The sequence below is a fragment of the Leptodactylus fuscus genome, chromosome 5 (genome assembly GCF_031893055.1).
Source record: "Leptodactylus fuscus isolate aLepFus1 chromosome 5, aLepFus1.hap2, whole genome shotgun sequence".
Classification (NCBI taxonomy): domain Eukaryota; kingdom Metazoa; phylum Chordata; class Amphibia; order Anura; family Leptodactylidae; genus Leptodactylus; species Leptodactylus fuscus.
The window spans coordinates 152509121-152581209 of NC_134269.1; the positions used below are offsets into that span (position 1 = coordinate 152509121).

Here is a 72089-nt window from a genome sequence, read left to right on the forward strand (position 1 = left end):
TTACATTGTGCTCGAACAGTGCGATCAGTAAACTCTGCTCCTCTTATGAGAGTGAGAGATAGTTACATAGATTGATTGACAGATAGATAGATAGATAGATAGATAGATAGATAGATAGATAGATAGATAGATAAGCTTCCATTGTCCCTGCTCTTCTGCAGGTAACACCAGCACTGAATACAATTCCTTGCACTTAAATATTTTAGATGAGAACACATAAAAAGCAAGATCTGATCACATTTGGCTTTGCAGGCTAATGACTCCTGCACTCTGAAGTTGGGCAGCTCTCCAAAGGTGTAACAGGAACACTAGTTCAAAGACGGCTAAAGTTGCTCAACTTCCTTCTTTTCTGCTTAGTTAACTCTGTAGCAAGGGCAGCAACCAGCTACTGTACTCTTCACTCAGCAAGTCATTACACTCAACTCCACTTCTGCAGCCATCATTATGGATCATGTCAAGAAAAAACTGTTGAAGACAAGACATAAAACTAGGTAACCTTAAATTTTAATGACTGCAAAGCTCTAATAGTTTTTTTGTGTTTTTGTAAGAGTACAGAACCAAGCAGTAACTAATTTTCTACCTTAGAGAATAAGAACCTCTATTATACTGAACTGTAGCAAGAAGTGACTTTTGTCACGTTATGGTATTTTACAAGATCCTGTAGGTTGGAATTGCTTCTCTACATGTAGCTTTTTACAGTATATGCCTATACATAGTGCACCTTGATTTCCAGATAGAGTGTCTGTAGCATATATGTCATTTCTAGCTCGATACCTATTAATTATTCCACGATAACTTTTCGAAATAAGGAAAAGATTGCATTAAAAAGGTAAATGGCCCATAAACCTGCATTAAGTGTTAAATCAGTTAATTGTTCCTTAGTACATTTGCTTCTGTATACGGTACTTAAAATATCTGGTTTGCAACTACTAAAATAGCCGGCCAATTTGTGCATGTGTTTTTGCTAAATAAATTAAATATTTGGCAGCAATGAGATCATGTATCTGATTTTCTAAATAAAATAAGAAAAAAATAACATTCCACATGGTGAAGAAGTGAAGAGTTTATCTTAAAGTGAAAAGGTCTCTGAAACTTCAGTGGCAAAATGCTGTCATATTAAAATTATTGTGCCTAGATGCAAAATCTGTACCAGCCAACCAGCACGTTATTGCATATGTACATATGTATTGAGATGTTGTATATGTATAGTTTTTATTTGTATAATTTGATAAGTGTTTCTGCTAATACATAAGAGATGGACTAAGAGATATAACATAAAACTTTAACTGAGAAGAGCAGAATATTAGAGATGAGCGAACAGTGTTCTATCGAACACATGTTCGATCGGATATCAGGGTGTTCGCCATGTTCGAATCGAATCGAACACCACGTGGTAAAGTGCGCCAAAATTCGATTCCCCTCCCACCTTCCCTGGCGCCTTTTTTGCACCAATAACAGCGCAGGGGAGGTGGGACAGGAACTACGACACTGGGGGCATTGAAAAAAATTGGAAAAAGTCATTGGCTGCCGAAATCAGGTGACCTCCATTTTAGACGAATAGTGGATTTCAAATCCGGGTCATATGAGAATGTGAACTTTGTGACTATGAGACAGGGATAGCTGTACAGGCAGGGATAGCTAGGGATAACCTTTATTTAGGGGGGAATGTTATTAAAAATAACTTTTTGGGGCTCTATCGGGTGTGTAATTGTGATTTTTGTGAGATAAACTTTTTCCCATAGGGATGCATTGGCCAGCGCTGATTGGCCGAATTCCGTACTCTGGCCAATCAGTGCTGGCCAATGCATTCTATTAGCTTGATGAAGCAGAGTGTGCACAAGGGTTCAAGCGCACCCTCGGCTCTGATGTAGCAGAGCCGAGGCTGCACAAGGGTTCAAGCGCACCCTCGGCTCTGATGTAGGAGAGCCGAGGGTGCACTTGAACCCTTGTGCACCCTCAGCTCTGCTACATCAGAGCCGAGGGTGCGCTTGAACCCTTGTGCACACTCTGCTTCATCAAGCTAATAGAATGCATTGGCCAGCGCTGATTGGCCAATGTATTCTATTAGCCTGATGAAGTAGAGCTGAATGTGTGTGCTAAGCACACACATTCAGCTCTACTTCATCGGGCTAATAGAATGCATTGGCCAGCGCTGATTGGCCAGAGTACGGAACTCGACCAATCAGCGCTGGCTCTGCTGGAGGAGGCGGAGTCTAAGATCGCTCCACTCCTCCGGCAGAGCCAGCGCTGATTGGCCGAAGGCTGGCCAATGCATTCCTATGCGAATGCAGAGACTTAGCAGTGCTGAGTCAGTTTTGCTCAACTACACATCTGATGCACACTCGGCACTGCTACATCAGATGTAGCAATCTGATGTAGCAGAGCCGAGGGTGCACTAGAACCCCTGTGCAAACTCAGTTCACGCTAATAGAATGCATTGGCCAGCGCTGATTGGCCAATGCATTCTATTAGCCCGATGAAGTAGAGCTGAATGTGTGTGCTAAGCACACACATTCAGCACTGCTTCATCACGCCAATACAATGCATTAGCCAGTGCTGATTGGCCAGAGTACGGAATTCGGCCAATCAGCGCTGGCTCTGCTGGAGGAGGCGGAGTCTAAGGTCGGACCTGAATGGAGACTGGTGTGGAGCGATCTTAGACTCCGCCTCCTCCAGCAGAGCCAGCGCTGATTGGTCGAGTTCCGTACTCTGGCCAATCAGCGCTGGCCAATGCATTCTATTAGCCCGATGAAGTAGAGCTGAATGTGTGTGCTTAGCACACACATTCAGCTCTACTTCATCAGGCTAATAGAATACATTGGCCAATCAGCGCTGGCCAATGCATTCTATTAGCTTGATGAAGCAGAGTGTGCACAAGGGTTCAAGCGCACCCTCGGCTCTGATGTAGCAGAGCTGAGGGTGCACAAGGGTTCAAGTGCACCCTCGGCTCTCCTACATCAGAGCCGAGGGTGCGCTTGAACCCTTGTGCAGCCTCGGCTCTGCTACATCAGAGCCGAGGGTGCGCTTGAACCCTTGTGCACACTCTGCTTCATCAAGCTAATAGAATGCATTGGCCAGCACTGATTGGCCAGAGTACGGAATTCGGCCAATCAGCGCTGGCCAATGCATTCTATTAGCCCGATGAAGTAGAGCTGAATGTGTGTGCTAAGCACACACATTCAGCACTGCTTCATCACGCCAATACAATGCATTAGCCAGTGCTGATTGGCCAGAGTACGGAATTCGGCCAATCAGCGCTGGCTCTGCTGGAGGAGGCGGAGTCTAAGATCGCTCCACACCAGTCTCCATTCAGGTCCGACCTTAGACTCCGCCTCCTCCAGCAGAGCCAGCGCTGATTGGCCGAATTCCGTACTCTGGCCAATCAGCACTGGCTAATGCATTGTATTGGCTTGATGAAGCAGTGCTGAATGTGTGTGCTTAGCACACACATTCAGCTCTACTTCATCGGGCTAATAGAATGCATTGGCCAGCGCTGATTGGCCGAATTCCGTACTCTGGCCAATCAGCACTGGCTAATGCATTGTATTGGCTTGATGAAGCAGTGCTGAATGTGTGTGCTTAGCACACACATTCAGCTCTACTTCATCGGGCTAATAGAATGCATTGGCCAATCAGCGCTGGCCAATGCATTCTATTAGCGTGAACTGAGTTTGCACAGGGGTTCTAGTGCACCCTCGGCTCTGCTACATCAGATTGCTACATCTGATGTAGCAGTGCAGAGTGTGCATCAGATGTGTAGTTGAGCAAAACTGACTCAGCACTGCTAAGTCTGCATTCGCATAGGAATGCATTGGCCAGCCTTCGGCCAATCAGCGCTGGCTCTGCCGGAGGAGGCGGAGTCTAAGGTCGGACCTGAATGGAGACTGGTGTGGAGCGATCTTAGACTCCGCCTCCTCCAGCAGAGCCAGCGCTGATTGGCCGAATTCCGTACTCTGGCCAATCAGCACTGGCTAATGCATTGTATTGGCGTGATGAAGCAGTGCTGAATGTGTGTGCTTAGCACACACATTCAGCTCTACTTCATCGGGCTAATAGAATGCATTGGCCAGCGCTGATTGGCCAGAGTACGGAATTCGGCCAATCAGCGCTGGCTCTGCTGGAGGAGGCGGAGTCTAAGATCGCTCCACACCAGTCTCCATTCAGGTCCGACCTTAGACTCCGCCTCCTCCAGCAGAGCCAGCGCTGATTGGCCGAATTCCGTACTCTGGCCAATCAGCACTGGCTAATGCATTGTATTGGCTTGATGAAGCAGTGCTGAATGTGTGTGCTTAGCACACACATTCAGCTCTACTTCATCGGGCTAATAGAATGCATTGGCCAGCGCTGATTGGCCGAATTCCGTACTCTGGCCAATCAGCACTGGCTAATGCATTGTATTGGCTTGATGAAGCAGTGCTGAATGTGTGTGCTTAGCACACACATTCAGCTCTACTTCATCGGGCTAATAGAATGCATTGGCCAATCAGCGCTGGCCAATGCATTCTATTAGCGTGAACTGAGTTTGCACAGGGGTTCTAGTGCACCCTCGGCTCTGCTACATCAGATTGCTACATCTGATGTAGCAGTGCCGAGTGTGCATCAGATGTGTAGTTGAGCAAAACTGACTCAGCACTGCTGCATTCGCATAGGAATGCATTGGCCAGCCTTCGGCCAATCAGCGCTGGCTCTGCCGGAGGAGGCGGAGTCTAAGGTCGGACCTGAATGGAGACTGGTGTGGAGCGATCTTAGACTCCGCCTCCTCCAGCAGAGCCAGCGCTGATTGGTCGAGTTCCGTACTCTGGCCAATCAGCACTGGCCAATGCATTTCTATGGGGAAAAGTTAGCTTGCGAAAATCGCAAACTGACAGGGATTTCCATGAAATAAAGTGACTTTTATGCCCCCAGACATGCTTCCCCTGCTGTCCCAGTGTCATTCCAGGGTGTTGGTATCATTTCCTGGGGTGTCATAGTGGACTTGGTGACCCTCCAGACACGAATTTGGGTTTCCCCCTTAACGAGTTTATGTTCCCCATAGACTATAATGGGGTTCGAAACCCATTCGAACACTCGAACAGTGAGCGGCTGTTCGAATCGAATTTCGAACCTCGAACATTTTAGTGTTCGCTCATCTCTACAGAATATTATTCCCACACCTATAGCCAAATACTCCATATGTAAGTGCAGAATACAAATACATAGATATAATTGTATAACATTAAAGAGGACCTTTCACCATTTTTCACACAGGCAGTTCTATATACTGCCGGAAAGCTGACAGTGCGCTGAGTTCAGCACACTGTCGGCTTTCCCGATCTGTGCCCGGTGTGAAGAGCTTACGGCCCGGTACCGTAGCTCTTCTATGGTCAGAAGGGCGTTTCTGACAGTTAGCCAGGGACGCCCTTCTGCCTCGCGGCGCCAATCGCGCTGTGCTGTGAGAGCCGGGAGGAATGCCCCCTCCCTCTGCTCGTAGTACTCGTCCATAGACGAGCATTATCAGGGAGGGAGGGGGGCGTTCCTCCCCGCTCCACAGCACAGCGCGATTGGCGCCGCGAGGCAGAAAGACGTCTCTGGCTAACAGTCAGAAACGCCCTTCTGACCATAGAAGAGCTACGGTACCAGACCGTAAGCTCTTCACACCGGGCCCAGATCGGGAAAGCCGACAGTGTGCTGAACTCAGCGCACTGTCAGCTTTCCGGCAGTATATAGAACTGCCTGTGTGAAAAATGGTGAAAGGTCCTCTTTAAATTCCTATCAATTGTCCAAACATGTCCCCTCTCAGGCTAGAATTTTAAAAGGGTTTGCTACACTATTAATTCATATACACTACAATACGCTCATCCTTTATAACTTACATGTGTACATACAGTGCCATAGATGTGCATCATGTAAAGGAAGAAGCATTGTGCGGCATGCAGATCAGAATAAAGCTTAAACTATATATATATATATATATATATATATATATATATATATATATATATATAATTCTACAGAAATATAGCATCAGATCCAAGCAGTATGGTCATAGAGGGGTTAACCACCGTCAATTAAGCTTGTTCCTTGTGAAAGTGCATGTCTTAAGCTGCATTCACAGTACAGTGATTAATGGCTGTGAGATGTCCGGTTTTTTTTAACAAACGCCACATGACAGCTTGAAATTCAATGTCAGCATTCACATGACCGTTATTTTGATGATCCATTGTCACACACCATCAAAATATAGGTCATGTTCTATTTTTGGCCGTTTTCACAGATTCCTCCATACACTCAAATGTATGGGGGATCCATGAGAACAGGTGCTCCTGGGGTGCAACATGGCCATGAAAATTGGCCATTTTTCACAGACGTTTTGCACCTCGGTTGTCTGAATGTAGTCTTAGTATCAAAAGATTAAGCTGGGTGAAGTTTTAGCGAAGTTACTACAGAATAGCAGGAATGTTACTATTGATCATCACAATGTAGACCATACAAGTGAGAGGAAGAACAAAAATAGATGTTCAGTGACTCACTGGTCACATCTTATCGAATTGGAATATCTTTGCAGACTTTTCTTTTCTATATGGTCCAGACACTTATAACAACTTCTACCAGCAACAACTCATCTCTCCAGAGTTTGCTTGCCAAAATCTTTTTAATACCATTGGAGACTAAAATATTCTCAAGTGGTGGTTTTATACCGCCTTCACCACTTTGGACATGGACAGGGCTGTCGACAGCACCACATTCACTATCATTTGTGCTAGTTTTCTGGTGAAAAATATGGCAGAAATCTATGCTAGCAATGAATTAAGCACATCTTCTGCCACTATAGTGAATATGAAGACCATTACATGATACATTGGTCTTGATGAGTACTCCACCATCCACTTTATTTATACCAGGTTTGCTCATGCATTTGGTAGTATGCATCAATACACTGCCCATACATATAAAAAATATAGCATTTTAAGATTTCCTTTTCCACACAAAACAAGCATGCATGCTATTGTATTTGTAGTTAAGGTAATACGTAAGGAATACAAGAAGACCTTAATGGTTTAAAAGAGGACATTGCTCCTAGTGTCCCTATTGGAAGGTATTTCCCTATAGATTAATACTGGGTTTTCAAAAAAACCCTAAGAGCATGATCTGGGAATAGCCAAGCCAGCATGATTCCTTCAGGGTATTTATAGTTTGAAGCTTGGGAGAACATAGGCTTTTGGGTTTGTTTTTATTACCAAGACTACTTATAAAGTAGCTACATCTCTAATTTTAGAGCTAAAAATTATTAGAGGTATATATTGTATCAAAACTGTACAGTGTGAATATGGTTGGTTTTACAGTCAGTCATGCTAATAATAATCTAAGAAGGTGTGACAAGGTGTATTACATTCACACCTTTTGTTACCAATTTGAAATATTTTACTAAGATTTTGCAACGCCACTTTTTTTAAATTCATTTAGGCCAGGACCCCATATATGTCCTGTGTATGTGGGTTTGACAGGATTCTCCTTCACCTGCATTACCGCAATATATACCCTGCACACCAATTAAAACTATAACGTATCCCCTCTAATTAATAACTTTTGTGCACAATTTAAGTTTTTAAATAAAAGTTTAGTTTTAATCTTTCCTCTCAGTGTTTATATGGTCCCTATTAGTAACAAACCTCCCATATATTTTGTGTGTTATACTGTTATTTGTAAACCAGTAAAATTTACCAATCTTATCAAAATATCTTTGTTTGTAAATTTCCAATTCAGATCAGCTATTTAGATATTAATTTCAGATAAATATCTTTGCCAGAGCCCAGTCTTTAACATCTGTGAAATACAGTATAGAAATGCATGTGAGTTATTTGCCCTGTAACTAATACAACTCATTGTGACTGAACTGATCCAACCGGTTAGTTATGCAGTTCATTCTGCAAATAAACACATTTTAGCAATAAATCAACCACACGTGTATTTTTTTAAGTACTCCCATATTAAAGATTTATTAAACTTATTGATCAATAACCTCTTCAAGACCAAGCCTAAAAGTACCTAGATGACCAGGCCTGTATCTAATCCTTCGGCACGTGGAACCGTGTGCTGACGCACATATCTAATCCTTCAGTGTGTGGAGCTGTATGCAGAAGTGCGTATGTAATCCTCTGGTGTGTGGGACTGTGTACAGACGCGTGTATCTAATCCTGTGGCGTGTGATACTGTGTGCTGATCTGTGTATCTAATCCTCTGATGCATGTATCTCAGTTTGGATATCAGTGTTGTATTGTGCATGTGGATTGACCGTGTGTATTGCAGTTGGAATATGAGTGAAAGACTTGCAGGTTTATATTGGCTAAGGGAGGGGGGCATTGTGTTTGGAATGCTGTATCTCAGCAATGGTACGTCCAAGCAAGTTGGAGTCTCATCTTAAACCTTCCCGGATACCTGAAGTATATCTATACCAAATTTGGTGAAGATCGGTCCAGTCGTTTGGTTTGCATTAGAGAACAGACAGACAGACAGACAAGAATTCATTTTTATAATATGGAGAGATAATAATAAATTTTATATACATATAGCGCAAACATATTCCGCAGCACTGTACAATTTATAAGAAAATTTCCCATACTAATTTTTTAGGAACCCCTTCATTTCTGACAGAGATTATAAAGGCCTATATATTAGAAACCCCCATAAATCACCCCATTTTCAAAACTGCACATCTCAAATAATGCAAAACTGCATTTGTGAAGTTTGTTAACCCTTTAAGCATAATCACAGAAATTAATACAATGTGGAGGTGAAATTTAAGCATTTAATTTTTTTCAATCAAACATTCATTTAGCCCTAAAATAAACACACTCACAAAGGGTTAAAGGCAAAAATGCATCTGATAGTTTGTTGTGCAATTTCTCCCAAGCACAGAAATACCCCACATGTGATTGTAAACTCAGTTTTGGGCACACGGCAGTGCACGGAAGGGAAGGAGCAACACTGAGGGTTTGAAAAGCAGGGGCATTATGATTTTGAGCCTAATAATGCTTGCCAAAAAATAATGTTCAATGTGAAAATTTAAATTTTTAAAGAAATATGCCATTTCAGACGCATCGGCTGGCTTCCTCTATACCCGGCAGGATCAACCAGGTGCTGGGGGCTCTTATCAGCCTGGGGTCACTGGCCAGACCCCAAGCTGCAGAAGATACTTACGGGCAACCCCAATCTCGCCGCGGGGGTGCCCAGGGGCACTTACATTGATAAACACCTTGGATGTGGCGGTGATGTTTCACCGCTGGCATCTGAGGGGTTAAAACCTCCACTTTGAACTGGTCTATTGAGTATATTGAGCACAGTCTTAGCTATCACATATAGCTAACACCTGCTCCTGATGCTGCCCGCAGGATCATTAACCTGCAGGCGGCATCTCATGTGAGGGAAAGTTTGTTACTCCAACAAACTTTACCTGACATGGCCGCTACATGATTGAGACCTGAATCTATCAGGCCCTGATCATGTCTCCGTGGACCCCAGCAGCTATTAGCGCTGGGTCCACGGAGTTTCTGACCCTTGGAGAGACCCAATCCCCATTTTAGAAGGGTCAGATAATTAACGTCGGCACGGCACAAAGCCCAATCCGCGCCGACGTTAATCTACAGGGGCTATTCGGGAACCGGTTAAAAGAGATAGGCAAGCCTCTCAAGATTGGGTTTGATGACTTGGTTCTCCAGTTCGTGTCGGGACAAACAGTATGAACCACACTTTAAATTGGCTTAAAACATGATGTTCAATACTCTTATGGCTCCTAGAAACCTATCTATCCAATTCTTATAGCGCAGCCATTTTTGTTTGTCTGAAGAAAATCACGATTTGTTCTTTAAAAACAAAACAGATTGGAATATTTGGGACTAACCTGGCTCATTATGAACCGATCCTCGTGTCACTAAGTATAAAATGGTAAATGGAATACATTATTTCCTTGCTATTATGCCCCTGTATAATTTAGACTTTTTGTTTTTTTAAAAGAATGTCTCCACCTTTTCAAAAGATGTGGCCCATCCAGGTTATATATAATTTAAGTCTTATTCTCCAGGTAGGTGGTAACCTTATGGTTTTCTCAGAGAATACTAAGGATCAGTCTCTCACTCTTCTGTTTAGTCCCTCCATGAGACAGCCACTTACACACTTTATATCTTCAGATGACACCATTATTCCTCCTGACTCTCTGGTAGTCTTCACTTTCCCCTATCCACTCAGTTCAGGCCTGCAACCATCCTCAAATTGCTCTATAAAAAGTGGGCCCTACATCCCAGATGAGGTTTCCCCCAACTGTACCAAGCTGTAGAACATGTAACCTCTGCCATGTATCATATCTTCTGTAACTTGTTAGTCTTAAGGATCCTGCTAAGTAAAGTTATTGAAACATAACTACATCAGTCATACTTCTGATGGTCATGCCCAGATGAGAATGAAGGCATAGTGGAGTAGTATCAGAAGGAAAAACCACCTGAACCGAAATGTTACTAAACTTGAATGACAACCTATGAAGTAAGATAAAAGGACACAGAGTCTCGACAAGGTGATATGTGTCATTCCTGGTGATGCTCTCTTTTGCACTCACAGATTAGGCCTCTGGCTCCTCTTGCCACAGTAGCTGCTTCATGGGACAATGAGGTCCAAATCAACTGATCATAAACCAGACACATCTGGGCAGATTGCCCTGGAAAGGCATAAAGGCCACTATTAAGCTGGAGCTGGTTGCACATGACCCCATGTGCTAACCAGCGAACGTGAATGAATGGCATGGGTGGCACATGGATATCACCCATGTGTCACCGATACAGCGGCCATGCTTCTGAGGCCCCTTTCTTTCAATAAATAGGAGCCGTGGAAGTGGAAATGAAAAATAAGACAGGTATAGGACCTGTTGCATGTCTTGCAGCTCGGACTATAGGCCCACACACAGGACCATGTAATTCACGGTCATGTGTATATGTCCATAGAAATGAATGGGTCAGTGTGTTATCCAGGAAAAACCGAGCTGGCACACTGACGAGTTATACAATCGTGTGCGATCGACTTTATACAACTCATCCCAGAGAAATCTAAAGGTCACACCACAAGTAGCACAGGGTCATACCATGGGATGTGCCAAACTAACTCTTCCTAACAGCTAAGCACAGATATTATTCCATCTTATACACTACTCCTGCAAGAAAGCACAACAATGAACACATCAATATAAAACATCATCATCTTAAAGCATCTTAAAGAAGATGTGTCAGGACAAGCAATTAGAGACAGAGGCGCAGACCAAGAAGGCGGTGCTGGATAGTTTTCTCGCAGCACTGGGGACACTCCCATGCTTTTTGAGCGCTGGAGACAGCCCCCAGTGCTGTGAGAAAACTTTTTGGCATTTGGACGAAAGCCAGAATATCTAAGGAACGGTGGCGCAGTGAAGACATCTAAAGATAGGGGAAGGCTACTCTTACATGGGTTTAGTAAAAAACAGGATTCTAGTGATAGAATCCCTTTAAAGTAATATGCACAGGATCTTTTGTTTCCTCCTAAAATTATTGGGTTTCAAAAAACTCTTACAATAAATCAGAGTTCTAAAAAAGTAAAAAAAATAAAATAGTAATAATTTTTTATATTTTATGGATTGAATAAATATAATTTTTTTTTACTTTTTTATATTGATATAATATTTAATGCAAGATAAAGCAACTTTCTTCCTCTCTTATGTGTACTGTAAAACGACATCAACCTTTGATAATCGATTGTTTTGCTAATGTAACAGTAGGCCTCTGAACTTTTTTTAGACAGAGAAATCCTCTAAGAAAATGCTTTGTGTGAAAACTGAGATTTACTGATTTTCCAGATCATAGTGTCAGAGGGAAAAGAACATCAACAGATTGTGATGCATATTAAGAAATGTAACACTGCTCAAGTGATAAGTGGCGTGAAAAAAGATAGGCCTTTCATGCGACGCTCAGCAGGACTAGTGATCATGGCAACAAAGAGATAGGCTTGAGAAAAGTATGAGGAAGTGCAGACATAAATGAAGAAAGTAAACAAATGTGAATTCCATTGCAGACTTTTCTACCAACTTAAAATACATAAAATAAAAATGATTTATTCATACTTTCCATTATTTCAGAAATAGCAATGCAGTTTGAAGAATTTACTTAAGCCTTAAGCAAATTTATTCAGTTCTCTCCTTTCACAGACTGAATGCTATATTTTCCTGGCAAGTGAATTGATTTAATGAAAAGGCTAAGCGTTGAATGGTATACAAATGTGCTCAATGGGTGAATATCATTTTATAATTCTGAAGTTGTTATAGCTAATGAACAGAAAAGGTATAAGTAACCTAAGTGCAAGTTTAGAGGGAATTATGCAATGTTGGAGGGTCATCTCAGTTTATCATGTCAGTACCTATTTTACTGGATATTATAGGGCTTTGCTTATGTCAGCACATATAAAAAAAAATGTATGCAGTAAAATATGAGGAGCACACTGTATAACCTATAGGGAAAAATAGCCATATACTGACCAACCAAAACTTTATTTACTACTGTATTTAGATATAGCAGAAAATTTTGTAAAAGTGATAAGAGTTACAGCCATATTTGCTGTCACCTTTACTTTTCATTAAATTACTTTAGTATTGGTGGTATATGCTGACTTGGCCATGTTTACTTAATATTTGTATCACTTGCTTAACATATCCAATTACCGTATACACTCGAGAATGAGCCAAATTTTTCAGCCTAGTTTTTGGGCTGAAAAAGGCCCCCTCGGCTTATACTCGAGTCAGAAAAAAAAAAAAAAAATTTTTTTGGAGGATGAGGGGGGTCTATGACCAGCCACAATATCAATGTATAGAATCTACCATAAAATAGTGCAAAAAAAAAATATCCCTCCTTTCCCTAGAATACATGCAAACGTAGAAAATGACTGTGAAACACATACACATTAGGTATCACTGTGTCTGAAAGTGCCCAGTCTACTGAATATAGGGTATCTGCAGTGCTCCTATTCCGTCGGGAAGGGGTTAATAGGAGCACTGTAGATACCCTATATTCAGCCAGACTGAGTTCCAAGTGGGGGAAGAAAAAACAGTCCTCAAGCTCAGGGAAGGGGCAGACAGACAACCAAATCACCCCCTCCCCTTTCCCAGCACCCAGCAACTACTGCACCCAAAAATTCTGGTCATTTTAATTTTTGAAATTTTCCAGTAGCTGCTGCATCCCCCCCCGGCTTATACTCGAGTCAATAAGTTTTCCCATTTTTTTGTGGTAAAATGAGGGGCCTCGGCTTATATTCGGGTCGGCTTATACTCGGGTCGGCTTATACTCGAGTATATACGGTAAATGGTTTGCTAAAAAGATTTGCAAATAAATATGGGAATATTAAAGGATTATCTTATCTTATCATATCTTAGAAAAAAATTGTACTCAGCACTGCCCACATATAAAAAAAACAAAACAAACAAAAGTTTGGTAGACACTATTATCCTATTCTGTCCAGTAAAACATAATGGACCCAAAAAGAACAAATACATAACAAATGTATTATAACAATTTTATGAATTTAAAATACATATAGTAAAGATAAATATTTCATACAAATATAATTACAATGAGAGTTTACAAACAAATACACTGGAAAGTACAGCAACTATGATACTAAACCCCCCTCCCTCTAAAGAGTAGCAAGATGGGGCCCAGAATAGATCACCTACCAGATAGGATGTAATAAAATGTGAGATCAACAGTTGAATATGCCATGTCACAGCCTGATCCGATAAATATGTTGTATAAAAAAAAGGATCAGCAAAGTGTCCTATAGATAAATACACAATAATAAACATCAAAGATCCAACAAAAGATGATAAAGTACAAATGTAAAGCACCATGGAATTAATGGTGCTATATAAATAAATAAATAATAATAATAATAATAATAATAATAATAATAATAATAATAATAATATACAGTCCCAGTTAGTAAGAATAAAACATATCGCACTGATGGATAAAGAACCTATAATTTATGCTGGGTCGCTACATACAGACAACTACTTGAGAGACCTAAAATAGATATAATATAACTATTTTGTAAATAGGACTACTCCATATGAATCAAGTGACTGAAGCAAGATAATTAATAGTAGCATACGCACTAATATACTGTATAAACATGTAAATGATCTAGAGCAGGGGTGCCCAATACGTCGATCGCGATTGACCGGTCGATCGCAAAGGACCTATGGGTCGATCGCGGGATGCAGCCAGGGATCCCCGGTGTCTTCTTGTTCACAGTGCAGGCTGAGAGTCGACTCTCAGCCTGCGCTGTGAACAAGCACTCCAGACACTTGCAGGCCGGGCAGCAGCAGCTCCAGGGGATGACGCGCTCCCCGCTCTAAGGGATGGAGGGAGCCGGGGTGCTGCTTGCTCACAGCGCAGGCTGAGAGTCATCTCCGGACACTGGCAGGCGGGGCTGCTGCAGCCCCAGCCTGCCAGTGTCCAGAGATAACTCTCAGCCTACACTGTGAACAAGAAGACACCGGGGATCCCTGGGCGCCCACAGAACGCCGCTGTCTCCTGCGCTCATGCTCCACCCAACCCCGCCCACATGCCCGACCCCACCCACAGACATGCCTCACCCCACCCACAGGCCCGCCCCAGGCCTGCCCACAAGAAGTGGGTAATAGATCTTCTTTTGCCTTGCTCAGTTTATAAAGTAGCTCACATGCTGAAAAAGTCTGAGCACCCGTGATCTAGAGTCTAACATATAGCTGGATATAGCACAAAGCTGAATAGAATCAAAAATACTTACATACCCAGTGCTATAATAAAGTTATATAGGGCCCCGCAATTACACTATACCTCAAGGAGGGAATGGCCCTCACACCCAATGCATGTTTCGGTACAGAATGGCTTAGTCAGGAGGCAGCATCATAGTAGTGTTAGAGGATACAACTACTAACATCTAAAGTGAACACGTTTGTTAAAATCCAGAACTTACAAAAACAATTGTGTGTATCGCTATTCTGATGAGGGAAGTCCGGACCATAATGAGTGATGAAGTAATGACGCGCATGTGACATGTCCACGTGATCACACAGTCTGGGGATGACAAAAGTAGGTGCTGCTCGCGCATGCATACATAAAGCAGTACCTTCATCCCTTTAGTTAGAAAACAGTGGTCCTTAAAGGGATGCTATCACTAGAATCCCTTTTTAAACTTAATACACATAGGACTAGCCTTAAGAAAGGCTATTCTTCTCTTACCGTTATTATTCGCTGCCGTTCCTTAGAAATAACTTCTTTCTTCCTTATGTAACTGAGTTTTCTCACAGCATAGGGGTCGTCGCCAGTGCTGCTTGAAAACTCTCCAGCGACGGCGTCTGTCTTTTTTGCTTCCGCTTTCTTCTCACACAATCCTCTTCTCTTTGTTTCAAAGCACCAATTGTGCATGTCCGTCGACCATTTTCCTGTGGCCGAATGGGAGAGGCAGAGATGGAGAAGAAGACAGAGGCTTTCGCTAGAGTGTTTTCAAGCAGCATAGGGGTTGCCCCCAAGCTGCTAGAAAACTCATTTACATAAGGAAATAAGAAGATATTTCTAAGGAATGGCTGTGTGGATCAGAATAATAAAGGTAAGTGAAAAATAGTCTATTTTAAGGCTATTCCTATGTGCATTTAGTTTAAAAGGGGTTTCTAGTGATGTCCAAGCCACTTAAGAAACATAGAGCTCCAGTGAACTTTTCTAAAGCCAGCAATAACACTTGTAGCCCTACCAACTGCACCAACAAATCAAACTAGCACTAAGGAGAAAACAGCCAAAAATGAAATAACCATATGGGACATCATGTTTTTTGAGCATTGAAGTTAGTGTAAAACGGTTGCATATGCCATCCCTTCCCTTAGCATCCATTTCTAAATATTTTAGCACATTCATTAAACGGATCCATATGTTTTTGAAATGGCTATTAAAGGTTCATTTATAAGTAAAATACAGTATGCAGTGAGAAAAAAAAAAAAAAATAGAAAATCCCAATACGATGGCTCTCTAAGGCTAAGGCCTCACATAGCCAGCCACAGCCAAAAATCACTGCGGAACAGCTGCAGAATAAACACATCCCTTTTTTCCACAGCACTTTGCACAGAAAGTCTACAGCGTTTTTATTTTGAGTGGAAAACCCCTTTAGGGTTTGAGGGATTATAAGATTGTAATTGTAAATATAAATGTCTTTTGTAAGCCGTGCTTGTAATTTCTAGTGCATTGCCTTATTTGACATGTTAATAGTTAATAGTATAATTGTAATATTTTGTAATACATAAAACCAAATAAAGTCTTATAATTTGTAGGTTATTCAGCTTGTGCACTATTAAAGTGGAGCCAGCACGATCACACCCTCAACATGCCTGGACTTGTCTGCTTATCCTGTATACTTTGCATTCTCTTTTTATAAAAAGTTTTTCTGGGTCATGCATAAAAGATCCACATGTTTCTGAAAGAGACGAAGAGTTTGCAGATGAATGAGACACCTAGGTTAACTTTATATATTTAACACTATACACCATCGACTGTATTTATAACATTGATTGTATTGAATGCATGGGTATTGTCAAGTCTTCATAGGATAAAAAATACCCTTCAGCATACAATGTCTGTAACATCAAATGACACCAGATAAAAAAACTTTTCATCATAAAGACTACTGGAAGTAAAGGTGTTTTGCACACCGATTATAGAACATTTAGTGACGTCTGCTAAAATGGTGACTCAAAGACAAGACAGAAAGTCCGCAAAAGGAAAACTGTGTACTTTCTGTGAAAAGTGCTATGAGAAAAACCACAATGTGTTTCTGCCATAGTTTGTTACATGGGGCCTTAGCATTACTCAGAAGATTCCAGACAAACTTATTGACTGTGATGGGCCAAACTGGTGTCTACTGAGGAGAGCTGAGTGCTGATTTCTCAATTGCTGGTCAGACTCAAACAAGTCTCTTTATGGACGGCCTGTACCACGGCCAAAAAGTGCTGTGGGAAAAAACGTGTCGGCAACGCATCTCGGTTCTTCGTACAGCGCTTTAAACAGAAAGTTCACTGAGTTTTTCTCTGCTGACTTTTTGTTACAATTATATCTGTGGGGAAACCGCAAAATGGGTAAGAATCCAATCCACTTTGCAGTTACTATAAAACGCTGAGATTTTTCCTGCGCCAATTCTGCTTTGTGGTGTCCCGGCCTATCAGCGGGTTCAAATTAGTATTAGTTTTTATGGTATAAGTAATAGAAGGTAAAACATGCAAACACAAGTCTAAGGCCTTATACATACAACAGTTACATTTTTGACAGATCTAATGGCCATTAAAAATAAATGTACAAACAATGTAAGGTACCATACCAAACTACGCCACGCACACCCAATGCACGTTTCGTCTATGTATAGGCTTTGTGCGGGGACAGTCTCTACCCCTTCATTATACATATGTATTTTCAATTATATACCAATACATATGTATTATTTTTAAACGTATTTGGGATGTGTGTATATGTGCAAACATTGAAGTCGTGGACACGTGACAGATATTTCAAAACCGGCTATCACACTTCCATTTTTCATTATTGTGAGACTACGCCTTAAAAGCTTGTGTATCGAGTCACTTCTCTGTTCATTAAAACCAACCTTAGGCATTTTTAATTAGAATTGGGAAGATGGTCATTAGCTAACCAATCAGTATTTTGTCTGTGCTCTTCTTAATATATATTTCTTTTCCTGACTAATATATTGGTATATAAAATATCTCTACATTACCTTAAATTGTATACTTAAAAATATATTTTAAGCATACCATGTACCAGCATATAGAGATATTTCCCTATAAGGAAAGAAATATACTATTGAGACTACTATTGTGAAAGAGAAAACAGAGAGATAAGAGAAAAAAATTTCCAGTTGGAATTAATGGAACCAGTGACTCAGTCAGTAAGGGGAAAGCCTGCCTCACACCTAATGTAATAATAATAAAGTTATAATAATTTTAAGATGATAAATGGAACCTTCGGCAACCTCGTGAAATATAATCAATGCACCGAGGTGATATCATTGTGCAGTGAATAGGGTTGAGCTGGTCTTGACTTTTCAGGATCGATTTTAAAATCAGATTTCCGATCATTTTTAATTCGAACCCGATCTCGATCTCAATTCCGATCCCAATGCAAGTCAATGGGATTTTTTTTATTAATCGGAGATCGGATTTTAAAAGCAATCCTATTCACTATACAGCATGGAATCTAACAATTGAACGCTTTAATTGTTAGAATCCACGCTGTGTAGTGAATCACTAAGTAGCCAGAGGATTCTTTTTTAATCCTCTGGCTACTTAGTCCCCCCTGGTGTCCATTTACCTGCAGAGCTGGCTGCTCCGGTGCCCGGTGTCCTTCTTCGCCTTGCTGCCACTACACGCTGCTCTTCTTGCCTCGCTGCCTCCACCTCCAGATTAGGATAGTGTGGGCGGGTACTGGGAGGGGAGACGTCACGTCTCCCCGCCCTGTACCCGCCCACACTATCCTAAGTCACAAGCCCCGCCTTCCTAGCTCTTTAAACACTAACCTGGGAGGGGGTGGTAGCAAGGAAAAGAAGAAGGAGAACACTGGGCACTGGAGCAGCCATCTCTGCAGTTAAGTAGCTGCTGGAGATGTTAGTTTAGTTTCCCATTAGAATGAATGGAGGCAGCCGGCGTGCAGGGGATTAAGGCTGTGTGCCGACTGCTTCCATTCATTCCAATGGAACCGCAGCAGAGCCTTCACACTGAGTATACACTCCACTCAGAATGAGCGGAGCATATACTCAGTGTGAAAGCTAAGCAAAGCATTGTGGGAAATAGTACCGCATTGATCCCACCTAAAAAGATCGTATTCGGAATGCCGATCGGGAAATTTTGTCGATCGCCGAACGGAATCCGATCTTTTCCGAACACCATGAATATTAATGAGCCAACAGCATGGTGAAAGTGACTATTCACCATGTGTGTGGGGACCTAAAAACTGAGAGAAACCCAGTTGAGTTGACATGTTTGTAGATCTGAGTAGGTGTGCACCTTCTGTGCAGCCAAAGAATCCTATTGTATAGCGCTCTGTTCTGTTGCCCAGTAACCTGTACAAGAAAATTCTGTTTGGATGCTGGGCGCATAACAGCATGCAATGTACAGAAGAATACAACATGAGTTTTAGGATAATTATGGTGTCTCCAAAACAGAAAATTACTACTTACATTTATTAGCTTTGGAACGGATGTTCTAGTAAAAGTCACTATAATATAAATAATCTATGCATTTATCTATTCCTAGCAAAATGATTTCTCATTAATTTTAGCAAGATTTAATTTATGTATGCTAGATATGTTTAACACCCTTAATCCAATTAAAAGCAGTAGTGTTACATGATTGTAGAGAGAATACATAACTCTATCAGTATTTATGCAAAGTGAAACAATAGATGGTATTAATTTTAAGATAGCACCTCATATTCTAAGCATGAAAAATAAGCTGTTAATTGATGGAATGCCCTGGGATGGCCTGATAGGTAACTAAGAAAAGAAGATTTATCTGTAAATATAAGCTTAGCTTAATTGTCCATGGCAAAACCATTTTTGTAATATATCTTGTGTATATAACATAATTCAGTTTTTTAAAAATATATATTGCTGTAGTTTGTTCTGTATGTACTACCATAGTATCACTGGCTTCCACAGACCTTCCTCCATATCATATCACATGGTCCATATTAGCCAATAAATGCTTGCAGATGCTTTATGCCATATACCATGGTTAGAGGATTATTGCAAACACTCACAGTTACTCTCTGTTTTCAGTCATTGTCAGCGAATTTTATAGATAGATAGATAGATAGATAGATAGATAGATAGATAGATGATAGATAGATAAATAAATAAATAAATAAATAGGCATCACTCACCCATTGTTTTTCTCTCCATTAACCATTATCATAAGATTGTACACAGTGGCATAACTAGAAATGGCAGGGCCCCATGGCAAACTTTTGACATGGGGCCCCCCCAACACCGAAGATCTCGACCGAGTCCCTTCTACGCATTCCTGCGCACTCTATTATGTCCCATAGTGGCCCCTGCACACAGTATTATGCCCCATAGTGGCCCCTGCACACAGTATTATGTCCCATAGTGGCCCCTGCACACAGTATTATGTCCCTTAGAGGCCCCTGCACACCGTATTATACCCAATAGTGGCCCCTGCACACAGTATTATGTCCCATAGTGGCCCCTACAGGACTAAATACTGTCACGTCACCCGCTGACCGCTATACCAGGACAATTGTGGATAAAAAATCTGGTCATGTGCATTACAATTTAGTAAGTCCATGTGCCTCATATTAATAGCAGTTAACCCCATCATGTCCCTCACATTAACCCTTGTGTACCTCACATATGAGTTACTGATATGTGAGAGACATGGAGGTAATAATAAAGTATCTTCATTACTATTACCCCCATATGTCTCACATATCAGTAACTCTTATGGTGAGGCACACAGGGGTTAATGTGAGGGACATGATAGGGTTAACTGCTATTAATATGAGGCACATGGAGTTACTAAAACAAAAGTAATCCCCCCAAATGCCTGATAGTAATAAGTAACCCCAGTACGTACCTGTGTATCTTTAGTTTCATTTTCCTTCTTCCTTTCTTCCTCTTCTCCTCTTGTGTGCAGGATGGCAGAAGCTCGGCAGGGATAAGCCCCGCCTCCTGGGCTCTCCTCAGCCCTCTCATTGGTGGGCAGAGGACAGGCAGAGAAAGGGAGGGGGGAAAGAGGGGGAGCGTCCTGAAGCGCTGAGAGGAGCCAGACCTGCAGCTCCTGTGTGTCAGCCGTTGCTGCAGCTTCGGGGCCCCCTGTTGGTGGAAAGTATTCCACCAACAGGGGGACCCGATAATTATACTCGGGGGTCCGAAAAGACCTCCGAGAATAATGATAGCAGCGGTAGCAGCTGTCACCAGGCCCCTGATGTCCCGGGCCCTGTGGCAGCTGCCTCTGCTGCTATGGCGGTAGTTACGCCACTGATTGTACATATATACAGCACTGGCTCACTGTTGTTCTGTTATCAGACATTATTAGATGATTGTACCAGAGGATATATATATAGTATTTGGCTTCCTGTTTGACCTGTTTGACCCTTGCGTTAAAGGGTGATGTTCTCTATATAACTGTTCAGGCTCAATGACCAGGTTCAGCAGTGATCTTGGGTTACATTACGTCACTCAGGAAGCTAGAAGAGGACCCAGAGGGAGTTATGGATGTGCAAGGATGCCCAGGAGAGGGAAGATATAACTTTCTATTATGTTTCCACCCTTTCCCTGGGGCTCCACTTATTATACTTTGGAGTCTGAAGAGACCCTGATGTATAATAGTTTCACTTCTGGCTCTAGATGAACGTTGGTATTGGAATCTTCATAAGTTTGTCCATCTCAAGTTCACATGGGAATGAAAACGTTTTCAGGGGTTCTTTCATGGTTATAACGTTGCCATAAATTTATGATAGATCTTTCACGTTTTCATTTTAGTCACATGTAGGGTTGAGCGATCGGGATCGGATTCCAATTGGCCGATCGGGATCGGCTGAAAAATGATCGGAAATCGTATTTTAAAATCGATCCTGAAATCTCAAGATCAGCTCTACCCTAGTCACATGTTATTTATGAGTATTTCACCAAAATACTAAACATTTACTATGGTTAGATTAGTTGCTTTATTGTGACAGTAATAAGTAATAATTCTATACAGTCTTATTTATAGCAAATTAGAATGAACCTGTTACATTGAAAATGCAGTGCAGTCTGTCATCACCAAGTTATAGAACAGAAAGAGCTGACCAGATTAATATGTCTGTAATAACCTGTCATTTATTCATTTCATTCTCTGCTTATTCTGAGCTTAGCAGTCATGTAGGTGCTTCTATTTAGTGACTTACAATCTTTCCTGTATCAATATGCATATAGAAATAGTTGCCAATCACTTAATAAGACCACCCACTGCACTCATTAGCCCAGTATAAGCAAAAATTTAAATTAAATTTATACTGAATCTTTTTTTTTCCACAAAACTATATATCAATTTGCTATATAACATGTTTCCTGCGTATTGAACAGCATTTTCAATGTGATAGGTCCACTTTAGTAACATTATTTTTAGAAAGCGAAGCATTGTAGAGAAATTATCAGTAACTGTGTTTTATTACCCTTGGTAACTATGTTTTTTCTTATCCTTTCATCTTTTAAGTGTACAAGGAGAAGAAATGAATAATGAAGACAGACAAATAGTTGTTTGGGTTGGCCAAGAAGAAAAAATAGTCTGTGGACTAACAAAGCACACAACCAGCGAAGACGTGGTGGAAGCTCTTCTTGAAGAATACCAGGTTTTAGCTAAAAAGAACAATGTTGCATTTGCTAGTTGCAAGGAATATTGTATTATGGAAATCTGGAAAAGCTTCCAGCATATCTTGCCACCTTCACTAAAAATGTTAAAGCTTTTAAAATCATGGGGGGCAGAAGAAATGAATGTGAGATTGTTTCTACTGAAAACATGTATGCTGTATCCCTGTACAATGTGGTGGACTTCACAAAGGAACATAACCCCCAACAACTGGAATCAATGCAACACAGCATTTCATGTTAAGGATTTTCCTCTTACTATGAGGAAGAGAATTGTAAGAAAAGCATATAGAAAACTGGAAAAAATGAAAAAAGATATAGATTGTCCAAAAGAAAACAATATACAACAACTCCATCAAATAATAATGTATCAAGATAACATTATTAAACAGCAAATGGAAAGGATGACACAACTGGATAACCAACTAGAGGTATTTGATTCGTGTCAACAGAAATTGGAAAAAATGGGGTGTAATGGAGAAAATGTTTCAAGCTGTATGAAAGCAGGAGATCATTCAGCTGACAGGTTTCCAGAAATGCATAGCCTTGAGAATCTAATGCAAATTCACGAGAAGTTGAATCATCAACACATGCTTATTAGGAAGTTGTCAGATGAAATTAAAGTAGAGGTGTCTTCTATGAGCACACAGGAAAATGTAGACTTTGTCGAAGAAGGGTATCCTGACATGGTGACAAGTGTTAAGCAAGAGATAGAAGAAAGCCTTCAAGTGGGATTGCAATTACATAGTCTATACAGCTATATCCTGAGAGAAATCCAGTATAATGATTCAATACTGCTTGAAAAGAAAAAAGAATATGAAATCCTAAAGGACGATCTAAAATCAGTATGTGCAGGCAATTCAAGCAGCGCCTTATGTTATACACCTCAACAATACATATCTTCCTCCGATAAAAGCAACAGTGAAGCAGAATGTGAGATTGCTGTTTTATTGTCTAATATAGAAGAACAAAATGATACAGATTCAGATACAGGCATTAGCTCTACTCACAGTCAAGATTCCGAGTTTATTCACTGATATGTTCAGACTTTTACTGAGTTCTGTTTTATAAATTGGAATTGAACTTGCTGGAAGTATTACTAAGAGTACAGTAACAATGGCATAATAGGAAATAAGAAACTTCAGCGTTAACTTTACTACATTCACCATCTTGTCATTGAAATTATACGGTATTGTTACATTTAAAGGAAAAAAAAAAACAATAAGTTACATTTCTAAAAAGATATTTGGATTTGATACAATGTGTTGTTAAAATTCAAATGAAATGTAGTCAGACTCTCAATTGTGAGATGTATTCGATGTCTTACAATTGATGTCTTACAAAATACGTTTTACAATCCTGGATGTAAAATGTGAAATTGGTAGTAAAATGTGCCATGACGTTGGGGGCCATACTTCTGATTGGTAATGTTCTGTAATAACTGAACACACTATCCAACTGCATAATAGTAGCTCAGTTAAGCTTTCAGTGGTGTATCTATGTCCAATAGCAACCAACAGAGTTGTGAATACAGTTCTGGACTATAATACAGTCTGCAACCTATGTAAAATAAGTAATGCAATGCATTTGTAATGTTACTGAAGTTTGTATATGTTTTTTTATTATATCTACATAAATCTGTAAAATACTGCTCAAAAGTGGACCCTTTATTATAATAGTAGAAGTCTCTGGTCAGAAATGGTACTATGAAGACTGCCTCTGCAGGACACTTTTTAATATGCACAGACCATACATGATATGCCAAGAATTCTGAGAAAAGTATCTGCAAATAAGTTCTCCTTGGTAGAAAAAAGGAAAAACTTCTGTAGAGCCACCTTTTAGAGGAGAGCTGCCTATAGATCAATAACTCGATAGAGCTGTCTGATGATGGATCTCTTTCACCTTTGGAATCGGTATTCTGGTTTGGCTATATTCCCAAATCATGTTACTATTAGAGATGAGCGAACACTAAAATGTTCGAGGTTCGAAATTCGATTCGAACAGCCGCTCACTGTTCGAGTGTTCGAATGGGTTTCGAACCCCATTATAGTCTATGGGGAACATAAACTCGTTAAGGGGGAAACCCAAATTCGTGTCTGGAGGGTCACCAAGTCCACTATGACACCCCAGGAAATGATACCAACACCCTGGAATGACACTGGGACAGCAGGGGAAGCATGTCTGGGGGCATAAAAGTCACTTTATTTCATGGAAATCCCTGTCAGTTTGCGATTTTCGCAAGCTAACTTTTCCCCATAGAAATGCATTGGCCAGTGCTGATTGGCCAGAGTATGGAACTCGACCAATCAGCGCTGGCTCTGCTGGAGGAGGCGGAGTCTAAGATCGCTCCACACCAGTCTCCATTCAGGTCCGACCTTAGACTCCGCCTCCTCCAGCAGAGCCAGCGCTGATTGGCCGAATTCCGTACTCTGGCCAATCAGCGCTGGCCAATGCATTCTATTAGCCCGATGAAGTAGAGCTGAATGTGTGTGCTAAGCACACACATTCAGCACTGCTTCATCACGCCCATACAATGCATTAGCCAGTGCTGATTGGCCAGAGTACGGAATTCGGCCAATCAGCGCTGGCCAATGCATTCTATTAGCCCGATGAAGTAGAGCTGAATGTGTGTGCTAAGCACACACATTCAGCACTGCTTCATCACGCCAATACAATGCATTAGCCAGTGCTGATTGGCCAGAGTACGGAATTCGGCCAATCAGCGCTGGCTCTGCTGGAGGAGGCGGAGTCTAAGGTCGGACCTGAATGGAGACTGGTGTGGAGCGATCTTAGACTCCGCCTCCTCCAGCAGAGCCAGCGCTGATTGGCCAGAGTACGGAATTCGGCCAATCAGCGCTGGCCAATGCATTCTATTAGCCCGATGAAGTAGAGCTGAATGTGTGTGCTAAGCACACACATTCAGCACTGCTTCATCACGCCAATACAATGCATTAGCCAGTGCTGATTGGCCAGAGTACGGAATTCGGCCAATCAGCGCTGGCCAATGCATTCTATTAGCCCGATGAAGTAGAGCTGAATGTGTGTGCTAAGCACACACATTCAGCACTGCTTCATCACGCCAATACAATGCATTAGCCAGTGCTGATTGGCCAGAGTACGGAATTCGGCCAATCAGCGCTGGCTCTGCTGGAGGAGGCGGAGTCTAAGGTCGGACCTGAATGGAGACTGGTGTGGAGCGATCTTAGACTCCGCCTACTCCAGCAGAGCCAGCGCTGATTGGCCGAATTCCATACTCTGGCCAATCAGCACTGGCTAATGCATTGTATTGGCGTGATGAAGCAGTGCTGAATGTGTGTGCTTAGCACACACATTCAGCTCTACTTCATCGGGCTAATAGAATGCATTGGCCAGCGCTGATTGGCCGAATTCCGTACTCTGGCCAATCAGCACTGGCTAATGCATTGTATTGGCGTGATGAAGCAGTGCTGAATGTGTGTGCTTAGCACACACATTCAGCTCTACTTCATCGGGCTAATAGAATGCATTGGCCAATCAGCGCTGGCCAATGCATTCTATTAGCGTGAACTGAGTTTGCACAGGGGTTCTAGTGCACCCTCGGCTCTGCTACATCAGATTGCTACATCTGATGTAGCAGTGCCGAGTGTGCATCAGATGTGTAGTTGAGCAAAACTGACTCAGCACTGCTAAGTCTCTGCATTCGCATAGGAATGCATTGGCCAGCCTTCGGCCAATCAGCGCTGGCTCTGCCGGAGGAGGCGGAGTCTAAGGTCGGACCTGAATGGAGACTGGTGTGGAGCGATCTTAGACTCCGCCTCCTCCAGCAGAGCCAGCGCTGATTGGTCGAGTTCCGTACTCTGGCCAATCAGCGCTGGCCAATGCATTCTATTAGCCCGATGAAGTAGAGCTGAATGTGTGTGCTTAGCACACACATTCAGCTCTACTTCATCAGGCTAATAGAATACATTGGCCAATCAGCGCTGGCCAATGCATTCTATTAGCTTGATGAAGCAGAGTGTGCACAAGGGTTCAAGCGCACCCTCGGCTCTGATGTAGCAGAGCTGAGGGTGCACAAGGGTTCAAGTGCACCCTCGGCTCTCCTACATCAGAGCCGAGGGTGCGCTTGAACCCTTGTGCAGCCTCGGCTCTGCTACATCAGAGCCGAGGGTGCGCTTGAACCCTTGTGCACACTCTGCTTCATCAAGCTAATAGAATGCATTGGCCAGCACTGATTGGCCAGAGTACGGAATTCGGCCAATCAGCGCTGGCCAATGCATCCCTATGGGAAAAAGTTTATCTCACAAAAATCACAATTACACACCCGATAGAGCCCCAAAAAGTTATTTTTAATAACATTCCCCCCTAAATAAAGGTTATCCCTAGCTATCCCTGCCTGTACAGCTATCCCTGTCTCATAGTCACAAAGTTCACATTCTCATATGACCCGGATTTGAAATCCACTATTCGTCTAAAATGGAGGTCATCTGATTTCGGCAGCCAATGACTTTTTCCAATTTTTTTCAATGCCCCCGGTGTCGTAGTTCCTGTCCCACCTCCCCTGCGCTGTTATTGGTGCAAAAAAGGCGCCAGGGAAGGTGGGAGGGGAATCGAATTTTGGCGCACTTTACCACGCGGTGTTCGATTCGATTCGAACATGGCGAACACCCTGATATCCGATCGAACATGTGTTCGATAGAACACTGTTCGCTCATCTCTAGTTACTATGTTTCTAGAAAACCAGACATTGGTCTATAGGGATTTACCTTAAGAAAGGTGGCACTAGAGAAGGTTTCCTTTTTTTCCACCAAGGTGAACTTATTTACTATTTAATTTTTTTTTTATTTTCAGAATTTTACTAGTGCACAGTTTGGTCTGCTGTTTCCCTTATTCTTTATTCAGACATCCTGCTTTTTTATAGTAAACAACATAGCAAATAGATAGATTTTTGCTTTTATTTTTAATTTAAGGAATTATGAGAAAGCATACTGTTAAAAAAAAAGTAGAAAGTAGGGTTGAGCCGATCTTGAAATTTCAGGATCGTTTTTAAAATCCGATTACTCATCATTTTCCATTCAAACCCTATCCCGATCCCAATTCTGATCCCAATGCAAGTAAATGGGATTTTTTTTTAATAATCAGATTTTAAAAACGATCCTATTCACTACACAGCATGGAGTCCAAAACTTGTTTCAATTTTTGGACTTCACGTTGTGTAGTGATTAAAAAAAAAAAACCCACCTGCTTAGCCCTCCTGGTGTCTGCTTACCTGCACAGATCCTCTGCCGCTCCCAGTTCCTCTCTCATTGACATGCCTTCAGAGCACTGTGCGCACCCCCACCTCCCTAGGCTAGTGTTAGAGATGATGGGAGTAGGCGGGGCTTGTTGTGGCTTAGGAGAGTGTGGGCAGGGAGACATGAGTGCATCACTCACGTCTCCCCTCCCAGTACCCATCCACACTCTCCTAAGCCACAAGCCCCGCCTTCTCCCAGCATCTCTAACACTAGTCTAGGGAGGCGGGGGCACGCAGGGCACTCTGAAGGCATGTCAATGAGAGAGAAGAGGAGCGAGAAGAACAGGGAGCGGCAGTGGCAGTGGATCTGTGCAGGTAAGTTGAGTGAAGTTCGCGAGTAGATAGATATTATCTACTCTTCTGTTTCCTCCCTGCTGTGCCATATACTAGACTCTGCTACATCTCCATAAATAAATGTAAAGTAGTATCTATCTACTCGTGAACTTCAGCCATGGCTTATTATATGGTAAGTGCCTCGTTGTCCTCACAGCAGCGCAGCATAGAGTGATTTACCGCAGCCTGCCACTCTTCTGCTTCGTCCCTGTTTTACCATATACTCAGCTCTGCTACATCTGAGATGTAGTAGAGCCAAGTATATGGCACAGCAGGGAGGAAACAGAAGAGTAGTACTCTCCCATAGGAATGAATGGACGCAACCGGCACACAGGGAGTTAAGCAGCCGGACGCCGGCAAAGTCAGCGTGCCGGCCACTTCCATTCATTCCTATGGGTGCATGCTATTCGATACAGGAGTTTTGAATAGTACTCACTCATCTGATACTATAGATTTTACCACAATGATTGGCCAGTAGCCAAGCATTGTGGGAAATAACCTCCGACCTCGATCCCGCTGGAAAAGATCGGAAAAGCCTAGCATACAATATGTTTTGGTTCAACAAAATGGCAGGGAATAATACATCTACCCATATATATATATATATATATATATATATATATATATATATATATATATATAAACAGTTACATTATCTGTTGCTGCTATTATTTCTGTGTAAATTAGGTTTATGAAATTATATTTTTTATATCTATTGGAAATGTTCAAAAATAAAAGCATAATGCATTGAAACTAAATCTGCCCAATGTGTGTGTCTTACTGTGTATACAAACCGTTACATGTCTCAGATGTATCTAGTTATGTCCCAGGCTATTTATAGATACTGTTGTGAGATGTGCGAATTTACAGTGAAAATGATACAAATTGAGACAAATTTATCAAAATTGTGTATATGCCATAATACATTTTCTAAACTTCATTTTCTTATTCTCTTTTGAAACTAGTAAAACATTTGTGTAGTCATAATTCTAAGTCATAAGTAACTGAAAAGAAGAACAAGGAGGTAAGGCTGAGGCCCCACTTTGCAGAAACACAACTTTTTTTTTATTACAAATTTTGCTATGTTTTTTTGAGCCAAACCAAGAATGGCTACAACAGGAATGGGAAACATAGAAAGCTCTTATACTTCTACCTTTTGCTCAATCCACTCCTGGCTAAAAACAAAAGCAGGCAACTGCAACAAAAAATGCTGCGTTTCCGCAACGTGAGGCCTTAGCCTTATTATGTAATACTAGTTGTTTGGAAGGTCAAAAGCAATGTCAGAAAACATTATTGTACTAAAATAGTAGTTGAGGCTTTGGATAATCTTCCAGCAGATGTGCTTTGGAAATCTACAGTAAGTAAATGTGGACATGAGAAGGATACTAATACTGTATATGTATCTGAAGGTAAACTAAGAAAGGCAATAGTATACAGGCAGACTAGATGGCCTATATGGTTAATTCTCTATCTATGTTTCTGCTATAAGTTTGGAGAATTTTATGATTAAGCTCTTTTAAACCTATGTATAATAGGCATAATAAATACTGTAACTAAAACATAAAAAATTGTGAGGCAGTCACTTGGTTGTGTAATTTATAGGTTCGCTTTTTCTTGTTCAAACAAGCCAGAAAACATTTGCTTCATGACATGGCTGTACTAAAATCAGTATAATCCTATGGACCTATATACACATACATTTTTTAAATGACCATAAGAACAGCTTATAAAAAAAAAATTAGACAAAATTGTATTTTTTGCCATTTTTCATTCAGACCCTCATACACATAAGATAAGCAATCCCGCCAAAACTGGCAGGTTCAGACAACTTTTCTTTTAGATCTATGGAGGTCTTAAGTAAATTTCAATATATCGTCATACAGGGTTAAATAATACCAATAGGGACTACATAACAAGTCCATTCACAAAGTAGTCAATGACCAGACAGGACATTTATTGATGAAGATTTATAGCAATTGTGTAAAGCTGTTCACAATATTGGTTGGAAGCTATGGCAACTACCAAACAGGACCCAAATGGGAATATAAGAATGTTAGTACAAGCAGTTATTATTATTAACATTACTAGCTGTACCTATTTTCTCAATGCATATCACATAGGGACCCGACAACTTCTTGATACTCTTATTTTCTTTGCTATACTTAAGTTTCTCATAACATGTGATTTTATTTAATTCTTCATTCTGTAATTGTAACATGTTAGGAGTAGGGCTGGAGCCTCCGCAGTACTGTTCCAGGTCTCGGGGGGGCAGGCCAGAACCTCAGCAGCAATGTGCCGGTCTCATTCTGAGCCAGACAGGGGGCTTTCAAATTTACAGGGCAAGTGAGAAGAAAAGTACAGAAAAAGTAAGGGAATTGCAACATGTTTTAAGCAGGAAAAAGGAAAATGCCAAGAAATAAATCCCAACACAATTTCCTAAATTTCATTTTGTCAGCCATATTCCTGGTTACAGATTATCATGAGACATTAGAGTTTAATCAATTCCCTGAGTGCAAAGGTTACCCTCTGAAGATGGTGAGATTTTCATGCTGTATAGAAAGGTGATACCCTGAGTTGGACTCTGTTAGCAGCTTCTTCTAGGGTACAAACAACTGTCAACGATGCCTTCGGGTTCCTTTCTCTTGTAAAATACAAGATATGATGAATTCTTCCATAGTGCAAGGATCTGTGAAGAGTCAGAGTCAATTAATGTATATAAGGGGATCTATACGTGGGCTTGTGTGGGCTTACTGTTCATAGGTGGCTTAAACATGTGCTAGTCATAGAATAGTACCCTTTATACAGTATGTTTTATATCACCCTATCACGTGCGAGTAATGTTCCATTCTAGGTTAATTAGGTTCCTGTATTTATTAGAACACGTATAATTGTTGCAGCAGACAAACTGCTTTACCGTACATCAATTATAACAAGTAACTGCCCTTTACTGCTCCCAGCTTGTTATTCTGTTTGCAGGACCATCATTTTTACATCTTGTTTTAAAACCTCTTTTCTTGTAAATGTTAATGGTTATTATCTGTATATAAATAAACTTATTTCAGCGCCTCTGTAAATTGTCCTCATTTAATTTTATCACATGACAAAAAGAAAAGCCTGGTGCGCATTGAGTAAAGACTAACAAGGAGACAGTGAATACTTTAAGAATTGAAGCCCTTAGAATATTGATCTTATTGAGTATTAATAGACGATCTGTCACCGCTCTTGACTAGTGGTGATCTTCCACGATTCCAGGGTTGTTATCTTATGAGTATTTACTTAAACAGATGAGTCGCAAGAGCTGACAATTCCTCTTTAACCACAATTCAGATTGGTCACAGTTTTCATATACTATAGCAATTTCTTGGGTTGCTATTATTTCTGGTCACATTCTTATCTTGTAATTTCATTATAGGACAGTCATTATAGTATAGCATTTTGAATGTTAGGCACACATGCCTAAGTTAACCTAAAGCTTTAAGGTAAAAGCATGTTTAGGCTTTAGGCCCAACATTGCAGAAACACAACTTTTTTTGTTGCAGTTTTGCGAGCCAAAGCCAGAGCCAGGAGAGGATTGAGCAGAAGGTAGAAGTATAAGAGCTTCCTATTAGAGATGAGCGAACACTGTTCGGATCAGCCGTTCCGAACAGCACGCTCCCATAGAAATGAATGGAAGCACCTGGCACGGCGACCGGCCGCCGGCAAAGTGTACGTGCCAGGTGCTTTCATTCATTTCTATGGGAACGTGCTGTTCGGAATGGCTGATCCGAACAGTGTTGGCTCATCTCTACTTCCTATATATTTCCCATAAATTTTGTAGCCATTCTTGGCATTGGCTCAAAAAAACACAAAGTAAAATCTCCCCCTCCTCAAAAAAAAAAAAAAAAAAGCTGCGTTTTTGCAATCTGTGACTTCAGCCTTAAATTGATGGCCTATCCTTCGGATGCCATTAATATTGGATTGGTGGTGGTGTCTGACAATCAGCTGTTAACAGCACAGTGTACAGAGTCAGAAGAATACAGCTCTGTACACCTTGACAAAATGTCATGTGACAAAAAACATTTATCAGACAATTTTCCTTCAGTTGACCACTTTGTCTGAACATATGCACTGAATACATTTGACGAGAGGTAAGTTGGTGAGGGATATTTTCCTACATGTGATGTCTGTACACTCTCCGAAGGGGAGCTGAGCTGCCATAGCACCACATAGCAACTGCACAGTGTAAAGAGATACAATAAGCCATAATATACTCTGGTTCATACAAAGAGATTTTCTGGTAGTTTTTTATGAATATGAAAAAATTGTGGCATGCTGTAATGTTGAAATTAGAAGCATAGTTCACAGAGAAACCGTAGGCAATAGAGTATTCTATAGGGAAGGACATTTATCCTCTAAATAACGTAAGGTGAAATGTTGTTGTCCAATGGACAATGAGAACAGAATGGACAGGAGGAAGAGTATGGACCTTCTATTACAGTGGAGGAAAGGTCTGGATTTGTTATTTCACAGGGCAAACTGGAGACTCTGTCCAGCTATAACATCATGTATGAACTGAAATGTTGGAAGCGTAACTGTAATTGAAATGTGAAATGACTAATATTTACACAATATGAGCATCCATTTTCAGCTTAAGGTACTTACAACAATATGCTTAATGTTACTAATTAAACATACAATTTATTTAAGAAACCAATTTCTCATCTGACATTTCTCCAGTTACTATAAAATTCTGGCTTTGGTGCTATCAGATGCCTTGTTCCTGCTGTGCCTCTATTTCAGCCCTTTCAACTTCTCTTTTAATAAGCTCCTTCCATTGTTCCTTTCATTCTAGCCCTCTGGAGCTCTGTACAACATTTAACTAATGAATGTTTTATAAATGACTTTGTGTAACATGCTTTTATAGGAGACAAGACGCCTTTCTTTCCTAAACAGAGCAGCAGGGTCACAACTTTCTTAACTCTGTTGTTCTAAATTGGCTCAACAAACCAAAGAGATTCCAAGAATGAAAGAATTGAAACATGAACAGACAGTAAAAAGATTTGAAGAGGCATAAGAGATCAGCAGGATGAAAACTTCATTCCCATAGGGAAGACTTGTTCTGAACATCAGATACCGTAGGTAAAAACACATTTTGTTCCACTTATTTTCTCAATGTGAATGTATATTTGAAATGCTTTGGTAAATATGCAGGTTAATAAGATAAAAAATATAATACAGTGTAATCTAATTTTGCATATTCTTATAGATTACTAACTAGTAAACACATATTAAGCCATACTTGCAATTTCATCCATACCGGCACAATAAAACTGTCTTACTCTTCATTGACACTCATGAATGCATTATTCATATGGTGGAACATACTAAAAAATTAATAAACACAAAGATAAATGTAAAGTGTATTTTTGAAACATCTTATATAAAAACCTTTCAGGCTAGATATAGCTGTCATTCATTCTAATGCAACTGGAGGATTTTAGTTATTTGAAGTGAATGTAGAGTATGAAATGTTGGTTTAAGCATCTCCAACAATATCATGCCAAAGAGGGCATCGAATGCAGAGAATATCATAGATACACTCAACATTGAAGTGGTGTTCTGTAAAATACTTCAAAAACCTCTAATAGAATCTGCCAACTGCCTGGCAAATAAAAAATATCACAGCAGGAGTAAAGAAGTATAAGCTGCATCTGCCACGGGGTCTCCGGAGACAAGTTACTTAGTCGAGATTAACTGTATTCCAAGGAATCTGATCATTGCATAAAATGTTCTCAGAATAGTATGGGGATCATATAACCTTTCTATACAAGATAGTTTGAAGTAGGGGTGTATTAAACAGAGCAATGAATAGGGGGCAGCAAGCAGCAGTTAACAGGACAGTGTGGGCTCCTTGTAACTTTAATGACCACCTATAGAGCCCTGAGAGTGGCCCTTTTAACAAGTCTCAGAAGGGAACTTCATTTATTTTTTTATGGGTCCCCTCACTTCTGTCTGTGCCTGACCATATTATTATTATTATCACTTATAGAGCTCCATCATATTCCGCAGCGCTTTACAGATATTGTCAGTCACTGTCCCATATAGGACTCACAATCTACATTCCCTATCAGTATGTCTTTGGTGTGTGGGAGGAAACCAGAGTACCCGGAGGAAACCCAAGCAAACATGGGGAGAACATACAAACTCCTTGCAGATGTTGCCCTTGGCAGAATTTGAACCTAGGAGTCCAGCGCTGCAAGGCTGCAGTGCTAGCCACTGAGCCACCGTGCTGCCCGTGCTACTGCTTTATACTTTGTATAACCTGATGAAGCACGAACTGCAATACAAAGCTGAAGGTGAGATTTAAGATATTTAATGGGACTGAGGTTCATGGCTATCTGACCAATGGATGTGATGAGCTGAGGAAATGAAGCTCTTTTTGAAAGGACGCAACCATATTTTCTGATCCTGGATAGCTTAATATACAAACAATCTCTTTGTAGCAATGAGGGCATTGGGGGCAACAGCAACGCCCTTGCTCAATTTTTATATTAACAAAAATCTTAGTAACAGACGCATCGGTTTATAAGGAAACCCTATTTGATTCAGGCAACACTAATCTAGCAGAAGGGATGTGTAGATATGTTGAGATGTGGTGACAGACTACCAATAAATATAGCCTACTTGGCTTCTTTTCAACAAGTACATCAAAACATACCAAATTCTCATGAAATGCAGCATTACATCTGGGTACTATGTTAATTGCTCCCAGTGTTTTCCCAACCATGCTTCAATTTATCTTATCTTTTACTTTTCTGTTTTGGTCTCCAGAGTAATATTACTGTGGCATAACAAGGCCAAGACATTTATAGAAACTCAACATATGCACCTTTGCCTAATAAAAAAGCTTCATAAAATGTACGGCAGATATACATTAGTAATATTACTGCAATAGAATGTTGTAACTTTTATATGAGACCTATATGTTACACTTATTATAACACTGTATGGCAGTAGTATGCAGAGGCCAGCCGCTTTCCCTACTGTGGTTGAGTTAAAGGCAAAGAAGGTGTTGGTATATGAACTAGTGGTCAATCTCTTCGTACTGTACATGCCACAGACTCACAAGACCACCAAAACCATCACAACTTAAAGTAGAGGCTGAAAAAGTCTGAGTCCAAGTGACAGGTATTTGGAATTTGATGATCCATGTGTTTTGTTTTTTTATTTTACATTTGCAAAACAAGGAAGATTTTTGTCAGACAACCACTTCAAGGAATTGGCTGCCTGATGACATTGTATGCTAAAAAGATTGCCATAGAAAGGGGATATGTTTGAGTTAGAAATAGGGGCAATGCTTTAGCACCAGTGATGCCGATGATGTGCCTGTTGACAACATTGGGCACCACCCTTTAAAAGAGGTGGAGCCCCATGGTGGCTGGAAATAGACCAATGTAAGAGTTATACTATGCACTCACATATGTCACCACCAGTGGTGACTGAGACCTCAGTGAGTGGCCTCAGCAGTCATGTGCAGAGCAGGATTTTTTGTCCCACCCCACCCCACCTCCCCATATAGCGGTCACCAACTAAGAGGAAGATGAGACTCCACGGACTGTTATACCCCAAATCACCCCCCCCATACAGCGGTCACCAACTAAGAGGAAGATGAGGCTCCATGGACTGTTATACCCCAAATCAGCCACCCCACCCCCATACTCTCCCCTTCGACTCCAACACCCCCCCCCCCCACACACACACACACACACACACACTTTACTAGCTTTGACAATGCCAAATATCCATTCGGACGTGCCAATAAAGCCTATTTGATTTGATTTGATTTGACTTCTGTGAACTTGAATAGACATGTTGTGGAAATGCAGCTTTTTTATGCAGATTTTTATGTGTTTTTCTTTTACCCAAAGCCAGGAGTGGATTGAAGGTAGAAGTACAAGTACTTCCCATTAATTTCACATTCCTTTTGAAGCCATTCTTGGTTTTGCCTTAATAAAACCACAACAAAATCTGCAACAAAAGAAGCTGTGTTTCCGCAACATGGTGCCTCAGCCTAAAGAGGTTTTCCAATTTTCTATTAACAAAAGTACAAATACTACTACTTTCAAATGCTAATACTTATCTCCCGTTATCCAATATCCATAGCTTTTGATTAGTTTTTTTGCTTGTCGCAGTTACAGTATATGTATATTTTTATGTCACTATTTTTTTTGGTACATTAATTATATTACTTTAGTTTTAGGGGGGGGGGGAGTCTAGTGGTAACGCATGTGCTTGTTTTGCAATATATATATATATATATATATATATATATATATATATATATTTGCATTGTGGCACGACACCATCCAACATGAATACACCCTATCACGTTTAACTCAAGTGAAATAAGGGAACTCCCTTGCTTATTTAAATGACTGAATAAAATAACATGGGAGTGTGCACACCAAGATAACAATAATTTACTTAATTACATCGTATGAAACAAATAGCACATCAACAAAAAAAAAAATCAGGTTATAACATTTTATCTCTTTACTTTATAACAAAAAAGAGAAAATTGGAAGGGCACTCACCCACATAGAGGCTCATCTTCATAAAAAAAAGTTTCCTTTATTAGGGTATCACATCTTAAAACAATTCTTGTAGGCAGTGGCGTAACTAGGAATGGCGGGGCCCCGTGGCGAACCTTTGACATGGGCAACCCCCCCACCCCCACCCCCCCGGCTGACATCGAAAACCCCGACCAACGCCGAAAACCCCGCACGACCCCACCCCCCGCATTCCTACGCACACTATTACGCTCCATAGTGGCCCCTGCACACATTATTATACCCCATAGTGGCCCCTGCACACAGTATTATACCCCATAGTGGCCCCTGCACACAGTATTATACCCCATAGTGGCCCCTGCACACAGTATTTTCCCCCATAGTGGCCCCTGCACACAGTATTATCCCCCATAGTGGCCCCTGCACACATTATTATACCCCATAGTGGCCCCTGCACACATTATTATACCCCATAGTGGCCCCTGCACACATTATTATCTCCCATAGTGGCCCCTGCACACAGTATTATACCCCATAGTGGCCCCTGCACACACTATTATGCACCATAGTGGCCCCTGCACACATTATTATCCCCCATAGTGGCCCCTTCACCCACTATTATGCCCCGTTGTGGACACCCATTAACAATTATTATACTCTGGGGTCTTTTCAGACCCCAGAGTATAATAATCGGAGACCCGGGGGAAGAACAACATAAAAAAAACAAAAAAAAACACTGTAACTTACCTGTCTCCCGACTCCCCGCTGGCGGCCATCTTCAATGACGTCAGGGACGTCATGTGACCGGGAGCCTGCGTCGCGACGCATAAGGACGCAGGCCCCGATCATGTGACGTCTGAGATGTCACACAAGCAGGCCAAAGCCTGCGCGGAGCCTGGAGAGGTAAGTAACACAGTTTTTTATGTTCAGTTACCTCTCCTGCACTTCCGATCATTATACTCGGGGGTCGAAAAGACCCCCGAGTATAATAGTGCTTGTGGGGCCCGCAGTGTCACTTACCAATCCCGGCCCCTGCCAGGTTCGGTAAGTATATAGGGCCCGTTAGCGGCTGGAGTAACTCCTATTAAAAAAAAAAAAAAAAAAAAAAACGCAGCGGTAGCGGCTGCCACCGGGCCCCTAATGTCACGGTAGTTACGCCACTGCTTGTAGGGAGGAAAGAACAGCATCAAATGGCAAGAAAGGCAACAGCCGTTTCACACTACTACATGCGCTTTTTCAAGCCTCAAAAATGCAAAAAGATTGCATTTTTGAGGCTTGAAAAAGCGCATGTAGTAGCGCGAAACGGCTGTTGCCTTTCTTGCCATTTGATGCTGTTCTTTCCTCCCTACAAGAATTGTTTTAAGATGTGATACCCTAATAAAGGAAACTTTTTTATGAAGATGAGCCTCTATGTGGGTGAGTGCCCTTACAATTTTCTCTTTTTTGTTATTGCCATAGTGCTTTTTTCTGGTTGTTGAGCACCCCTACGGCTCTTTATCTATAAGGTCGAATTCCTCTAATTCATCTCCAGCCTACCAATAATCATATTTACAGATCCAGCAGTGCCATCCTGCCTATCTCTTTTGTCTCTTTACTTTATGACTAAGCCATTTTCTCTGGTTCATGACCAGATACATTTCAGGAAAATATGCATATTTTTCACATTGTTTCAGGGATTTTTTTTTTTGTACTAGCATACGGTGCTACAAAAAAATATATATATTTTTATGTAGATTGTGAGCCCCATATAGGGATCACAATGTACATTTTTTTATTTTTTCCCCTAACAGTATGTCTTTGTAGTATGGGAGGAAATCCACGCAAACACAGGGAGAACATACAAACTCCTTACAGATGTTGTTCCTGGCGGGATTCGAACCCAGGACGCCAGTGCTGCTTAACAATGATAAACAACATACCTTTGTTATATATGTCGCTAGTGTATAGTAGATATGGAGAACAACAAATTTGAAGTCTTATGCAGTTGGTGTACTGAGGGCTAGCCTCTAGCAAACTGAAGCGCTGATTTTCATGCTCAAGTAGGATTGGTGATATCATAGTAGTCAGAGGATCAACTCTCTCACAGAGTAGCATGGCAGCGCTTTGCCTTTCACCCTTGAAATGAGGGACGATAAGGAGGGAGAGGTGGCAGGAAGCTGTCCAAAGAGAAGGATCCAGAGGTTCTGGATAGGCCCTGAATGGTGTCAGATCTGGGCCTGCACAATCAAGGTGGAACTAGCACCTGACCTTGCTCCATTTATGGATTGTGGCCGCTAACATTCACAACATTGACCCAATGGGATCCGAATGCCATGTATTGTCCTTGTCCATAATTGTTCCTTCATTGGCGTGCACCTATCCCCAGACTGACATATCTGAGGAAAGGCCCACGTTTACGACACATGGCTATATAAAGCAGGGACAGATTTCTTAGAAAAATAATGGCAGCTAGGTATCCTACATTGAGGTTGAGCACATGCCATCAGTTGTTGAAACACAGTGAAATACACTAAGCAGTACTGCAGTGACTGCACCGCCAGCAGCTTGTCAGGTACGAGTTAAGCGGCACAACTGCCAGATGACTGGGCGCATATTGTTTTCGCCTTGCCACACATTCCCTTATGGATGATTAATGTTTGCGTGGACAAGGAGGAGAAATGGTGATAATATTGATAATGACAATAGTGAGCTAGAAGTACGTGTAGGTGTGGCCTGCTTACCAGGATGATCACAGAGGGGAGTAAGAGAACAGCCTTCCTCAACTTCCCCTACCAGTGCCACTAAGTCTATTTTTACAAACAAGAGGTTGATGCCTTTTCATGTGAGTATACATAGAGTTGCTGTTACTATATTTGTTCCTGCACAACAGAGGCTAAGTTTCTGCTTGCAGATCTTGCACATCACCATGGATTTATCATTTAGCAACATACAAAAATAAATAAATAAATAAATTCTGACTTGTATTTCCTATAGCCTAACTAATAGGATAGCATTAGTCATGAGATGCAGTGAGATAGATGTGTGTGCATTCCCATCATTACAGGAAATAAAGGCTTGGACATGAGTGTACAAGCTTATATAGTATATATGACATCAGCACTGTTCGGTCCACCTACCACTGTCTATTGTCTTAGACTATCAGATGTTGCTATCATGTGATGTGTGAGTTACTACACACATGACATTGCCTGCTCTGTATTTCCTGGTCTAACGTATGGTATCAGCCATTTTATTGTACTCTAGTCATTTTTGTTTGTCAGAAGAATGTTGCCATTTGCTCGATTTTGTTAAAATATTTGGAATATTTTGGGCTTGTTACAAGCTGATTCACCCATCTCTATTTGATCCCTTGCAGACGACCATCTGCTGGCCATGATTGAAAGTCACTGCTGGTGCATGCACACATATGTCATCCATGTGTCGCCCATGCACCAGCCATGCTTTTGAGGCCCCATTAATTCAATGAATAGGAGCCATGGAAGCACAGCAAAAACATCCACCTATCCCTCTGTAAGCGTATGGCTTCATGGGGCATTGGTATCAGAACTGGCTAGCCCCCAAAGCATCAACTGTCTCTTTTTAATAAAACTGTACCAACTGCCTCAAGACTTCAAAGTTATTTTTCTCCATATCGACAAAAGATAAGATAATCCTTTAATACTCTCACAGTGGTGAAATGTCAGTATGTTACATCAGCATAGTAATACAGATACAGAATGATAAACAGTAATATATTACGGAAGTAGACACACATATGCTGAGAAGAGAAGATATACTAGGAGTCCATAGCAGCTAAGGAAGAGAAGAAAGAAAGAAGGAAGACTTCAGGATCATTTAGTTCTCTGTGCAGAGTGACCTTCGCTTGGTCTGATGTAGATTATGTAGCTTGATCATGGTTGGGAGACAGGACTTGCGATAGCGCTCCTTCTCACACTTGGGGTGAAGCAGATGGTCACTTATAGTGCTGCCAAGTACCACCAAGGTCTCATACATGGGGTGGGATTTGTTCTCCCGCATGGAGCTCAACACAGACAGTATCCTTCTGTCACCCACCACCTGTACTGGGTCCAGGGGGCTCCCCAGGACAGAGCTGGCCCTTCTGATCAGCCTGTCAAGTCTATTTCTGTCCCTGGTTGATATACTGCTCCCCCAGCAGGCTACACTGAAAAAGATGGCTGAAGCAACCACAGAGTTTAAAAAGGCCCTAAAAAGTGGCCCCTGGACTCCAAAGGTCCTCAACCTCCTGAGCAGCTAGAGTCTGCTGTGACTCTCTCTGTGATCAGCCCAGTCCAGTTTATTATTGAGGAGTACAACCAGGTACTTATAGGTCTTGACTATCTAAATGCATGTCCCTTGGATCTCCACCAGGATCGGAGCACTTCTCTGTCTTCCCAGCATTAATCCTGATGTGGTTCTGCTGGCACCATTCAACAAAATCCCGGTTTAAATCTCTGTATTCCCTATTGTCACCATCAGTGATAAGGCCTACTATTGCAGAGTCATCGGAGTACTTCTGTAAGTAACACCTGGATGAGTTGTGCCTAAAGTCAGCAATGTACAGTGTGAAAAGAAATGGGGCAAGAACTGTACCTTGTGGTGCCCCTGTACTACAGATCACAGTGTCAGACACACAGTCCCAGGCTTTCACATATTGAGGTCGGTTTGTGAGATAGTCTAGTATCCAGTCGGACAGGTGCTGGTCCACTCCACCAAGGTTCAGCTTGTCCCTCAGTAGCCCAGGCTGAATGGTGTAGAATGCACTGGAGAAATCATGGAACATAATTCTCACAGTGTTCCCTGGTTTCTGCAGGTGAGAGAGAGCTCTGTGAAGAAGGTGGATGATGGTATCATCCACCCCATTGCCCGACCAATAGGAAAACTGGAGGGGGTCCAGAGCGGAACACACTAGAGGTCGTAAGTGTGTCAGGAACAGTCTATCTAGGATAGTGGTTCTCAACATTTCTAATGCCATGACCCCACAATACAGTTCCTCATGTTTCTGTGACCCCAAACCAAAAAATAATTTTGTTGGCTACTTCATAACTGTAAGGGCTAGTTCACACAGGGGGCGGTATCGCGGATTTATAGCAGATTTAGGCACTGAGAGTGACGCGGAGAGCCGCATCACTCTCTGGTCAAAACACGCTTGCCACGACTGTCGCGGCTTACCCCCCCCCCCCCCCGGAGTCGGCTCAAATTAATGGGCTGACCCTGGAGGTTGCTGCCGCCAGGCGGACGCCGTGGCTCACTGAGCCGTGAAATCCGCCTGAAGAAAGGGCAGCCCGCTTTCTTTTTCCGTGAGCGGCACCGCTCACGCAAAAAAAAAGCCTGGCGGTCTAAATAGACCACCATTGTGAGGGGGCGGATTATGTCGTGGATTTCGCGGCATAATCTGCCCCCTCTGTGTGAACGGGCTTTAATTTTGCTACAGTTATGATTCGGAATGTAAATACCTGATATGCATTATGTATTCTCATTGCTACAAATCAAACATAATTTAAACATAGTGATTAATCACAAAAGCTCTCTTCCACTAAATCTGCTGAACCCCTCTATCATGCTCACACAGCCTGAAACACCCCCCATCTTGCTCACACACAGCCTGAACCCCTCCATCATCCTCACACACAGCCTGAACCCCTCTATCATCCTCACACACAACCTGAACCCCACTATCATGCTCACACACAGCCTGCACACCCTTCCCCCCCTCTTGCTCACACACAGCCTGCACACCCTTCCCCCCCTCTTGCTTACACATGCTGTCTCTTCTCTGCATCTTACCTTCCAGTCTCCATTCACTGCAGCTTGCTCTTCCTGTGTAACTCGGCACTGTACTGAATAGCTCCGCCCACACCACAGTCCGATCACATGGTCATGACGTCATCACAGGTCCTTCAGCCCACTAGGATCTACCCTGCTGCAAAAGGTAAGCGCGGCTTCTCAGCGGCTAAAGCCATCGGATATATGTATTTTCCGATGGCTTTAGGCGACCCCTGTGTTTTGGTCGTTCGACCCCCGCCGGGGTCGCGACCCATAGGTTGAGAACCGCTGCTCTAGGACCTTCATCAGGTGGGATGTCAGTGCTACAGGTCGGTAGTCATTGTAGTCCATCGGGTTGGGTTTCTTTGGGACTGGTACCACACAAAATGTTTTCCACCGTTGAGGTACCACACCCATACTATTTATGGTGACCGTTGAATATGCTCGGGAGAAATGGTAGACTTGCTTTAATGAGAAACAGACTAAAACTAAGATTTATATTAAGTGGACACACAATGTCCTGGCCAATTATACAATTTATCCAAACATTGTATTTGGTTGTATTAGTACTAAATAAACATAAACAATTGCACATCCTACTGCATTAGACAGGTTGACACTTATTATTGACTATTCATATAACATTACTATTATTACTGGTGGGAATTACTTTGATCTTATTGCAATATTTAATCATTTAGTTTTTATTCAGAAGAAAATGACTCAGTGATTCCAGTCTACAATCTACCCACCACACAATCCATTTATATTTCAGGTGGTTTTTGATCTTTAAACAGCAGGTAAGCAGCATACATGATATCCAAAATCTGAATGTTTGTTCTTCACAATACAAGTTAATGAATGTACTACATACACTTTGACCAATGAGTATAATTTTAATCAAAGCAACTAACTAAAAATTAATAGGTGAAATATGATGACAAGATTACATCAGAAAATATGTTAAATCCATCTGTTTCCAGAGCAGACAATTGCTTTGATTGGCTTTTATGTTTCTTGATTTTTTGTTTTGTTTGAATTATTCTATTTTTAGTGTTGCCAGTTTCTTGACGTTTTCAAAATACGTAATCATTGCAAAAGAATTATCTCCAAGCTACACTTTGTCGGTTCATTTGGCTTGGTGGAGAAAGGCAATTATGCTTTGTTTTATTAGGTTTGCATTTACTGCACAAAAACCTATAAAATTATTATGTGTACAAGAGCATTTATAGTTAATATATAACAATTATAGTAAACAAAATTGTGCTTGCACCAAAAATATGTTCAGAATTTAATGTAGTGAGATTATTTTACACACCAACATTCACTGAAATAACTATTGTGTAGATCTGAAACCAAATGGGTATTTGTCAGATGATACTTACATAAATTAGCCTATATTTAGAACTATATTTAAGCCTTGTCTTTGAGCCATGTCAGAAATTCTCATGATTGATTATTCTGCAAGTTTAGATATTCTTAGCAATTGCTCTCTATATGAAACACTTTTATTCATAGGCTTATTTTTTAATTGAAAAGCTACATACATAATAGCAAATAACAGCAATAAGAATAATAGTATTTTGGGTTGGCCTGTATATAAGAATACACTAATTAAAGGGATTCTGTCATTCATAAAACACATTTTCAGATAAGCATATGCCTGAATAACCTTTTAAAAAGCTATGGAGGTACTGCCTCTACTACTGCAACTGAATCCACACTTTCTTTTAAAAAGGAAAAACTTGTATATGTCTCATTGGGCGCCCAGGGTCTCCGAGCACCCTCATGTAATTCCTCTGAAAACGCCCCTCCACTAAGTATGCTCAGTTCTATAGCGAATTATGATAAAATGAGCTTGAACATGCACAGTAGTGCTCTGAACTGAGCGATACTGCACATGTCTGACATTTCAACAGCCAAAGTGAGAATGGAGAAGACAGGGCGGTACAGAATGTCTGGAGGAGGAGGGCATATGGAGCACAAGCAGTGAAGGGGTGTTTCAGAGATATGACGCGGGGGTGCTCGGAGGCCCTGGGGAACGTCCAGGGTGCTCCGTGAGGCTGATATACATATACAACTCTACATATACAACAGCTCTATTGTTCTTTTTATGATATTATGGTATCCCAGTGACACACTGAAAAACAACTTGCACTTCTTACAATCACCTTAATCTAATGTCCACTGTTATGCATATCACTGACTGACCCCAGGGATGTCCATCTCAGCCTCAGCCTCAACCTCAACTCTGGTCTTGAGGTGTTCCTGAACTGTACTTCCATTATATGGTAGAGTTGTAATAGCTGTTATCTGCTTTTCTTCAAGTGAAAAGTGAGTTATTGCCACATTCAACACTGTCTCTTGAGTCTTCCATCCTGCACTCATCATAATGGACACTTCAACCACTATCAGGCTCAGAGAGGCTTAGTACAGTAAAGGGCCTCATCGGATACTAGTACCACTGTCTTCTATAAGGCAGGTCCCCTGATCACTGTGACAACCCTGATGAGAGCTGGAGGGTTGACCAAGCCAATTATAGCCACTGTGAGACCATCCACCGTGAGACCATCCTACTTCTCTATATTGTGTTGCTGCAGTATGCTTTCATTAACAATTGCTACACAAGGATCTGTTCTGGTGATAATCATATAAGTGCCCAACTTGTTGCTTTACCATTATGAGAGTTGTATCTAATGGTCAGGTATGCACTTGCTTGTCATTAAATGACCAGGACAGATTATTTTTTCCCTGAAATGGGGCAATTGGCATAAGCCTCATGTTTTTTTTTTTTGCCTTCCCCGGATCAACACTGTAGCGATTGTAGGGTTATATGCTGGATTTGATGGACTGATGTCTTTATCCAACCTCATCTACTATGTAACTATGAGGAATTTATATAGAAGCTTTATTGAGAAGCGGTATACCTCACCTAACCTACAACAATCAAGAATTTGTCATCATTATAGGTAGAATAACTGTAAGACATATTTTGACAGCATTGTACTGTAATTTGTACTGCAATCTGTAAAAACAAAACAAAAACAAAAAACCCAAACCCTACTTGTGAACTTAACCTAATTTTAGTAAGGTTTCAACCTAAAACAGATGGCTATAGCACATGCTGAGATGTTTACCATATAGATGCGGTAAAATTGTGTATTAAATTACCTGTTGTGAAAGGTTCTCTTTAGCTAGCTAAAAAATAAGAAAAAAAAATATTGTAATGAGTTATAAGTTTAGTCTTCTCTCACTGGGAGGGGTCTACTAAGTACACTAGAATGTTGGCTTTATTACATGCTTTTCACTACATATATAATGTTCCTTACACACTTTTTGCACCTTTCTTCAGTGACTCAGAAAGTTCTAAAATACACCAATCTGCCCCCAAATTTTACCCATATTTTGACACAAACCAATAGAAAATTTGTAAGTATGTCTAACAAAATTGTCTAAGTATGCACCAAATGTATTATGGCACATAAACCTCTATGATTAATATTGTATATCTAGACAATTTACACTGTCTATATGTAAGACAGGAATAGTAAATAATGTATACTGAATATATTCATTTTAATTAATGTAATCTATAAAGTATCTTGGCAGATTATGCACATTAAGTGTTTCAGAATTTGCTCAGTACTTTAAATAATTGTCACCTCTACGATATATCATACAAGTATAAAATGAATAATCTCTCTAATACTTTACAGCAATTACATTTACATGAAAATCGGCGTACAGTCTTTGTGACTCTGCTATAACACATTGTAATGCTTTAGAAGGAATGTCACCATTACTAGCGTGTTACATAAAGAACGAGATCATTTGTTTGGAAGGTCAGCGTCGCCTAAGTGTTTTTCCCGCAATTCAGAAGGTCTTTTTTTTTTGCTGTAGTTTCCCACTGTAAATTGTGCTATTTCTTTGAAAGCCTTGAAGTAAAGGTTTAGATTTATACTTGAATTTGGTTGCTTTCTGAACATGCACATATTTAACTCTTAAAGCAAATTGCTGCTATTACTTCTGTGCAGTCAGGTCTCGATAGTAGGCAAAACTGCTTAGTAGCCTATATTTCACTATTTGACACTACTATCTTAAGAAGTTACTTTTCATCCATATGATAAAGAATAACTTACACATTAGTGGGGGTCCAACCACTGACACCCTCCACAATCATGAAAATGGGGGAATTTTGCCTCTGATCTGAACAATGCAGTGGTCAGGACGGGCATATACCACTCCATTTATTTCAAAGTGAACTCCAGAGACAGCCAAGCACTGTACTTTGGCCGTATCCAGAGCTCTCATTGCATATCTGTCCCAACTACTTCTCCAATCAGAATTGGGGACAAAACTTCCCCCATTCTACTGATCCTATTATCTTATCATTCATTGCAAGATCCCCTGATATTTGGTTTGAGACATGTTCCTTAAGCAACAACAGCTAAACGTAGATTTCCAACAATACTGCTAGGAGTAGCATGCAGATAACTGCAGCTGCTACACTCTGCTTCAAAGGTTGTCCGAGATTAAATAAGAATTAACCCCTAAACTAAACCCCCTTCCCCCAGCCTAACTTCTAATTTACTTATATTTAAAAAGAATCTATAATCACCCATATTCTTGGGGCGGTCATGTGACTGCCCCAGGGACACTTTCTGATAATCTGGTGACATTCCGTTTCTCCGCTTCCGAAACAGTACATCACCAATACTCTCCCATCTACTAACACCATGACTACCTACGTGTCATCCTATCCAGGAATGTCTTCTCCCCTCTTCCTCTCTGCAAGTGTTTGTGCAGTCTGCCACTCCATCTCTACTGCGCAGGCGTCACAGGTTCTTCTGGTCTGTGCATGCGCTAGGAGAGTGGAAGAGAAGTGTCTCTAGCCTGTGCACAGTGAAAAGGAGGAGCCATCTCCCACAGAGGAAGATAGGTAAGTATGAGGCAGTGGGAAGGGGGGTGAGTTAGTTAGTTAGTAGAGATGAGCGAACAGTGAAATGTTCGAAGTTCGTTTCGAGTAGCTGCTCAATACTCGACTATTCGATCGAACATCGAACGTTATAGTCTATGGGGAATAAATTCTCGTTTAGGGGGAAACCACTATTCGACTCAGGAGGGTCACCAAGTCAACTATGACACCCCAGAGGGGCCACACGGTGGCTCAGTGGTTAGCACTGTAGCCTTGCAGCGCTGGAGTCCTTGGTTCGAATCCCGCCAAGGGCAAAAAACCATCTGCAAGGAGTTTGTATGTTCTCCCCGTGTTTGCGTGGATTTCCATCCCATACTCCAAAGACATGCTGATAGGGAAAAATGTACATTGTGAACCCTACGTGGGCTCACAATCTACATTTAAAAAAAAAACAAAAAAACAAAACAAACTATGACACCCCAGGAAATGATGCCAACACCCTGGAATGCAACTGGGACAGCAGGGGAAGCATGTCTGGGGGCATCTAACATGCCCAAGTCACTGTATTACGTCGGGATCCCTATCAGCTTGCTATATGCGCAAGCTGACTTTTTCCCATAGGAATGCATTGACCAGCGTTGATTGGCCAAATGCTATGCAGATTACAGCATTCGGGCAATTTACGCTGGTTCTGCTGGAGGCTCGTCTGTGAGGAGGCGGAGTCTAAGATCAGACCAGAATGGAGACTGCTGTGGACCGATTTCATACTCTAACTCCTACGACAGAACCAGCGTTGATTGGCCGAATGCTGTACTCTGTATGGCATTCGGCCAATCAACGCTGGTCAATGCATTCCTATGCCGAGATGTAGCAGTGCTGGCCGTGCGCTCAGCACTGCTACACCGGAGACCAGATAGAGCCCCAAAGAGCTGTTTGAGTAACATTCCCACCTAAATAAAGGTAATCCCTAGCTAATCCTGCCTGTACATTTGTCTCACAATCACATAGTTCACGGTCTAATATGAACCGAATATTAAATCCACTATTCGTATAAATTGGAGGGGTCACTTGATTTACCCAGCCAACTACTTTTTCCGATTTTTTTTCGATGCCTCCGTTGTCGTAGTTCCTGTCCCACCTCCCCTGCACAGTTATTGATGCAAAAAAAGCGCTGGGGAAGGTGGGAGGGGAATCAAATTTTTAGTGAGTTTGCCACCTGGTATTCGACTCGAATCGAACATCTCCAACAGCCTGATATCTGATCGAACACGTACACGATCGAACTCTGTTTGCTCATCTCTATTAGTTAGTTAGTTACTTAGGGAAGGACAAGTAGTGGGCGGGATAGCTTAGCTAGAGAGATAGGGGGTGTAATGGAGTGAGAAATAAGGGTGGGCAGCAAGAGGGATTTAGTGTAGAAGGTACACAGGAAGCTACACAGCAGGAAGATACACCAAGTAAACAAATGCAGAAGATGCCAAGAGCTCCCAGATAAACCCATAAATCACTGAAAATACTGTTAAAGGTATATGGGTGTACTTATTAACCCATTAATAGAAATAATAGACCTTTTAAAGATGTTTGACCCCCCCAAAAAAATAATAAGATGTATTTCAGCTTTCCTTGCACTATTCAGTTATGAAAAGTTATTTTGTAATTGAAGGTAAGCTTTAGTTACGAACTGCTTTAGCTATGTCACACTGACAAGTAAATGGGCAAATTAGTGTCTTATATGTGAGCTGTGTATTTGCATGCAATATAAATATGGTAATAATATGCAAAACTCAAGTGTTTTTGATAACATAATGGTAATATATAATCAGACTTTCCTTAGAGTATAAAAAAGGAACTTCAAATCTGAAGAAGACAGATCAGTTCTTCTCAAAATAATAAAGTAGGGCTTTACTGTTCCAACTGTAAAATTATGGAACTGTGCTCATAATGGCTGGAAGTAAAAATTGATATTAAGATTTTTTTCTTGATAACTACAATTTACGCTATTAGGGCTGGTTCACATGGCGGAATCTTTTACCAGATATCTGTAGAGTATTCAATGGGAGGCAAAGATCAAAACAGAATGCTTAAAAAATAAGTGTTCTGCTCAATCTTGCCTCAGATAGCAATACAAAAAGTCCTTGCGGGATATGGGGCAGAAAAAGAAGAAGAATGTAAGGTGGTATATTCCTCCATGTTAACTTACTATTACTAGTATTAGAGGGGGGGGGGGGGCTATCTAGGATACAACTGAAAGCCGAATAGAGGGTCTGTAAACTGTGTAGAGATTCAGGAAAGATAAAAGGAAAGATAAAATATATAGAAATAAAAATCCCCTTATTACATAAATGAGAGATGACTATTCATTTTCTTACAATCTCAAGTACATATTGTACTATACTATAAGAAGTGTGCCGTAACACCAGGTGTATTCAAAGCAAGTAGTGCTAGGAATTTTCTTCAATAGAGATCTCATCTCAGTTTTGACTTATCTAATATTGAGTGTTTCCAATGAATTCTATAATTCTTAGCAATACTGTGCGTTGCACTCGTGATCAAAGAACATACAGATCAAAAAGATCAGTGTTTTATGTGATCAATAAAGCTGGGATATATTTCACAGCCTTGTAAGCAATCAAAAGAAATATTATGAACAGCCACCACAATTTAAAGGGTGCACATATACGTGAATTTACGGCAATTTTTAAAACATGAAGTTGGTGAAGATACAGTTCATGTTAGTACTTACTGATCTGCAAAATAACACAACTAATTTCTGGCTTGTCATGATGGGTTTCATGTCATCGATGGGTGTTTGAACATGTGTAATTTTTTGACACAGATTCTGTGTCACACAACATCTTCACCAAAGAGTGCATACCAACCCACGCACATCCAACCACACACAGAAGGGACACATGAAGAATAATGTAAGAACTGCTCCTAAAAGTATTCCAAGGGACATAATTCTAATAGTGCTGTATATAGACTAACATGTATCGAGATGAGATGAGATGTTGCTGTAGATTGAAATACTTTCTAAGTTCTCCTAAATAAACTACTTTAAACTAGAGATTAGTAAACCTTTCAAGGTTCGATTTGTGTTTAGTTCTTATGATTTTCTTAATCTCCCCCTTTCCCCTTTCTATTATACCTTTGACTTGTGATTTTTTACAAGTATATGCCACCATTTTATGCCATTATGATGCCCCATGATTAATTCTACTCATTGAACCAGAGGAAAGTCTCCCCTAGACCAAAATGTTGTCCTGTGCTCCGCATCAATATTTTTTGCCTTCATCACTAGATGTGGATGGCTCAATGTTTATGTAGCATAATGTGATACAAAGTAATATGACACCTTTTCAGCTTTAGTCCGGGTTCACACGGAGTATTGTGGCTCGTCATTTGGTACGTACATTTGGTACGGCCGCCGCAAAATCATGGCTGCAAAATAGTGCCGCATGTACGGTACCGGCTCCCATTGAAAACAATGGGAGCGTATACGGCCCGCAAAAGATCCCGCGGCGTGTACGTACCAAATGACGAGCCACAATACTCCATGTAAACCCGGCCTTAAAGCTGTTTTCCCACTTCCATGTTTCAGCAGCTTTGGTTGTTGTCTCTTCTTTTCATTTCCTGTATTCTTTATCAAACAGTCAAATCCACCTCCCCCCCCCCAGTTTGCTGAACAAGACACTATAAAGTATCACAATATTTATTATGATTACTAGAGATCTAATATAAATTCTGATCAAATAATATGTGTCTGCCTCTAGAGAACGGACTCAGTGTTATCTGTATGTTTATATAGAGAATAACAGACACGGCTTTCTCAGCAAAATGCAATTAGCTGAGTGGAAGAGCTGTAGATAACAGTGAGAGCAGTGAGTGACTGTTCATCTGTCCTGTCTTATCTCACAAGTCTACCTCTATGGAAACAATGTGTAAACAATGGGAGATATAATTTCACATAGCAGGAAAACAAAGCAGCATTGCTAAAGCAATATATTTAGGAAAGCTTTACAATTTACATAAGCTAGCAGTATAGATAAGAACCTTAAGATGGGAATACCGCTTAAAGTACATCTTATACTAAAGGTTCACGTTCTTTTTAATAAAATAAATCTTTAAATCACAAAGCTACAATACTATGTGCCATGATCTTCCTTCAATTTGATACTGGAGAGAAATTGCTATGTTAAGTTCCAATTAGAGATGAGCGAACAGTGTTCTATCGAACTCATGTTCGATCGGATATTAGGCTGTTCGGCATGTTCGAATCGAATCGAACACCGCGTGGTAAAGTGCGCCATTACTCGATTCCCCTCCCACCTTCCCTGGCGCCTTTTTTGCTCCAATAACAGCGCAGGGTAGGTGGGACAGGAACTACGACACCGGTGACGTTGAAAAAAGTAGGCAAAACCCATTGGCTGCCGAAAACATGTGACCTCTAATTTAAAAGAACAGCGCCGCCCAGCTTCGCGTCATTCTGAGCTTGCAATTCACCGGGGACGGAGGTTTCCGTCCAGTTAGCTAGGGGTTAGATTCTGGGTAGGCAGGGACAGGCTAGATAGGAAGGAGAAGACAACCAACAGCTCTTATAAGAGCTAAATTCCAGGGAGAAGCTTGTCAGTGTAACGTGGCACTGACGGGCTCAATCGCCGCAACTCAGCTTTCCCAGGATCCTGAATGGAATACACTGTCAGTGTATTCCCGTATACCCGATATATACCCCCGATACCCGTTCCAACGGTGTGCCCCCCCACCTTCACCCCAGAAATACCCTGCAAGTCCCCTAGCAATAGGATTGGGGCTATATACACCCACTATTTTTGCTACTGCCATATAGTGCCATTGTCTCACTGGGAATTCAAAGAATATATTGGGCTTACATATAACTTCAATTCCAGGGAGAAGCTTGTCAGTGTAACGTGGCACTGACGGGCTCAATCGCCGCAACCCAGCTTTCCCAGGATCCTGAATGGAACACACTGACAGTGTATTCCCGTATACCCCATATATACACCCCAAATCCCCGTTCCAACGGTGTGCCCCCCCACCTTCACCTCAGAAATACCCTGCAAGTCCCCTAGCAATAGAATTGGGGCTACATACACCCACAATTTTTGCTACTGGTATATAGTGCCATTGTCTGACTGGGAATTCAAAGAATATATTGGGGTGACGTGCACCCACAATTTTTGCTACTGCTATACAGTGCCATTGTCTCACTGGGAATTCAAAGAATATATGGGGGTTATGTGCACCCACAATTTTTAATACTGGTATACAGTGCCATTGTCTCACTGGGAATTCAAAGAATATATTGGGGTTATGTGCACCCACAATTTTTACTACTGGTATACAGTGCCATTGTCTCACTGGGAATTCAAAGAATATATTGGGGTTATGTGCACCCACAATTTTTAATACTGGTATACAGTGCCATTGTCTGACTGGGAATTCAAAGAATATATTGGGGTTATGTGCACCCACAATTTTTACTACTGCTATACAGTTCCATTGTCTGACTGGGAATTCAAAGAATATATGGGGGTTACGTGCACCCACAATTTTTAATACTGGTATACAGTGCCATTGTCTGACTGGGAATTCAAAGAATATATGGGGGTTATGTGCACCCACAATTTTTACTACTGGTATATAGTGCCATTGTCTGACTGGGAATTCAAAGAATATATTGGGGTTATGTGCACCCACAATTTTTAATACTGGTATACAGTGCCATTGTCTGACTGGGAATTCAAAGAATATATTGGGGTTATGTGCACCCACAATTTTTACTACTGGTATACAGTGCCATTGTCTGACTGGGAATTCAAAGAATATATTGGGGTTATGTGCACCCACAATTTTTAATACTGGTATACAGTGCCATTGTCTGACTGGGAATTCAAAGAATATATTGGGGTGACGTGCACCCACAATTTTTGCTACTGCTATACAGTGCCATTGTCTCACTGGGAATTCAAAGAATATATGGGGGTTATGTGCACCCACAATTTTTAATACTGGTATACAGTGCCATTGTCTGACTGGGAATTCAAAGAATATATTGGGGTGACGTGCACCCACAATTTTTGCTACTGCTATACAGTGCCATTGTCTCACTGGGAATTCAAAGAATATATGGGGGTTATGTGCACCCACAATTTTTAATACTGGTATACAGTGCCATTGTCTCACTGGGAATTCAAAGAATATATTGGGGTTATGTGCACCCACAATTTTTACTACTGGTATACAGTGCCATTGTCTCACTGGGAATTCAAAGAATATATGGGGGTTATGTGCACCCACAATTTTTACTACTGGTATACAGTGCCATTGTCTGACTGGGAATTCAAAGAATATATGGGGGTTATGTGCACCCACAATTTTTACTACTGGTATACAGTGCCATTGTCTCACTGGGAATTCAAAGAATATATTGGGGTTATGTGCACCCACAATTTTTAATACTGGTATACAGTGCCATTGTCTGACTAGGAATTCAAAGAATATATTGGGGTTATGTGCACCCACAATTTTTACTACTGGTATATAGTGCCATTGTCTGACTGGGAATTCAAAGAATATATGGGGGTTACATGCACCCACAATTTTTACTACTGCTATACAGTTCCATTGTCTGACTGGGAATTCAAAGAATATATGGGGGTTACGTGCACCCACAATTTTTAATACTGGTATACAGTGCCATTGTCTGACTGGGAATTCAAAGAATATATGGGGGTTATGTGCACCCACAATTTTTACTACTGGTATATAGTGCCATTGTCTGACTGGGAATTCAAAGAATATATGGGGGTTACGTGCACCCACAATTTTTACTACTGCTATACAGTTCCATTGTCTGACTGGGAATTCAAAGAATATATGGGGGTTACGTGCACCCACAATTTTTAATACTGGTATACAGTGCCATTGTCTGACTGGGAATTCAAAGAATATATGGGGGTTATGTGCACCCACAATTTTTACTACTGGTATATAGTGCCATTGTCTGACTGGGAATTCAAAGAATATATGGGGGTTATGTGCACCCACAATTTTTAATACTGGTATACAGTGCCATTGTCTGACTGGGAATTCAAAGAATATATTGGGGTTATGTGCACCCACAATTTTTACTACTGGTATACAGTGCCATTGTCTGACTGGGAATTCAAAGAATATATTGGGGTTATGTGCACCCACAATTTTTAATACTGGTATACAGTGCCATTGTCTGACTGGGAATTCAAAGAATATATTGGGGTTATGTGCACCCACAATTTTTACTACTGGTATACAGTGCCATTGTCTGACTGGGAATTCAAAGAATATATTGGGGTTATGTGCACCCACAATTTTTAATACTGGTATACAGTGCCATTGTCTGACTGGGAATTCAAAGAATATATTGGGGTTATGTGCACCCACAATTTTTGCTACTGCTATACAGTGCCATTGTCTCACTGGGAATTCAAAGAATATATGGGGGTTATGTGCACCCACAATTTTTAATACTGGTATACAGTGCCATTGTCTCACTGGGAATTCAAAGAATATATTGGGGTTATGTGCACCCACAATTTTTACTACTGGTATATAGTGCCATTGTCTGACTGGGAATTCAAAAAATATATGGGGGTTATGTGCACCCACAATTTTTACTACTGGTATATAGTGCCATTGTCTGACTGGGAATTCAAAGAATATATGGGGGTTACGTGCACCCACAATTTTTGCTACTGCTATACAGTTCCTTTGTCTCACTGGGAATTCAAAGAATATATGGGGGTTATGTGCACCCACAATTTTTAATACTGGTATACAGTGCCATTGTCTGACTGGGAATTCAAAGAATATATGGGGGTTATGTGCACCCACAATTTTTACTACTGGTATATAGTGCCATTGTCTGACTGGGAATTCAAAGAATATATGGGGGTTACGTGCACCCACAATTTTTGCTACTGGTATACAGTGCCATTGTCTCACTGGGAATTCCACAAATAATTTGGGGATTCATTCACCCTACATCTCAGGCTCTTGCCATATTCACCCAGGTTGTCAGTGCTGCACCAGCTCGTTCCCAGACAGCTCGGCCCGAAAAACACGTTACCTATATAGAGGATTTGGACAATGAAGACAACATGTTCTAAATCTAATGTCTGCACCTTCTCCAGAATTAAAATAAAGGCAGCGTTTAACTTTCAAATAGCACTGCACAAAGGAAGAGCTTATCAGCTTGTCTCATGACATGCTACTGAAAAGTTTCATTTGTGTATCTTAATGTAAATATAGTTGTATAAGCTTTTTGGGTTTTAGGCACTGCCAAGTTATTTATTACCACCCGCTCCCTTATAATGATGATGACGCCAAAGTCACTGTGGGTGTTCAGAGCTCACAGCTTTGGGTGACATTTGTCTTGCTCTCTGTCGGTACCAGCTGTCTTTTTGGATACCGTAAAGTTATGTTGACTTTATTAACAGCTATAGAAGCTTTAGCCAGGTTGTGACGGTGTGTAACCCTAACAACACTAAGTGGGATACACATTAATAGTCAGTCTATGTACGCTAAACGTATCACTGAAGTAATTTTTTTTCCCTCTCCCCTAATATAAGAAAGGAACAGACATTAGACCTAGACCGGGGTTCGAGGCTTGAAAAAATCCAGTATTATTTGTTCTTCATGATGTGAAATATGTGTTGAAAAGCAACCCAAGATGAAGTCAGCCATGTGTGCCAGTGTGTTACTTGGCATGCCTTTGCTGGCCCCAACTGTAAGGGTCACTCTCCATTTCCTCCATTTTCCACTCCCCTTCACACCATTTGTGGTGAAGCAATGGGATGCACTGAAGTGCACCCTCTAGCCTCGTGTGGGATAGGGACATCAGATGCCACTCCAACCCCCTCGTCTTCCTCCGCCAGCCAACGGTGCGAAGATGAGAGGAGTGTGCTCTGAATGTTTTCTGCCTAGCAGAGGCTAGTTCTCACTTACGAAAATGGCCCCACTTTGACCTGTATATCAGGCACAATGGTGTAGGTTTCAAAGAAACATGGCACCAACAAGTTGGAAAACGTGGGCCATGCGTGGACCGTGTTTGAGTCTGGCAAGCTCCAGATCTGCTACCAGGTTCCAGCCATTATCACAGGCGCAAAAATGCCAGGCCCCAGGTGTAGCAGGGAAAAAAAAATGCCATCTCAGCCAGGATGGCATCCCTGACCTCGGAGGCACTGTGCTGTCTGTCCCCCAAGCTGATCAGTTTCAGCACGGCCTGCTGACATCTCCCCATGCCAGTGTTACAGTGTTTTCCGCTAGTAGCTGGGGTGGAGGTTGCAGCTTCGTAGGGTTTCAGTCTACTCCTGCCATGAATTTTGGCCTGGGAGAGGAGATAGGCCACCCCAGTTTGCACCCGGGGAACAGACTCCACCACATTCACCCTGCCTGTCATTAAAGATAAGCACTGCAGCATCCCTGACCACAGGCGCTTGTCCATGTGTCGGTGGTCAAGTGGACCTTGCAGCAAAGCGCAGAGCTCTGGGCCCGACTGATGTTATGGGACACATGCAGGCGCAAGGCAGAGACAGCACACCAAGAGAAGTAGTAACGGCTAGGCCCAGCATAGGGAGGTGCCCCAGCTGTCATCTGCTGACGGAAGGCCTGGGTCTCCAGAAGCATAAACAAACACCAACATCTCCAGGGCCAGCAGTTTATCGATGAGGCTGTTACAGGCTTGGGCATGGGGGTGGGTTGTATTGTACTTCTGCCTGCAATGAAAAGCTTGGGAAATGTGGAGTGGCTGGGAAGAGGCGCATGATGGTGCAGGCCAAAAGGGCGCATGAGGGTGAACTCCCCAATGTGTCAGAGATAGGTGTGTAGGTGTCCTTGCATCATATACTTGCACCATATTTGGCTTTGGAAGTTAATTTTGTGCCAAAAAGTGGTTAAGACAGCGATCCCTCAGCTACTCTCGTTACACTGTCTATTGAAGTTACCATCTGTGGAAGTGGACCACCATTTCTAAGATCCCAAAGGAAGCAGGCAAGAGATGTGCAGTTCAGAAAAAAAGATGAGAAAATAAGTTTAGGCTGTAGAGCACAGAGGGATCGGAGAGGACAGAGCTGGTGTCGGCCAGGTATTCCCACAACATGCGCCTATACTTGTCCCTCCTGGTGACACTAGGCCCCTGAGTGGCAGTAATTTGTCCAGGGGGGCCATTAACGTGTTCCAGACCTAGGAATAAGTCTTCCAACAGGGTAGAGTTTTGCATGCCTTTGCTTCTACCCACTGTTTTTGCTGCTTAGCTTCCCTCCACATCTACTCTGCTTTCACCCCTAAACATCACCCCAGTTTATGCCTTTGCTTCTACCCAGGTTTTTTGTTGATTTAGCTTCCCTCTACATCTACACTGCTTTAGCCCCTAGACATCACCCCTGTCCATGTGGGGTCGGTGGCCTCGTCATCCACCAACTCCTCTTCCAATTGCGCACTGCCCCCTTACTGCAAACCGCACATGACCACAGCTTGCCTTGATGGCAACTGTGTCTCATGATCCCCACTTAGGTCCAGACAAGTCGGTGGCGGGTCCAAAACCCCAAAATTGGAAGGAAATGGCAGATGCTGCAGTATTTCTAACACCTGTTCCTGGTGCTCGGGCCTGGTCTGTGTTGTACCCTGCACCCTGCTTAACGCATCTGCCATATCCGAAGTTGTGCTGAGCGCATGCTAATGTTTCGTGTCCAGTGCAATGGATGGGATGGGATTTCACATAAGTCTGCCACCCATGGCCACTCATGGTTGAGCAACTGAGGGAGTTGACTTTGACGAACCCTAGGGTTTTGGAGTTGGAACTACATCAAAGGTCTGTGCTGCTCACACACTCTGCTCAACACATGATATGTTTAGTGCCAGCAGTGTGGAGACGTCGCACAACAGCCGTTGTTCCAGCAGGTACAGGCGTTGTAGGAGTGCATAGAGGCTAGCAGCGGCAACTATACACTTTAAAAACTATCCGCACAAGCACCACACTTTCACCAGTAGCTCAGGAACATTGGGGTACCTTTTTCAAAAGATTAGCAGCAATGAGTTAAAAACGTGGCCCAGGCATGGAATATGTTGCAGGCTGCCAAGCTACAGAGCCAATCCCAGGTTACGGCCATTATCACACATGACAACATGCCTGGGCCCAGGTGCAGTGGCAAAAACCACATTGCCGTCTCATCGAGGATGGCATGACTCACTTTGTAGGCAGTGTGCTGTCTGGCCCCCAAGTTGATGAGCTTCAGCACGGCCCGCTGACGTCTCCCCACACCAGTGTTGCAGCGTTTCCAGCTTGTAGCTGGGGTCAATTTAACAGCGGAGGAGGGTGGTGTTTCAGCCCTCCTCCCAGGAATGTTGTGTGGGGAGACAAGTCAGGCCACCACATTTTGCGACCCGGTCCACGCCTCAACTACATTCAACCACTGTGCCCAAATTGAAAGTTAGCGTCCCTGTCCGCATGCACTTGTCCATTCGTAACTGGTCACATGGAACTTTAGGGCTAAGCGCTGAATTTAGGGACCGCCTCATGTTTGGGGGAAAGTGCTGGTGTGGACGGCACAGTGCGGTGGCGCAGTAGACACTCTGCCCAAAAAGGGCAGAGTGTCCCCCAGCCGGGATTCCAACATCTCCTGGGCCAGATTTCTTGAGATGAGGCCGTTGAAGCCTTGGGCATGTGGGTGGGTTGCGCTGTACTTTAGCATGAAATGAAAGGCTTGGGAGATGGGGAGTTGCTGGGAAGAGGCGCATGATGGCGCGGGCAAAAGGAGAAATGGCAGGAAAAGGTGAGGATAAGGGTGAACTCCCCAAAGTGTCAGAGGCAGATGTGGAGGTGTCCTGGCTCCTGGTCTGGACTGCAGCGCCAGCCCTGTCAACAGTGGAAGAGGCAGTGGCCGCCAGGCCAAACGACGATTATCCTGTGCTTGCTCTCACCCACTGAGCCCAGGGCTTGCCTTCCAAATGATGGCACCCGCAAGAGGTGGTGAGATTCCTCTCTGCAGATCTCCAACCCATCTTGGACTTGCAAATTGCACTAAATTTGTCATGTAACTGACATGTATATGATGAGTCTATCCATTGTCTGTTCATTTTGGTGAAAGTCAGCCTGTCAGCTGACAGACAGCTGTGCTTGTCAGTGATGATGTCACCGGCTGCTTGTACCCCCAGTTTTTGCTGCTTAGCTTGCCTCCACATCCACACTGCTTTTGCCCCTACACATCACCCCTATCCATGCCTGTGCCTCTAGCCATAAGTCTGCCACCCATGGAAACTCATGGTGCAGAAAGTGAGGGAGCTGACTCTGAGGAACCCTTGGGTTTTGTAGCTGGTACTCCATCAAAGGTCTCTGCTGCTCACACACCCTGCTGAACATACGGTATCTAGGGTTAGAGCGTGTGGTGACCTCGCACAACAGTAGGTGCTTCAGGCAGATGTAGGCCTTGCTGGAGTGTATTGCGGCTAGCTCCAGGTACTGTAGACTTGGGAAAGTGGGTGTCCAAGTGCCGCACTTTCACCCTTAGCTCAGCTAATTTGGGGTATGTTTTTAAAAATCATTGCACCACTACATTGAACATGTGGGCCAGGCATGGAACGTGTTGGAGGCTGGCAAGCTCCAGAGCCCTCCAACAAGCTAAAAAACCTGGCCCCAGGGGCAGCGGGGATAAACAAATTGCCATCTCATCCAGGATGGCATCCCTGACCTCAGAGGCAATGTGCTGTCCGTCTCCCAAGCTGATGAGCTTCAGCCCAGCCTGCTGACGTCTCCCCACACCAGTGTTGCAGCGTTTTCAGCTCGTAGCTGGGGTCAATCTAACAGCGGAGGAGGAGGAGGGTGGTGTTTCAGCCCTCCTCCCAGGAATGTTTTGTGGGGAAACAAGTCAGGAAAATTCTTGAAACGGGAGAGTTTTGCATCTTTGCCCTTGCTGCCTATGGACATCCCTTTGCCTCTAGCCACCATTTTCCCTGCTTTGCTTGCCTCCACATCCACACTGCTTTTGCCCCTAGACATCACCCCAGTCCATGCCTTAGCTTGTACCCCCAGTTTTTCCTGCTTAGCTTGCCTCCACATCCACACTGCTTTTGCCCCTAGACATCACCCCAGTCCATGCCTTAGCTTGTACCCCCAGTTTTTCCTGCTTAGCTTGCCTCCACATCCACACTGCTTTTGCCCCTAGACATCACCCCAGTCCATGCCTTAGCTTGTACCCCCAGTTTTTCCTGCTTAGCTTGCCTCCACATCCACACTGCTTTTGCCCCTAGACATCATCCCTATCCATGCCTCTTCCCCTAGCCATAACTCTGCCACCCCTGGAAACTCATGGTGCAGAAACTTTGGTTGCTGACTTTGAGGAACCCTTGGGTTTTGTAGATGGAACTCCATCAAAGGTCTGTGCAGCTCACACACCCTGCTCAAGATATGGTATTGTAGGGTTTCAGCGTGTGTGAATGACGGACAACAGCCTGTGTTTGGACAGATGTAGGCCTTGCTAGAGTGTTTTTAGGCTAGCAGCGACTCCTGTGCACTTGCAAAAGTGGGCGCACAAGCGCCGCATTTTCAACAGTAGCTTCGGTACATTTGGGTATGTTTTTAAAAAACTTTGCACCACTAGGTTAGACGTGGGCCAAACATGGAACGTGTTGGAGGCTGGCAAGCTCCAGAGCCGCTACCAGGTTCCAGCCATTATCACAGGCGTAAAAATGCCAGGCCCCAGGTGTAGCAGGGAAAAAAAAATGCCATCTCAGCCAGGATGGCATCCCTGACCTCGGAGGCACTGTGCTGTCTGTCCCCCAAGCTGATGAGCTTCAGCACCGCCTGCTGACGTCTCCCCACACCAGTGTTTTAGCGTTTGCCGCTAGTAGCTGTGGTGGAGGTTGCAGCGTCGTAGGGTTTCAGTCTACTCCTGCCATGAATTTTGGCCTGGGAGAGGAGATAGGCCACCCCAGTTTGCACCCGGGGAACAGACTCCACCACATTCACCCTGCCTGTCATTAAAGATAAGCACTGCAGCATCCCTGACCACAGGCGCTTGTCCAAGTGTCGGTGGTCAAGTGGACCTTGCAGCAAAGCGCGGAACTAAGGGCCCACCTGATGTTGAGTGACACGTGCTGGTGCAAGGCGGGGACGCCACACCGGGAGAAGTTGAGACAGCTAGGGACGGCATAGTGAGGTGCCACAGTTGCCATCAGGTTCGGGAAGGCGGGAGTTTCAACAAGCCGGAACGCCAACCTCTCCTGGGCCAGCAGTTTAGCGATGTTGGCGTTCTAGGCTTGCGTGGGTGGGTGGTTAGCGGTGTATTTCTGCCGGCGCTCCAATGTCTGAGAGATGGTGGGTTGTTGTAAAGAAGCGCCTGATGGTGCCTTTGATGGTGCAGGAGAAGGAGATAAGACAGAAACAGGGGAGGATGAGGGAAAAGTCAACAAAGTGGCGGAGGCAGATGAAGTGATGTCCTGGCTCGTCCTCTGGAGTGCATCGCCAGCACTGTGAGCAGAGGCAGTGGCATGAACGGCGGGCGACGTTTGTCCTGCCGTTGCTGCCTGCCACTGATTCCATTGCTTGGATTCCAAATGACGGTGCATTGAAGTGGTGGACAGGTTGCTCTTCTCAGGGCCCCTACTCGATTTCGAGAGGCAAATTGTGTAGACGACACTATATCTGTCCTCGGCGCATTCCTTGAAAAAACTCTACACCTTCAAGAAACGTGCCCTCGATGGGGGAGTTTTTCTGGGCTGGGTACAAAAGGGAACATCTTCGGACATACCGGGTCTGGCCTGGCTTCGGCAAAGCAGCTGACCTCTGCCTCTGGACATGTCTCTGCCTCTAGCTACCCTTTTTGGTGCTGCACCTGCCTCAACATCCACACTACTTTCCCAGCTTGACATCTGCCTTGTCCAGGTGGGGTCGGTGTCCTCGTCGTCCACCACCTCCTCTTCCAACTCCTGTCTCGCCTCCTCCTCCTGCACAATGCGCATGTCAACTGGCTGCCCTGACAGCAACTGCGTCTCATCGTCGTCGATGAGGGTGGGTTGCTGGTCATCCGCCACCAAATCGACCGGAGATGGAATGGAGGAGACTCTAGTGTTTGAGCATCTGGACACAGATACTCGTCTGTTAGGTCCGTGGAATCGCGAAATGGAGGGGCAGGTTGCGGTACAGTCAAAGGAAGGGAGAACAGCTCTGGGGAGCAGGGACAGTTGGGGTTATTGTTCTGGGAAGATTGGGAATTTTGGGTGGAAGGAGGACAAGACTGTTGGGTAAGAGGAGGTAGAGGCTGACTGGCTGGTGGACAATGTGCTTTAAGCGTTATCCGACAGCCATTGCAAGACCTGTTCCTGGTTCTCGGGCCTACTAATCTTTGTACCATTCAGCCTAGTTAATGTGGAACTTTTGTGCAAAGCGCAGAACTTAGGGCCCGCCTGATGTTAAGGGACACACGCTGGTACAAGGCTCAACTCACCCTAAGTGCCAAAAACACTGCTGGTGCAAGGCTCTACTCATGCCAAGGGCCTCAATCTCTGCTGGTAGCTCAGCTTAAGGTCATGTAACTTTGTTTGGAAGGGCTCATGTTAAGGGCTAGAAAAGTGAATTTTGGAAGGTCTTACCACATCTCACACACACACACACACACACACACACACACACACACACACACACACACTCAAAATGACAGTTAAGGGTGAGGGCTTTTGGAATTCCCATTGCCTATTCCATTTGTGGTTGTCATGGGGAACGTGATTTAAAGGGGTGGTTGTTACTGTTTGTTGAGCTTAAATTGTGGTTTGTGTCCATCCATTTGGGGAGTAAAGAAGGTTTCCAGGTATTTTCCCACTTTGATAGAGGTTTTTTTGAATGTGGAAAGTGTGTAGTTGTTAGGCAGTGATGTTGGGGTAATAGAGGGTCTTTGGTGTGTTAGATGCCCCAAGACATGCTTCCCCTGCTGTCCCAGTGTCATTCCAGAGGTGTTGGCATCATTTCCTGGGGTGTCATAGTGGACTTGGTGACCCTCCAGACACGGATTTGGGTTTCCCCCTTAACGAGTATCTGTTCCCCATAGACTATAATGGGGTTCGAAACCCATTCGAACACACGAACATTGAGCGGCTGTTCGAATCGAATTTCGAACCTCGAACATTTTAGTGTTCGCTCATCTCTAGTTCCAATCACTTCATTATGAACTGGATGTGTAAATTGGCTTAAAATGCTGTATATGAGACTATGAGGGCTCTTAAGATTCTAGTTAACCTTATTCTATTGCACATTCACAGCCTCCATAAAGCTAAAGTTACAACAACAGACTGTACTAATGGCTGTAGGTGAACAGATGGTAGTCATTGGTAACAAACAGCCTGTTAAAAAAACACAATGTATTGTCAGGCTTTATGTCTTGTGAAATTAATTTTTAATAACCAAACAAGTCTCATTCTACAAAACCTCAAATAAAACACAGAGAAACAACGACCGTATCTTCTGTCTGTTTATAAATGAAAAAATGTGCCACGATATAATGAGCAAACAAGTTGTCAATCACTGGACAGTGGATTAAGATAAGATAAGATAAGATAAGATAATCCTTTAATAGTTCCACCATGGGGAAATTCAGTGTGTTACAGCAGCATGGATAATACAATGATAATACAAGAAAAAACACATACAAAGCTCAGAATAGAACATAAAAAGATAGTAAGAGTCATAATAAAGAAAAACAAAACCTTCAGAATCATTTAGTTCTCTGTGCGGAGTGCTCTATGCTTAGCCTGGTGTAGATTATACAGCCTGACCGCGGTTGGGAGGAAGGATCTCCAATAGCGTTACTTCTCACACTTGGGGTTAAGCAGTCGGTCACTGACAGTACTGCCCAGTGCTGTCAAGGTCTCATGCATGGGGTGGGATTTATTCTCTGGTTTTCCCCATAGACTATAATGGGGTCTGTGTGCTTACTGCATGGTCTCTGCATGGAACATGCAGACAGAAAAGTAGTTTATGATCTACTTTCCTGTCCGCGTGATTCGTGTGGAGACCATCAGGAAAGCACATAGACCCCATTATAGTCTATGTGGTGCATGTGCTTTCACTGCACATCGCTTGTCAATGCGTTCAGGAGTCCATTCGGGGGGTCCCCATGCGGACTCCCCCCGAACGTATTACTGACGCAGATGTGAACAAGGCCTCAGGAGAAATTACTTCTGGAACAAGATTCACTGCTTCACCTTCCTGAGTGGTGATGGTTTCTTGCCCTGGTCTGAACCCTGAACTGTACAATCTAGTTTGCTTATCTCAGGGGTAACATGGTGGCTCAGTGGTTAGCACTAGAGATGAGCGAACACTAAAATGTTCGAGGTTCGAAATTCGATTCGAACAGCCGCTCAATGTTCGTGTGTTCGAACGGGTTTCGAACCCCATTATAGTCTATGGGGAACAGATACTCGTTAAGGGGGAAACCCAAATCCGTGTCTGGAGGGTCACCAAGTCCACTATGACACCCCAGGAAATGATGCCAACACCTCTGGAATGACACTGGGACAGCAGGGGAAGCATGTCTGGGGGCATCTAACACACCAAAGACCCTCTATTACCCCAACATCACAGCCTAACAACTACACACTTTACACACTCAATACCACCTCTCTGACAGTAGGAAAACACCTTGAAACATGTGTATTTGGCACTTGCAGTGAGGAGAGCTTGTCACCAGCAGTGAATTTGGCCCTTGTAGTAAGTTGAGGTTGGCACCAACATTTGTTTTGAAAATCAGGGTGGATTGAGCCTCTAACCAGCAGAGTTTGGGCAAATTCATGGTGGAGGGAGCCTCTAAAAACCCCAGTTTGGACCAATTCATGGTGGAGGGAGCCTCTAAAAACCCCAGTTTGGACCAATTCATGGTGGAGGGAGCCTCTAAAAACCCCAGTTTGGACCAATTCATGATGGAGGGAGCCTCTAAACAGCCCAGTTTGGGCAAATTCATGGTGGAGGGAGCCTCTAAAAACCCCCAGTTTGGACCAATTCATGGTGGAGGGAGCCTCTAAAAACCCCAGTTTGGACCAATTCATGGTGGAGGGAGCCTCTAAAAACCCCAGTTTGGACCAATTCATGATGGAGGGAGCCTCTAAACAGCCCAGTTTGGGCAAATTCATGGTGGAGGGAGCCTCTAAACAGCCCAGTTTGGGCAAATTCATGGTGGAGGGAGCCTCTAAAAACCCCAGTTTGGACCAATTCATGGTGGAGGGAGCCTCTAAAAACCCCAGTTTGGACCAATTCATGGTGTAGGGAGCCTCTAAAAACCCCAGTTTGGACCAATTCATGGTGGAGGGAGCCTCTAAAAACCCCAGTTTGGACCAATTCATGATGGAGGGAGCCTCTAAACAGCCCAGTTTGGGCAAATTCATGGTGGAGGGAGCCTCTAAAAAACCCCCAGTTTGGACCAATTCATGGTGGAGGGAGCCTCTAAAACCCCCAGTTTGGACCAATTCATGGTGGAGGGAGCCTCTAAACAGCCCAGTTTGGGCAAATTCATGGTGGAGGGAGCCTCTAAAAAACCCCCAGTTTGGACCAATTCATGGTGGAGGGAGCCTCTAAAAACCCCAGTTTGGACCAATTCATGGTGGAGGGAGCCTCTAAACAGCCCAGTTTGGGCAAATTCATGGTGGAGGGAGCCTCTAAAAACCCCAGTTTGGACCAATTCATGGTGGAGGGAGCCTCTAAAAACCCCAGTTTGGACCAATTCATGGTGGAGGGAGCCTCTAAAAACCCCAGTTTGGACCAATTCATGGTGGAGGGAGCCTCTAAAAACCCCAGTTTGGACCAATTCATGGTGGAGGGAGCCTCTAAAAACCCCAGTTTGGACCAATTCATGGTGGAGGGAGCCTCTAAAAACCCCAGTTTGGACCAATTCATGGTGGAGGGAGCCTCTAAAAACCCCAGTTTGGACCAATTCATGGTGGAGGGAGCCTCTAAACAGCCCAGTTTGGGCAAATTCATGGTGGAGGGAGCCTCTAAACAGCCCAGTTTGGGCAAATTCATGGTGGAGGGAGCCTCTAACCAGCCCAGTTTGGACCAATTCATGGTGGAGGGAGCCTCTAAAAACCCCAGTTTGGACCAATTCATGGTGGAGGGAGCATCTAAACAGCCCAGTTTGGACCAATTCATGGTGGAGGGAGCCTCTAAAAACCCCAGTTTGGACCAATTCATGGTGGAGGGAGCCTCTAAACAGCTCAGTTTGGGCAAATTCATGGTGGAGGGAGCCTCTAAAACCCCCCAGTTTGGACCAATTCATGGTGGAGGGAGCCTCTAAAAACCCCAGTTTGGACCAATTCATGGTGGAGGGAGCCTCTAAAAACCCCAGTTTGGACCAATTCATGGTGGAGAGAGCCTCTAACCAGCCCAGTTTGGACCAATTCATGGTGGAGGGAGCCTCTAACCAGCCCAGTTTGGACCAATTCATGGTGGAGGGAGCCTCTAAACAGCCCAGTTTGGGCAAATTCATGGTGGAGGGAGCCTCTAAACAGCCCAGTTTGGGCAAATTCATGGTGGAGGGAGCCTCTAAAAACCCCAGTTTGGACCAATTCATGGTGGAGGGAGCCTCTAAAAACCCCAGTTTGGACCAATTCATGGTGGAGGGAGCCTCTAAAAACCCCAGTTTGGACCAATTCATGATGGAGGGAGCCTCTTAACAGCCCAGTTTGGGCAAATTCATGGTGGAGGGAGCCTCTAAAAACCCCCAGTTTGGACCAATTCATGGTGGAGGGAGCCTCTAAAAACCCCAGTTTGGACCAATTCATGGTGGAGGGAGCCTCTAAAAACCCCAGTTTGGACCAATTCATGATGGAGGGAGCCTCTAAAAACCCCAGTTTGGACCAATTCATGGTGTAGGGAGCCTCTAAAAACCCCAGTTTGGACCAATTCATGGTGGAGGGAGCCTCTAAAAACCCCAGTTTGGACCAATTCATGATGGAGGGAGCCTCTAAACAGCCCAGTTTGGGCAAATTCATGGTGGAGGGAGCCTCTAAAAACCCCAGTTTGGACCAATTCATGGTGGAGGGAGCCTCTAAAAACCCCAGTTTGGACCAATTCATGGTGGAGGGAGCCTCTAAACAGCCCAGTTTGGGCAAATTCATGGTGGAGGGAGCCTCTAAAAACCCCAGTTTGGACCAATTCATGGTGGAGGGAGCCTCTAAAAACCCCAGTTTGGACCAATTCATGGTGGAGGGAGCCTCTAAAAACCCCAGTTTGGACCAATTCATGGTGGAGGGAGCCTCTAAAAACCCCAGTTTGGACCAATTCATGGTGGAGGGAGCCTCTAAAAACCCCAGTTTGGACCAATTCATGGTGGAGGGAGCCTCTAAAAACCCCAGTTTGGACCAATTCATGGTGGAGGGAGCCTCTAAACAGCCCAGTTTGGGCAAATTCATGGTGGAGGGAGCCTCTAAACAGCCCAGTTTGGGCAAATTCATGGTGGAGGGAGCCTCTAACCAGCCCAGTTTGGACCAATTCATGGTGGAGGGAGCCTCTAAAAACCCCAGTTTGGACCAATTCATGGTGGAGGGAGCATCTAAACAGCCCAGTTTGGACCAATTCATGGTGGAGGGAGCCTCTAAAAACCCCAGTTTGGACCAATTCATGGTGGAGGGAGCCTCTAAACAGCTCAGTTTGGGCAAATTCATGGTGGAGGGAGCCTCTAAACAGCCCAGTTTGGGCAAATTCATGGTGGAGGGAGCCTCTAAAAACCCCAGTTTGGACCAATTCATGGTGGAGGGAGCCTCTAAAAACCCCAGTTTGGACCAATTCATGGTGGAGGGAGACTCTAAAAACCCCAGTTTGGACCAATTCATGGTGTAGGGAGCCTCTAAAAACCCCAGTTTGGACCAATTCATGGTGGAGGGAGCCTCTAAAAACCCCAGTTTGGACCAATTCATGATGGAGGGAGCCTCTAAACAGCCCAGTTTGGGCAAATTCATGGTGGAGGGAGCCTCTAAAAACCCCCAGTTTGGACCAATTCATGGTGGAGGGAGCCTCTAAAAACCCCAGTTTGGACCAATTCATGGTGGAGGGAGCCTCTAAACAGCCCAGTTTGGGCAAATTCATGGTGGAGGGAGCCTCTAAAAACCCCAGTTTGGACCAATTCATGGTGGAGGGAGCCTCTAAAAACCCCAGTTTGGACCAATTCATGGTGGGGGGAGCCTCTAAACAGCCCAGTTTGGGCAAATTCATGGTGGAGGGAGCCTCTAAACAGCCCAGTTTGGGCAAATTCATGGTGGAGGGAGCCTCTAAAAACCCCAGTTTGGACCAATTCATGGTGGAGGGAGCCTCTAAAAACCCCAGTTTGGACCAATTCATGGTGGAGGGAGCCTCTAAAAAACCCAGTTTGGACCAATTCATGGTGGAGGGAGCCTCTAAACAGCCCAGTTTGGGCAAATTCATGGTGGAGGGAGCCTCTAAACAGCCCAGTTTGGGCAAATTCATGGTGGAGGGAGCCTCTAAAAACCCCAGTTTGGGCAAATTCATGGTGGAGGGAGCCTCTAAAAAACCCCAGTTTGGACCAATTCATGGTGGAGGGAGCCTCTAAAAACCCCAGTTTGGACCAATTCATGGTGGAGGGAGCCTCTAAAAACCCCAGTTTGGACCAATTCATGGTGGAGGGAGCCTCTAAACAGCCCAGTTTGGGCAAATTCATGGTGGAGGGAGCCTCTAAACAGCCCAGTTTGGGCAAATTCATGGTGGAGGGAGCCTCTAACCAGCCCAGTTTGGACCAATTCATGGTGGAGGGAGCCTCTAAACAGCCCAGTTTGGGCAAATTCATGGTGGAGGGAGCCTCTAAAAACCCCAGTTTGGACCAATTCATGGTGGAGGGAGCCTCTAAAAACCCCAGTTTGGACCAATTCATGGTGTAGGGAGCCTCTAAAAACCCCAGTTTGGACCAATTCATGGTGGAGGGAGCCTCTAAAAACCCCAGTTTGGACCAATTCATGATGGAGGGAGCCTCTAAACAGCCCAGTTTGGGCAAATTCATGGTGGAGGGAGCCTCTAAAAAACCCCCAGTTTGGACCAATTCATGGTGGAGGGAGCCTCTAAAAACCCCAGTTTGGACCAATTCATGGTGGAGGGAGCCTCTAAACAGCCCAGTTTGGGCAAATTCATGGTGGAGGGAGCCTCTAAAAAAACCCCAGTTTGGACCAATTCATGGTGGAGGGAGCCTCTAAAAACCCCAGTTTGGACCAATTCATGGTGGAGGGAGCCTCTAAACAGCCCAGTTTGGGCAAATTCATGGTGGAGGGAGCCTCTAAAAACCCCAGTTTGGACCAATTCATGGTGGAGGGAGCCTCTAAAAACCCCAGTTTGGACCAATTCATGGTGGAGGGAGCCTCTAAAAACCCCAGTTTGGACCAATTCATGGTGGAGGGAGCCTCTAAAAACCCCAGTTTGGACCAATTCATGGTGGAGGGAGCCTCTAAAAACCCCAGTTTGGACCAATTCATGGTGGAGGGAGCCTCTAAAAACCCCAGTTTGGACCAATTCATGGTGGAGGGAGCCTCTAAACAGCCCAGTTTGGGCAAATTCATGGTGGAGGGAGCCTCTAAACAGCCCAGTTTGGGCAAATTCATGGTGGAGGGAGCCTCTAACCAGCCCAGTTTGGACCAATTCATGGTGGAGGGAGCCTCTAAAAACCCCAGTTTGGACCAATTCATGGTGGAGGGAGCATCTAAACAGCCCAGTTTGGACCAATTCATGGTGGAGGGAGCCTCTAAAAACCCCAGTTTGGACCAATTCATGGTGGAGGGAGCCTCTAAACAGCTCAGTTTGGGCAAATTCATGGTGGAGGGAGCCTCTAAACAGCCCAGTTTGGGCAAATTCATGGTGGAGGGAGCCTCTAAAAACCCCCAGTTTGGGCAAATTCATGGTGGAGGGAGCCTCTAAAAACCCCCAGTTTGGACCAATTCATGGTGGAGGGAGCCTCTAAAAACCCCAGTTTGGACCAATTCATGGTGGAGGGAGCCTCTAAACAGCTCAGTTTGGGCAAATTCATGGTGGAGGGAGCCTCTAAACAGCCCAGTTTGGGCAAATTCATGGTGGAGGGAGCCTCTAAACAGCCCAGTTTGGGCAAATTCATGGTGGAGGGAGCCTCTAAACAGCCCAGTTTGGGCAAATTCATGGTGGAGGGAGCCTCTAAAAACCCCAGTTTGGACCAATTCATGGTGGAGGGAGCCTCTAAAAACCCCAGTTTGGACCAATTCATGGTGGAGGGAGCCTCTAAAAACCCCAGTTTAGACCAATTCATGGTGGAGGGAGCCTCTAAACAGCCCAGTTTGGGCAAATTCATGGTGGAGGGAGCCTCTAAACAGCCCAGTTTGGGCAAATTCATGGTGGAGGGAGCCTCTAACCAGCCCAGTTTGGACCAATTCATGGTGGAGGGAGCCTCTAAAAACCCCAGGTTGGACCAATTCATGGTGGAGGGAGCATCTAAACAGCCCAGTTTGGATCAATTCATGGTGGAGGGAGCCTCTAAAAACCCCAGTTTGGACCAATTCATGGTGGAGGGAGCCTCTAAACAGCTCAGTTTGGGCAAATTCATGGTGGAGGGAGCCTCTAACCAGCAGAGTTGGTGGAAATCAGGGTGGAGGGAGCCTCTAACCAGCAGAGTTGGGGGAAATCAGGGTGGAGGGAGCCTAGTATTAGCAGAATTGTGCAACGCTTATGGTGGATGAGTATGAGGATGCGGAGGAATTGGAGAGGTTGAGTACAGACATGGAGTTTCATGTTGGGGTGCTTTACACAGGTGGGCACAAATATGAAGGCTCTATCCAGTGGTGGTTCATTTTTATCAAAGTGAGCCGGTCGGCACTCTCAGCTGACAGACGGGTGCGCTTGTCAGTGATGATGCCACCGGCTGCACTGAACACCCTCTCAGATAGGACGCTGGTGGCAGGACAGGACAGCACCTCCAAGGCATATAGGGCAAGTTCAAGCCACAGGTCCAACTTCGACACCCAATACGTGTAGGGCGCAGAGGGGTCGGAGAGGACAGGGCTGTGGTCGGAAAGGTATTCCCGCAACATGCGCCTATACTTCTCACGCCTGGTGACACTAGGACCCTCCGTGGCGGCACTTTGGCGAGGGGGTGCCATCAAGGTGTCCCAGACCTTAGACAGTGTGCCCCTCGTTTGTGTGGACCGGTGAGAACTTGGTTGCCTACTGGAGGAACTGCCCTCCCTGCCGCCAACGTCACATGCTGGAAACATCTCCATCATATTCTGCACCAATTGCCTGTGGCAAGCATTGATGCGATTGGCCCTCCCCTCTACCGGAATAAAAGACGAGATGTTGTTTTTATACCGGGGGTCAAGGATAGCAAAAATCCAGTACTGGTTGTCCTCCATGATTTTGACAATACGCTTGTCGGTTGTAAAGCACCCCAACATGAACTCAGCCATGTCTGCCACAGTGTTAGTTGGCATGACTCCTCTGGCCCCACCGGAAAGTTCAATCTCCATTTCCTCCTCATCCTCCATGTCTACCCATCCGCGCTGCAACAATGGGACGATTCGAAGTTGCCCGGAAGCCTCCTGTATCACCATCACATCATCGGACAACTCTTCTTCCTCCTCCTCCTCCTCCTCCTCCATTAAACGCAGTGAAGCGGACAGATGTGTGGACCTACTCTCCAGCTGTGACGGATCGGATGCTATCCCTAACTCCTCTGTGTGATCTGAGTTATTCCTGATGTCAATCAGGGATTCTCTCAGAACACACAAGAGCGGGATTGTAAGGCTCACCATCGCATCC

The 72089-nt window shown here is 43.3% G+C and overlaps 1 protein-coding gene across 1 annotated transcript; it reads left to right on the forward strand.

Annotated features, from left to right (window-relative positions):
- The first annotated feature begins 410 nt into the window (after positions 1-410).
- Positions 411-23620, forward strand: RASSF9 (Ras association domain family member 9). The gene is made up of 2 exons (XM_075276329.1): positions 411-491; positions 22292-23620. The coding sequence occupies exons 1-2, from the start codon at positions 445-447 to the stop codon at positions 23478-23480; spliced, it is 1236 nt and encodes a 411-aa protein (XP_075132430.1). The 5' UTR covers positions 411-444; the 3' UTR covers positions 23481-23620.
- Positions 23621-72089: the final 48469 nt, after the last annotated feature.

Excerpts from the sequence above, each read along its gene's own strand:
- RASSF9 (XM_075276329.1), top strand. The coding sequence starts at position 445 with ATGGATCATGTCAAGAAAAAACTGTTGAAGACAAGACATAAAACTAG. Across the intron at positions 492-22,291 it reads AAGACAAGACATAAAACTAG|TGTACAAGGAGAAGAAATGA; the intron begins GTAACCTTAAAT and ends TCATCTTTTAAG.